Source organism: Oncorhynchus tshawytscha, linkage group LG31 (genome assembly GCF_018296145.1).
Source record: "Oncorhynchus tshawytscha isolate Ot180627B linkage group LG31, Otsh_v2.0, whole genome shotgun sequence".
NCBI classification, from domain to species: Eukaryota; Metazoa; Chordata; class Actinopteri; order Salmoniformes; family Salmonidae; genus Oncorhynchus; species Oncorhynchus tshawytscha.
The window spans coordinates 23543378-23605499 of record NC_056459.1 but is presented as its reverse complement, the minus strand read 5'-3'; the positions used below and the strand labels follow the sequence as shown (position 1 = coordinate 23605499).

Below are 62122 nucleotides of genomic sequence, written 5' to 3'. Positions count from 1 at the left end.
CCCACCCTACTGTTGAAATATTACTGGCAGGCTGCAGATATACTGTTGAAATATTACTGACGTGTTACAGATATACTGTTGAAATATTACTGGCAGGCTGCAGATATACTGTTGAAATATTACTGGCAGGCTGCAGATATACTGTTGAAATATTACTGACAGGCTGCAGATATACTGTTGAAATATTACTGACAGGCTGCAGATATACTGTTGAAATATTACTGGCAGGCTGCAGATATACTGTTGAAATATTACTGGCAGGCTGCAGATATACTGTTGAAATATTACTGACATGTTACAGGCTGGCAGGCTGCAGATATACTGTTGAAATATTACTGACGTGTTACAGATATACTGTTGAAATATTACTGACATGTTACAGATATACTGTTGAAATATTACTGACAGATATACTGTTGAAATATTACTGATGTGTTACAGATATACTGTTGAAATATTACTGACAGATATACTGTTGAAATATTACTGACAGGCTGCAGATATACTGTTGAAATATTACTGACAGGCTGCAGATATACTGTTGAAATATTACTGGCAGGCTGCAGATATACTGTTGAAATATTACTGACAGGCTGCAGATATACTGTTGAAATATTACTGGCAGGCTGCAGATATACTGTTGAAATATTACTGACAGGCTGCAGATATACTGTTGAAATATTACTGACGTGTTACAGATATACTGTTGAAATATTACTGACAGATATACTGTTGAAATATTACTGACGTGTTACAGATATACTGTTGAAATATTACTGACGTGTTACAGATATACTGTTGAAATATTACTGACAGATATACTGTTGAAATATTACTGACGTGTTACAGATATACTGTTGAAATATTACTGACGTGTTACAGATATACTGTTGAAATATTACTGACAGATATACTGTTGAAATATTACTGACAGGCTGCAGATATACTGTTGAAATATTACTGGCAGGCTGCAGATATACTGTTGAAATATTACTGACGTGTTACAGATATACTGTTGAAATATTACTGACATGTTACAGATATACTGTTGAAATATTACTGACAGGCTTCAGATATACTGTTGAAATATTACTGACGTGTTACAGATATACTGTTGAAATATTACTGACAGATATACTGTTGAAATATTACTGACATGTTACAGATATACTGTTGAAATATTACTGACAGATATACTGTTGAAATATTACTGACATGTTACAGATATACTGTTGAAATATTACTGACATGTTACAGATATACTGTTGAAATATTACTGAAAGGCTACAGATATCGTCACACCCTGATCTGTTTCACCTGTCTTTGTGATTGTCTCCACCCTCCTCCAGGTGTCGCCCATCTTCCGCAATTATCCCTTCTGTATTTATACCTGTTTTCTCTTGTTTGCCTGTTGCCAGTTCGTCTTGTTTGTCAAGTCAACCAGCATTTTTGTATCTCAGCTCCTGCTTTTCACAGTCTCTCTTTTTCTCGCCCTCCTGGTTTTGACCCTTGCCTGCCCTGACTCTGAGCACGCCTGCCTGACCACTCTGCCTGCCCCTGACCCTGAGCCTGCCTGCCGACCTGTACCTTTGCCCCACCTCTGGATTATTGACCTCTGCCTACCCTGATCCTCAGCCTGCCTGCTGTCCGGTACCGTTGCCAGACATGCAGTTGACATGTTACTGATAGTTTATAGAGCATCTACAGATGGACTATCCAAATAAAGTGTTACCATAATGATGCCAAGATGTCTGTATCATTTACGGTTCACAAAACATAGAGTCTTACATGATCCATGTACAGGTCTAAAAAGGGCCTAAAATTGCCAATTTATTCACGATTTTCTCAAAAATGTTTGTTATACAAATGTAAAAAGCATGTTAAACATCTATCCTCTGAATGTGTCGAAGTCTAGGTGATGTGAGTAAGGCGGAGTCAGGCGCAGGACACAGAGATGAGTAATAATAGTAACTTTACTCAAAAATAATCTTCCAACAAGGAGAACAAAAATCCAGAATCACATAAACGAGACAACTGACAACAATAAACACGCACAAAACCATGATGTCTCCAGAGGGTTAAATAGGGAAATAATTCAAACGTAATGGGAACAGGTGTGTACAATACAGACAAAACAAATGGAAAAAGAAATGTAGATCGGTGGAGGATAGAAAACCGGTGACGTCGACCTACGAACGCCACCCGAACAAGGAGAGTCGTGACACTTCGGCGGAAGTCGTGACACAATGAAGTTCCTATGTGAGAATAGTAGAATAAAGCACATGGTCCTTGTCCCAAATGTCACCCTATTCACGTTATATACGTAGATGTAGGATAATAATTTGATCACATCTATTTTTGCTGAGAATTTTTCTGCACAGCAAGCAATGCAAACTTGTAGTGTATTCAACGTTTAAAAAGGCTTTTAAAGTTTATCATTTCCACTTTAAAATGTCAGATTTTATTTTATTTGCCCTAACGAAACCCCTACAAAAACAAATAAATAAATTATAATCCACATAATAATTCACATTTCCTGTTGCTGCAGGATTCTTTTCCTGTTGTAGTAAACTGGCTCAAATTAAGATCCGACATCTGAAGTGCACTCGCTACTTAAAGGGCCCTTTAAGCTACCATTTGGGACGAAGTCTAAAGCACATGGACGGTAATGTCTCTTGTAGGATGGGTTCCTGGAACCACAGACATTATTAGTGGGGGGGGGAAATCACAGCCACCTTTAGATAACTACAAAAGTGGTTCAAAACAAGAAAAAGAAGAGACAAATTGAAGCATCAGTGGTTGAATAGAGTTTGTGTCTTTTATCAGACAAGCATCAGTCCATAACAATTATTGCTGTAGACAGCTAGTAAAACATATACTAAGGTATATATAGGCTATCCTTTGTAAGTACATTAAATGTATTTACGTTAAATGCAATAATTGGGGCCTCACTCATTCAGTCCTCAGTTCAGCCTGCCGTGCTACTACTCTATGTGTAAGTGCTTAAAGGGATAGTTCACTCACATTTTTGGGGGATTGTATTAACAGTGGACTAATGAACAAAATACTGAAGACAGTTTTTGAGTGAACCATCCTGTTAATGTACATTTAAATACAACAATTGATCCTCGCTGATTCAGTTCAGTCTGTTGACTGAATTCAATTCAATTAATTCAACTAATTTCCTCATCAACTTCCCCCTGACAACCTCTACATGATTCTGTCAACCCCTATCTCTCCTCATTCATGATGGAAAATAAAACATTTACAAACCATAACGAATCAACCCCAAATGGGATGGATTCAAGCTAGTGCATAAGTAAGCCTCACAATAGATGAAACTCATTCGAGCATCTCCAATAGCTCTGCTTTTGGCAGGAATAGCTGTCATATGCATCCCAAATGGCAACCTATTCCCTATATAGTGCACTACTTTTGACCAGAGCCCTACGGGAATAAATATGGAATTTATTGAACCTTTATTTTAACTAGGCAAGTCAGAATAGAAATAGGTTACCATTTAGAATATAAACGATGTGTTGCTACGGTTTCTTCTCATGTCTTTTGTCCTTTTCAACGTTGACTGTGGAGAAGATTTAACATCAAAGGACGGATTGTGTACGCATTAGAAGGACAACTCACCGACTGAACCCCCTGCAGATAAGAGGAATCACATTGGATCCAGGCACAGCAGTGATGATATACGCAGGAGCCCTGGGATTCAACTGTTCAACTGTCTCACACACCAGTACTCTGCTTTAAGGAGTAACCGTCAAGCCAATTTTGCCGCTCTGACCACTCAACAACAGGAAGTTCTGGGGTTCAAATTTTAGTTTTCTTTCAAATACTTTGAGCGTTTGGGTGAGATGGGTGATGTTTGCACTTTTGGGACTATTCCATTGGTTACATTCCACCAGTCAAGCTTAATAAGTAGGCAAGCACAGTTTAAGTATATGAAACAGGGCAGTACAAGCACTTCCCATAGTTCTGGAATACAGAATAATTTCAGAATCATTGAAATTACATTGACAGATGGCAACACAGGGACCCCTATGGGTTTAGAAGGATGGGAGGTACACTGAAGTCATTTTCAGTGTTTACTGCCTCCAGCTAGTTATTTTTCTGTGAAAGAACTCAGTTCACAATTTAATAACAAAGGAGAAACAACAACAAAAAACAGCAACTAAGTGAAATGCTCAACTGAGGATGCCTGCGGTGAACATATTTATGTTTTGTGTGATGACAGCATTCCATTGTTTTGTGGAAGTTTACTAAATGTACCCAACAGATTCAACCCCCTCCACCTGACATTGATTGATACACAGTCATCATGAATTGTATTCAACATTTATGCTCCTTTTCTTGAGCCTAGAAGAAACAGCCTTCAGTCCTGTGTTACCTACAGATGATCTAACTAATAGACATCATGCACAGACTTAACAGGAAATTGAGAAACTCTTGGAGGACAGTGGAAGTTGATAAAAGTGTCTTTGGGCCCTTAGCCTTGTTCAGGGTTTTGAAACACAGACAGCCGGCCTGTATACCTAGAGGCTACTTCAATCAACACGTTCATCTTTCAGATGTTCCACTCATGTGTCTTTTGGAGCAACAACAGCGAGAAAGAGAGAGAAAGAGAGAGAGAGAGAGAGAGAGAGAGAGAGAGAGAGAGAGAATGAGAGAGCACCATGGGAGATGGCTAATCTGTTAATCAATAGGCTCTCCTTCCTGAGAACCAGTGCACCTATTAATCACTCTTGCTGAAATATAAGCAGATTTGCTGAATGGTAATTAAAGGTTGTGGAAAGAATTATTAGGCCTGTTGGGTTTGGCCGGGGTGAGTATGTTGCTATCCAGAACCACTAGGAATGGAAATGGAGAAATGGAGACAGACACACACAAACACACACACACAAACACACACAAACCCACACAAACACTGACAAATGAAACAAAGTTAAAACTTAATCAACAGAGTTGATTTGTTCGTCTTTAGAGCTCCAGCTCTAAGATCACCAGTCTACCGCCTGTACCACAAAAGACCTGGGCTTCTGAGGTACAGACTAATCTGGTCCACAGAAGACCTGGGCTTCAGGATGAGGTACAGACTAATCTGGTCCACAGAAGACCTGGGCATCAGGATGAGGTACAGACTAATCTGGTCCACAGAAGACCTGGGCTTCAGGATGAGGTACAGAGTAATCTGGTCCACAGAAGACCTGGGTTTCAGGATGAGGTACAGAGTAATCTGGTCCACAGAAGACCTGGGCTTCAGGATGAGGTACAGAGTAACCTGGTCCACAGAAGACCTGGGCTTCAGGATGAGGTACAGACTAATCTGGTCCACAGAAGACCTGGGCTTCAGGATGAGGTACAGAGTAATCTGGTCCACAGAAGACCTGGGCTTCGGGAAGGTACAGACTAATCTTGTCCACAGAAGACCTGGGCTTCGGGATGAGGTACAGAGTAATCTGGTCCACAGAAGACCTGGGCTTCAGGATGAGGTACAGAGTAATCTGGTCCACAGAAGACCTGGGCTTCAGGATGAGGTACAGAGTAATCTGGTCCACAGAAGACCTGGGCTTCAGGATGAGGTACAGAGTAATCTGGTCCACAGAAGACATGGGCTTCAGGATGAGGTACAGAGTAATCTGGGTCCACAGAATACCTGGGCTTCAGGATGAGGTACAGAGTAATCTGGTCCACAGAAGACCTGGGCTTCAGGATGAGGTACAGAGTAATCTGGTCCACAGAAGACCTGGGCTTCAGGATGAGGTACAGAGTAATCTGGTCCACAGAAGACCTAGGCTTCAGGATGAGGTACAGAGTAATCTGGTCCACAGAATACCTGGGCTTCAGGATGAGGTACAGAGTAATCTGGTCCACAGAAGACCTGGGCTTCAGGATGGGGTACAGAGGAATCTGGTCCACAGAAGCCCTGGGCTTCAGGATGAGGTACAGAGTAATCTGGTCCACAGAAGACATGGGTTTCAGGATGAGGTACAGAGTAACCTGGTCCACAGAAGACCTGGGCTTCAGGATGAGGTACAGACTAATCTGGTCCACAGAAGACCTGGGCTTCAGGATGAGGTACTTCTTGTCCACAGGACCTGGGCTTCGGGAAGGTACAGAGTAATCTGGTCCACAGAAGACCTGGGCTTCAGGATGAGGTACAGAGTAATCTGGTCCACAGAAGACCTGGGCTTCGGGATGAGGTACAGAGTAATCTGGTCCACAGAAGACCTGGGCTTCAGGATGAGGTACAGAGTAATCTGGTCCACAGAAGACCTGGGCTTCAGGATGAGGTACAGAGTAATCTGGTCCACAGAAGACCTGGGCTTCAGGATGAGGTACAGAGTAATCTGGTCCACAGAAGACATGGGCTTCAGGATGAGGTACAGAGTAATCTGGTCCACAGAAGACCTGGGCTTCAGGATGAGGTACAGAGTAATCTGGTCCACAGAAGACCTGGGCTTCAGGATGAGGTACAGAGTAATCTGGTCCACAGAAGACCTGGGCTTCAGGATGAGGTACAGAGTAATCTGGTCCACAGAAGACCTGGGCTTCAGGATGGGGTACAGAGGAATCTGGTCCACAGAAGACCTGGGCTTCAGGATGAGGTACATAGTAATCTGGTCCACAGAAGACCTGGGCTTCAGGATGAGGTACAGAGTAATCTTGTCCACAGAAGACCTGGGCTTCGGGATGAGGTACAGAGTAATCTGGTCCACAGAAGACCTGGGCTTCGGGATGAGGTACAGAGTAATCTGGTCCACAGAAGACCTGGGCTTCAGGATGAGGTACAGAGTAATCTGGTCCACAGAAGACCTGGGCTTCAGGATGAGGTTCAGAGTAATCTGGTCCACCCAGCCGGCTCTTTCTCATGTAGTAGCAGTGGAGCCTGGGGACGATGTCAGGCAGAGACATCTGTGTCTGTGTAGAAATTAGGCAATCTTAGTTTGAACTGTGAGGGGGGGGGGAAACACAGTTAAAAAATTACATTCCCCTTCGGCACTAATGGTTGACAGCTTATCAGTGAAGATTGAAGTGTCTCACACCAGATTCCAGTGCTGTGAAGATCCGCTCAAGTGTCAGTTACTATCGTGTCCAGAAGAAAACAAAATGGACTCGTTATTCATTCTCACAGTGAACTGGGCCAGTAGTGAAATAAGATCCAAAGCAACGCTTCTCTGTCTGATTTTCGACTATTTCTGTCCCTGTGGATGAAGACATCATGCAGAATGGTGAATATCAAAGCATAACCAAACTCTGTATTAGTGTTATCCAGCTCAGCCTCTCTGCCTCTTTAATATCTCTTTCAGTTTCTTTCTTCACCAGTAAACATCAGTTGGACATCCTCCTCTTTTGGTATCTCAAGCACGCATGAACCAACCCAGCTACCCACGCAGGCATGCACACACACATACGCACGCAGGCATGCAAACATGCACAGTGTCACTGCTGACTAGGTGTGTAGATAGGAATCAGGCACAGAGAGCAGAGAGGTCCAGGGGAAAGAGGCACTTTAATGCGGCACCAAAAGTAAATGCCCAAACACGCAGGCGGGGGAGCCAACTTCGGCGGGAGTCGTGACACACAGACACGTACGCCCACACACATGCCCGCACAAATGCACGCATACACACCACCCTAATGCAATCACTCAGATTAAAGATGCACAATTATGGCCCGGCTTTAACGTATACTGTTTAGCTTAATCTGTGAGCTTTTCAATGGGTTTGAAGAGCTTTTAAATGGCTTTCAGACAGACTGACAGGATGACTTTGGGAAGATTTTGGTCTCTAAACTCTTCAAAGTGACACAGTTATATAATATAAGGGTTTAAAACTTCAGATTTTCGGCTGCGACATATCAGTCAGAAATCGGAACCCATGGGATGAAAAACGATTGACCCTTGGCACCTTTCAGAGAGATAATATTGAGGAGTACAGAAGAGGCAGCCTTGAGAGACATTTAAAAAACACAGGAAAGGAGATTAAATTGAAAAAGCTTAGATGGAAATATATTTCCATGTCCATTTTAATTTCCAAACAGACAGGTTGATGTTTGTCTTGAATGACAATGACAGTGATGCTCTTTTGTAGACAAAAGGTTTCTCTATCCTCAAGAACAAACGTTGTCTGCAGTCTATTAATTTTGTTGACCGGATTTGTGATCATACAAGATCATGCATACAGGGTTGTTTATTTAAGTATTAAGGCCTGAGGGGCTGTGGTATATAGCCAATATACCACGGCTAAGAGTGCCTGGATACAGCCCTTAGCCATATCAGCCATGGCTGAGGGAAGGAGGTTCTCACCCAAGATTTGACGGTACATGGCCTCGTCCATCGTCCCTTTGATGCGGTGAAGTTGTCCTGTCTCCTCGGCAGAAAAACACCCCCAAAGCATGTTTCCACCTCCATGTTTGATGGTGGGGATGGTGTTCTTGGGGTCATAGGCAGCATTCCTCCTCCTCCAAACACAGAGAGTTGAGTTGATGCCAAAGAGCTCCATTTTGGTCTCATCTGACCACAACACTTTCACCCAGTTGTCCTCTGAATCATTCAGATGTTCATTGGCAAACTTCAGACGGGCATTTATATCTGCTTTCTTGAGCAGGGGGACCTTGCGGGCGCTGCAGGATTTCAGACCTTCACGGCGTAGTGTGTTACTAATTGTTTTCTTGGTGATTATGGTCCCAGCTGCCTTGAGTTCATTGACAAGATCCTCCCGTGTAGTTCTGGGCTGATTCCTCACCGTTGTCATGATCATTGCAACTCCACGAGGTGAGATCTTGCATGGAGCCCCAGGCCGAGGGAGATTGACAGTTTTTTTGTGTTTCTTCTATTTGCGAATAATCACACCAACTGTTGTCACCTTCTCACCAAGCTGCTTGGCGATGGTCTTGTAGCCCATTCCAGCCGAGTTCAAGGGGGCCGAATACTTTCGCAAGGCACTGTATGTTGAGAGCAGTATTAGGGTTTTAGCTTTGTCCTTTTGACAGACATCTACGATGGGGTTCAAATATTTTTAAAAGTACAGGGATCCTTCACACCCTCACTAGGTCCTGCTCTAAACTGTGTTACTCTCACAGAGAAGTCAGGACACGGGACGGCCTGAGAGAGGCTATCGATGGGTGCCCAAGTTGACAGTGACCTATGGATAAATTCACGAAACACTACAAGTCATCCTAAGTATCAAGAAGATTTCCAGGGGGATTTGCAACGATGATTCATTGTATACAAAAAAACGAATCAAGACCACTGCTGGGTTTAATTAAGAACGTTAATGAAGTTGTCCTCTCATCAAACATTCTCTGTGAGGCTTGTGTGTGGATCTCTGCAGATATCTACCTATAGCTTAAGCTGTAGGCTACATGGTGAGAGGTGCGTGGGCTTCCCTTTTCATTCCACTTGCTTAACGCCGACATTTATGTCAGATTCCAAATTTTCAATGGATATTTGCCACTGACAATCAATCTATTTAATTTGAATGTTGCGAAATCTGACAATGAATTTATTTTCATTTGAATGTTGCACAATCTGTGGCTAGAACAGATTTAATCATGAATATAGAGAATTAATACATAGATTTCAAGGAAATTACATAGAAAAAAATGTGAAATTACCTCCACAAATACAATAGCAGTCAAACGATTGGACACACCTACTCATTGGGGCGACAGGGTAGCCTAGTGGTTAGAGTGTTGGACTAGTAACTGAACAGTTGCAAGTTCAAATCTCCAAACTGACAAGGTACAAATCTGCTCCTGAACAGGCAGTTAACCCACTGTTCCTAGGCCGTCATTGAAAATAAGAATTTGTTCTAAACTGACTTGTCTAGTGAAATAAAGGTTAGAAATAAATGAAAGTCAAGGGTTTCTCTTTATTTTCTACATTGTATAATTATATTGTATTTGCGCAAAACTATGAAATAACACATATGGAATCATGTAGTAACCAAAAAAGTGTTAAATATATTTTAGATTTTAGATTATTCTAAGAAGCCACCCTTTGCCTTGATGACAGCTTTGCACACTCTTGGCATTCTCTCAACCAGCTTCACCTGAAATGCTTTTCCAACAGTCTTGAAGGAGTTCCCACATATGCTGAGCACTTGTTGGCTGCTTTTCCTTCACTCTGCGGTCCAACTCATCCCAAACCATCTCAATTGGATTGAGGTTGGGTGATTGTGGAGGCCAGGTCATCTGATGCAGCACTCCATCACAGGCAGGTTTTATTTCCGATCACAACTTGCAGACTTGTTTACGTGTTGCTGTGCGTTTTGTTGCCAACCTTACTTTGCTACCTGGCAACTTTACGGTTTTTACTTTTTACGGATGTGTACCAAACTCACTAAAAGTGGCAGTAATAAAGCCTCTCTTGAAAAAGCCAAACCTTGACCAAGAAAATATAAAAAACTATCGGCCTATATCGAATCTTCCATTCCTCTCAAAAATGTTCCATTCCTCTCAAATGTTTCAGAAAAAGCTGTTGCACAGCAACTCACTGCCTTCCTGAAGACAAACAATGTATACGAAATGCTTCAGTCTGGTTTTAGACCCCATCATAGCACTGAGCCTGCACTTGTGAAGGTGGTAAATTACCTTTTAATGGCATTAGGCCGAGGTGCTGCATCTGTCCTCATGCTCCTAGACCTTAGTGCTGCTTTTGATACCATCGATCACCACATTCTTTTGGAGAGATTGGAAACCCAAAAAGTTCTGGCCTGGTTTAGAGCTTATCTGTCGGAAAGATATCAGTTTGTCTCTGTGAATGGTTTGTCCTCTGACAAATCAACTGTACATTTCAATGTTCCTCAAGGTTCCATTTTAGGACCACTATTGTTTTCACTATATATGTTACCTCTTGGGGATCTCATTCGAAAACATAATGTTAACTTTCACTGCTATGCGAATGACACACAGCTGTACATTTCAATGAAACATGGTGAAGCCCCAAAATTGCCTTCGCTAGAAGCCTGTGTTTCAGACATAAGGAAGTGGATGGCTGCAAACTTTCTACTTTTAAACTCGGACAAAACAGAGATGCTTGTTCTAGGTCCCAAGAAACAAAGAGATCTTCTGTTGAATCTGGCAATCAATCTTGATGGTTGTACAGTCGTCTCAAATAAAACTGTGAAGGACCTTGGCGTTACTCTGGACTCTGATCTATCTCTTGACAAACATATCAAGACTGTTTCAAGGACAGCTTTTTTCCATCTAACATAGCAAAAATCAGAAACTTTCTGTCCAAAAATTTTGCAGAAAAATTCATCCATGCTTTTGTTACTTCTAGGTTAAACTACTGCAATGCTCTACTTTCCGGCTACCCGGATAAAGCACTAAATAAACTTCAGTTGGTGCTAAATATGGCTGCTAGAATCCTGACTAGAACCAAAACATTTGATCATATTACTCCAGTGCTATTTCAGGGTTTTACTGCTAACCTACAAAGCTTTACATGGGCTTACTCCTACCTATCTTTCTGATTTGGTCCTGCCGTACATACCTACACATACGCTACGGTCACAAGACGCAGGCCTCCTAATTGTCCCTAGAATTTCTAAGCAAACAGCTGGAGGCAGGGTTTTCTCCTATAGAGCTCCATTTTTATGGAATGGTCTGCCTACCCATGTGAGGGACGCAGCCTCGGTCTCAACATTTAAGTCTTTACTGAAGACTCATCTCTTCAGTGGGTCATATGATTGAGTGTAGTCTGGCCCAGGAGTGTGAAGGTGAACGGAAAGGCTCTGGAGCAACGAACCGCCCTTGCTGTCTCTGCCTGGCCTGTTCCCCTCTCTCCACTGGGATTCTCTGCCTCTAACCCTATTACAGGAGCTGAGTCACTGGCTTACTGGTGCTCTTTCATGCCGTCCCTAGGAGGGGTGCGTCACTTGAGTGGGTTGAGTCACTGACGTGATTTTCCTGTCTGGGTTGGCGCCCCCCCTTGGGTTGTGCCGTGGCGGAGATCTTTGTGGGCTATACTCGGCCTTGTCTCAGGATGGTAAGTTGGTGGTTGAAGATATCCCTCTAGTGGTGTGGAGGCTGTGCTTTGGCAAAGTGGGTGGGGTTATATCCTTCCTGTTTGGCCCTGTCTGGGGGTATCTTCGGATGGGGCCACAGTGTCTCCTGACCCCTCCTGTCTCAGCCTCCAGTATTTATGCTGCAGTAGTTTATGTGTTGGTGGGCTAGGGTCAGTTTGTTATATCTGGAGTACTTCTCCTGTCTTACCCGGTGTCCTGTGTGAATTTAAGTATGCTCTCTCTAAATCTCTCTTTCTCTCGGAGGACCTGAGCCCCTGAGCCCTAGGACCATGCCTCAGGACTACCTGGCATTATGACTCCTTGCTGTCCCCAGTCCACCTGGCCGTGCTGCTGCTCCAGTTTCAACTGTTCTGCCTGTGATTATTATTATTTGACCATGCTGGTCATTTATGAACATTTGAACATCTTGGCCATGTTCTGTTATAATCTCCACCCGGCACAGCCAGAAGAGGACTGGCCACCCCTCATAGCCTGGTTCCTCCCTAGGTTTCTTCCTAGGTTTTGGCCTTTCTAGGGAGTTTTTCCTAGCCACCGTGCTCTGCACCTGCAATGCTTGCTGTTTGGGGTTTTAGGCTGGGTTTCTGTACAGCACTTTGAGGTATCAGCTGATGTACGAAGGGCTATATAAATAAATGTGATTTGATTTGATTCCTTATTGGTCAAATGGCTCTTACACAGCCTGAAGGTATGTTGGGTCATTGTCCTGTTGAAAAACAAATGATAGTCCCACTAAGTGCAAACCAGATGGGATGGCGTATCGCTGCAGAATGCTGTGGTAGCCATGCTGGTTAAGTGTGTCTTGAATTCTAAATAAATCACCGACAGTGTCACCAGCAAAGCACCCCCACACCATCACCTCCTTCTGCATGCTTCACGGTGGGAACCACACATGCAGAGATAATCCGTTCACCACAAAGACACAGCGGTTGGAACACAAAATCTTCAATTTGGACTCATCAGACCAAGGGACAAATTTCCACCAGTCTAATGTCCATTGCTCATGTTTCTTGGCCCAAGCAAGTATCTTATTCTTATTAGTGTCCTTTAGTAGTGGTTTCTTTGCAGCAATTCAACCATGAAGGCCTGATTTGCGCAGTCTCCTCTCAACAGTTGATGTTGATATGTGTCTGTTACTTGAACTCTGTGAAGCATTTATTTGGGTTGCAATTTCTGAGGCTAGTAACTCTAATGAACTTTTCCTCTGCAGCTGACGTAACTCTGGGTCTTCCTTTTATGTGGCGGTCCTCATGAGAGCCAGTTTCATCATAGCGCTTGATGTTTTTTGCGACTGCACTTTAAGAAACTTTAAAAGTTCTTGACATTTTCTGGATTGACTGACCTTCATGTTTTAAAGTAATGATGGACTGTTGTTACTCTTTGCTTATTTAAGCTGTTTTTGACATAATATGGACTTGGTCTTTTACTAAATAGGGCTATCTTCTGTATGCCCCCCTTCCTTGTCCCAACACTACTGATTGGCTTAAACACATTAAGAAGGAAAGAAATTCCACAAATGAACTTTTAACAAGATATACCTGTTCATTGAAATGCATTCCAGGTGACTACCTCATGAAGCTGGTTGAGAGAATGCCAAAAGTGTGTAAAGCTATCATCAAGGCAAAGCGTTTCTACTTTTTTGATTACTTCTGTACATGATTCCATATGTGTTATTTCATAGTTCTGAGGTCTTCACCATTATTCTACAATATAGAAAATAGTAAAAATAAAGAAAAACCTTGAACGAGTAGGTGTGTCCAAACTTTTGACTGGTACTGTAGTTCTGACTACACAAATAAAACAGTTATATGTGATGCCTGAGTTTTGCAAACAGGCATTCCCTCATAATATGAACTAAGAAACAAGCTTGATTATGTTTACCAGATGGCCACTTCTCTTGTGCTCAAATCCTCTGATTGACAGTCAGTTTCTCTGGGGGAAATACATTCTCCAAATACAGTCTGGGCCCCTGTCTATGCCAAGCAAGGCGTGAATAAAGGAAATAATTGGTATCGTGTTGAATTGACAAGCACTTTACACCTGTTACGAAACGTGTGGTCCATCGCTGTGCTGTTGGCTGCTACCCAAGGGGGGTTAACCCAGGCTATTTACTCTATTCAGCAAACTATAAATTACTTGTCAAAGCCTGTCACACAGAGAACCAGCAGTTAGAGGCGAATGGAATTGAGCCGTAGTAATACTCAATTATACAGGACAAAAGCATGCAGAGCACGACACACCAAACTGCCTTCCAAGGGTAATAAAAAACAAGGCTGCATCAATGCATACAATTGTGAATTTACCTCAGAATGGATTATTTCTGTTGGCCGTGTAATAAGAAAAGCAACAAGACAAAACAGTGATGTCTATAAATAAGATGTGATGATGCATGCAAATTCTCCTGTTAACATATTCAAAGATCAAGACGAGGACATCAGTCTTATTTGTTTGGTCAGTGTTCAGTCACTCCCACTCTTTCATAACACTTGTCAGAATCAGGACAGATGCAATGTCAAAACAGGCTTCCACTATTATGGTAGTCAGACTTTGAGACCTTGGAAGTCCTGGTTCAAGATGGTCACCAAGACAACCCACACAACTACCTAATTCATTTCCATCATTATTCATTAACCTAGGTATAAATAACTTTGTCAGTGGCTTATACAGTGACTCATCAGTGATGCTATTTTTTCACCTCACAATGTTTTTCCTTCATGTTTAATTCTTAAGATTCTATTGATGCGTGCGTCAATCTAAGGAACATAATAAACACATCCCCATCAAAATCTGTCAGTTTAAGAAAATTGTTATACTTGAGTAAAAGTAAAGGCACATGAATAGAAAATGACTCAAGTAAAAGTGAAAGTCGCCCAGTAAAATACTACTTGAGTAAAAGTAAAAAAGTATTTGGTTTTAAATATACTAAAGTATCAAAAGTAAAAGTATAAATTGTTTCAAATTCATTATATAAGGCAAACCATGGCACCATTTTCTAGTTTTTTAAATGTAGGGATAGCCAGGGGGCACACTGCAACACAGACATAATTTACAAAGGACGCATGTGTGTTTAGTGAGTCTGCCAGATCAAAGGAAGTAGAGATGACCAGAGATGTTCTCTTGATACAGTAAGTGTGTGAATTGGACCATTTTCCTGTCCTGCTAAGCATTCAAAATGAGTACTTTTGGGTGTCAGGAAAAATGGATGGAGTAAAAAGTACATTATTTTCTTTAGGAAATTAGTGAAATGAAAGTAAAAGTTATCAAAAATATAAATAGTAGAGTATAGATACCCCAAAAAACGACTTAAGTAGTACTTTAAAGTATTTTTCCTTAAGTACTTTACACAACTGGTCTCAATCAACTGAATCTGCCTATTTCGGCCTTCCACATCTGCAGTGGAAAGTGATTAACCTACAGCGGTGTTTGTCAGACCAGGAGACATCATGAAAATCTGTCTTCTCACGAAAACGTCTGTAGCGCTCAAACGGTTTGGCTTTTAAACTAATATGACCCCTCTATGGAAATATGAGATGCCCACGAACACGATGGTGTCACGGGACTCGTCTGAAGGTAACCCATACAAATTAATGGAAGTATGTATGGAGGTAGTTTTGTGCCAAAAACAAGGGGTTAAATATGTGTCCAAAAAAAGCATTCTTATATCTCATAGATATAGGACACTTCAAAACCTTATTCCTCTTTTTTGCCATTTATGAATGTGTTATTCAATGCATTTCTATGGGCTATAGTAGTAAAGGCCAAATCCAATATTTATAAAATAGGTTTTCAATATATTTGTTTTATACCCAAAGGAGTCCTAAAATTCAAAATCAAATAGCTAAATGATCCAAGGTATGACCATCTTAAAACAATTATATATGTTAGCTTTTACAGTGCACTACCGTTGACCAGAGCCCTATAAAGGGAATAGGGGGCCATTTGGAGAGATACCATCGAATGACCGATAAGGATCCTTCAAATCGTCACTGGGTCACTAGGTAGTTCTATAGGTAGGTTATTAATATATGCAATTTAGCAGACGCTTTTATCCAAAGCAGCAAACGGACTTGGATTACTGAACACCTTGTGAAACATCATCAAGGACAACCATCTCTACCAGTCCACCTGGTAGATCATCCTATGGGCTCTGGTCAAAAGTAGTGTGCACTATGAAGGGAATAGGGTGCGAGAAAGAGAGAGAGATTGAGAGAGAAAGAGATTGAGAGAGAGAGAGAGAGAGAGAGAGAGAGAAAGAGAGAGTGAGAGAGAGAGAGGCAGGCAGGTATACCCCAAAGTCAAATAGAGGACAGCCTCTATAACAACCCTGTAATAATTCAATGATCTCAGCAGGTCTACTCACTGCCTTTCCATCTGGCCATACCAATAGATAGTCTGTGTTTTTTGGAATATTTATTAAGAGTTTTCTTTCATTCAGTCATTGACACAAGGCACTGTTTCCAAGGCAAAGTACGTCTAATAGACCGCCTATGATATTTATCAGAATCTGTATTAGAAACAACACTGATACAACACCATTACATGAGGTGAATAATCCTCATCTAATGTTCTCCTGTTTAGAGTTTGTCCAGGACACCATGGACATACAGCCTGTTTTATTTATTGAACCTTTATTTAACCATGTTGGCTCTGATTAAGCTAAACTAATATCAAGCATATTTCTGATGAGTATCATGATCGGTCATATAATGTGCTCCTCGGCTTATAGGTAGTTCAGTTGTTGTTGCTGTGCATGCATTTTGAATCCAGATTTGAGATCTGAACAGGTCCCCCATAAAAAAGAGATCACAATGGGATTCCCTCACCTGTACAATCAAATAATTAATCAATACAGATACTTGCATAGCCTCATGGGTCCTGTCTGTCAGATGAGTATACAAGTCAAGGCTTAATTTAACTGACAGCAACGATTCTATTGCCACATCCTAAAAAACACATACATCTATGTGGAGGAATCAGGCACAGTTCTGTTGGGTCCTTTCGTGATGGGGAAGGTTTGCTTGGCGTAGGAGTGAGGCTCTAGGGGAGTGCAGCAGTCACACAGAGGAATCATGATATGTGTTTCCCTGCTGAAACCTAGCCCAAAACTCAGAGAACTTATTTCAGCTTGAGTAATGACTCCTTTAATTAGGACTGACTTGGTTCCCTGAAGGTATTCATGACCACAGAGACAGAGGCTTTTAGATGGATGATGTAGGGAGGTTTTCGGCAGTCTCTCAGTCAATTCAAATGATTTCCCAAACAGACAGACACTAACAGCAATTATCATCCAGTTTGTAGATCTAAAGGAATCTGCTAACATCAAGCTAACACTGTTGAATGGAGCAACCTGTTCCATTTATCCCTTTTTAACACAACAAAACAAAAACATGTTGAAATTAAATCAGAAGAATCTCCCCATGTAAAGAACAGGGAGTATTGCTAAGACTCTCTAGCCACTCAGAGACATAAATCTCCCCCGACCAGCTGGATTTAACTTTTTAAAAAGGACTAATTTGCAGTCAAATTGATTTTTAGCATCACTGAGGGGCTAGGGGAATTCTTTAAAAAGAGTTGAGTAGAAAACCTTCCTTTTCTTCCTGTGACATACTTTCTTTTAATCTATTCTCGCTGTTCTCTGACGGATTCATGAGAGATCTCTCCATTCCAAAAATAAATGAGCCTAATCAGGATGAATCAGATAATAAACTGTAACATCCTGAGCAGTTAGAGAAAAACTGAGATGGCTAAAGTATTTACATATTCAACAGATTTGAATATTATTGTTTTTTTGCATGTAACCTACTAAATATATGCAAGCATTAGCAAAAAAAGGCAAGCATCTACTGGTGTTAGGGAACCGATTGACACATCTAAGGACATGAAACAAACACAAATCAACGTTGGTCCCAAAAGATTTCAGACTTTTTAAAAAGCTTCTATAATCTCCCCCTTAGGGAATAGTTTGCTCTGATCCCTATAGCTAAAAGATGTGTGACCATCAGTCAATCAATTCACCTGAAGCGAGAGAAGAGATGCTGCGGAGATTAACAGTATCCTCTGTCCTGACAGCTTTTAGAGGCCAAGAGTTGAAAAGGGCTTAGTAAAATGCTTCAGATGGGGCTAATCTTACCAGATCCATAAATATAACGAGAACGCACGCACAGCTAAATGAATGGGCTCTTCCCTCCCTCTGACTCTATAAGCATAGTGTGGGAAAAAAGGGGCTATGTGGATGGGAATTGAAATGCATTATATGAGCTATAGTCCTTAAAATTAGATGTAAGATGTATTTATTAGCCATTGTATTTGAATAAATGAGTATCATAACTTGTCTCCAGTGATATTGACAACGGTAAGGCTGAGAAATGATTTATGTTGGATTATTAGGAGATGGAATAGGTAATGGATGATGAAACAGTGTCTAGAATCTCATTGAAGGAGATGTTTGAAAATATGAATATGAGAACATTAAAGTTTAGAGATATCACACATCTCAAGCTAATCCTGCATGCCACATACTGAGAAACACATTTTCTGTTAGTTAGCCCACCTGCTAAACCAATAGAAGAAGAAAAGAATATAATACCTGTGACACTTCAAAACGACTGCACCCCCAAAATGCCTCTTTCTGGGAACTCCTTATGTGAAGTGTAGTCTGTAGTCTCTACAACTCTTGGCAAGCAGCTTACAAACTATCAATAAGAGTGAGTGAATACACTTGTGAGGTACAGCTTTCTGTAATAGTGTAGTAATAATTGTGTATAATGTAATAGTGTATTCTTACTGTGTTAATGAGGAGTAGTATAGAGTCGGTCCATGCTGCTATTGTCAGGTTCAAGCTCTTGCAGCAAGACCTTGAGAGGGCCCCTGTCTGTGAGCATTCAATATTACAACACCGATCATATAAACAGGGGGTGTCAGTCATCAATTTGTCGTCAGTTTGATGTGATCATGTCACGTTAATCATAACTTACTGAAAGGTAATGAAAGTTAATATCTTCATTCAAGCCATTGACAAACATCATCAATGCAGAATTGTTTTATTTATTGAATTTATAGTGAAATAGCTATGTTTTAATTGATAGGTCTGTCGTTTGAGTCACGTAGGTTCTCTAAACCTTTTTCACCAGCACTTCTCATCTCCTCTGTCAGCTCCTGGCCCTAATTAGAACCATCAGGATGTAACGCTACTGTCTGTCTCTCATTATAATAACTTCCCCCACAATCTCCCTGTTCACCGCCTCACATACGCTACATCCACAACCTCCACATCTGCAACAGTGATTGGCATTCGTAGGCTTAGGCAATCGCCACGTCTCCAACAGGGATTGGCATTCATAGGCTTAGGCAACCTCCACATCTGTAACAGTGATTGGCATTCGTAAGTTTAGGAGATCTCCACATCTGTAACAGTGATTGGCATTTGTAAGTTTAGGAGATCTCCACATCTGCAACAGTGATTGGCATTCGTAAGTTTAGGAAATCTCCACATCTGTAACAGTGATTGGCATTCGTAAGTTTAGGAGATCTCCACATCTGTAACAGTGATTGGCATTCGTAAGTTTAGGAAATCTCCACATCTGTAACAGTGATTGGCATTCGTAAGTTTAGGAAATCTCCACATCTGTAACAGTGATTGGCATTCGTAAGTTTAGGCAACCTCCACATCTGTAACAGTGATTGGCATTCGTAAGTTTAGGCAACCTCCACATCTGTAACAGTGATTGGCATTCGTAAGTTTAGGCAACCTCCACATCTGTAACTGTGATTGGCATTCGTAAGTTTAGGCAACCTCCACATCTGCAACAGTGATCAACCTATTAAACATTATTTTCATCTCTACACCTAGAATCCTTTTTTCCATGAGATTCACTCCATGGTGCTGAAAAGAAAGCTCTGCTGTTGGGATAGCTTTATATAGGCTCTAACAGTTTGTGGGCACCATTTGTCACCGTTATAGTGCAATTAATGTATTGTTTAGTGTTGTGGCTTTGCTGGCATGCATCTAAAAAACAAATGTTGAGTTTCTCACCAAGGTTTACATACTAAAATCACCACTGTACTCTTCACAAGATAGCATAAGTCTAGTGGAAGCAACTTTTACATCACTAATTCACTACCTCAATACTCTGGATCCTTTATTGATGTCACTTGTTAAATACCCTTCAATTAGTGTAGACAAGGGGAGGAGACAGGTTAAAGAAGGATTCTTAAGCCTTCAGACAATTGAGACATGGATTGCGTATGTGTGCCATTCAGAGGGTGAATGGGTGCCTTTGAACGGGGTATGATAGTAGGTGCCAGGCGCACCAGTTTGATTGTGTCAAGAACTGCAACGCTGCTGTTTTTTTCAAGCTCTACTGTTTCCTGTGTGTATCAAGAATGGTCCACCACCCAAAGGACATCCAGCCAACTTGACAGAACTGTGGGGAAGCATTGGAGTCAGCATGGGCCAGCATCCCTGTGGAACACTTTCAACACCTTGCAGAGTCCATGCCCTGATGAATTGAGGCTGTTCTGAAGGCAAAAGTGAGGGGTGCAACTCAATATTAGGAAGGTATTGCTAATGTTTTGTATACTCAGTGTACATCTGGCCTAATGAGTGCCATCTCTCCCTTTAAGGTTACCTCCATGACATGCTCTCTCCAACTCTTGTCATCCCTTACTAACGAAAGGAGGAGCCCCATAATTGGATAGTGAAACTCAAAATGTTACATTAACGAAGAGAAGATAATAGGAGCGAATGAGAGGTTATACCACCATGACTCACTAAACTGATCAATTTCTTCCTCATCAGTCATCAAACCTTACACCTCAATTACAGATGATATAGCTGTGTCATCATGACTAACACTTCAGTTGCATATCATATTGCTACATCATCACGCCTAACACCACAGTTGCATATCATATTGCTGCGTCATCACGCCTAGACACTATTTTGTGTAGGGACACTATTGGTGTGATCAAGGCGTTATGCCTCGATCACACCTTTAGTGTTAGAGCCAAATTGTGCGCAGCATCATCTGGATATGTGTGTAGCAAAAGATCAACATTCACCTTCTGCTACCATTTCTGTCAAGCCGTCTATGCACAGTTTTGACGCATACTGTACGTTCGATAAATCCAACATATACACCACACAGAACGCACTGCAACTGCCCCTGGAACGCAATGCTGCAAGGCAAACGCAGTGTTCCATCGGATAGGAATGTACTTCTGATGTACCAAAATGCAATGATGTTGTTCGTGTGGTCGATGTGAACAGTAACAGATCATTTTGCCAAAAAACGTAACTTCGTTTCCTACCCTCTTTGATATTGCTGCCCCAAAGATTTATGAATTAGAAGAATAGTAGAATGGAAATGAACCTTCTTGATGGGATAAAGGTCAGAAATTTTGGTCAGGGAGTTGGTCAGCCATTGTTTGCCAGTGTTGTGATAAAATATTGGGTAAAATAATGAATTTCAAGAATTTATCTGCAATGTATGTTTGTTAGCTAGCTAGCCAACCAGTTTTAGAAGAATGATTCCATAAATGTTTTTTAACTGCCAGTATGCCAACATTCCATTCAAACAATGCAGTCAATCCACAGATTATAATCACCATGCTTGCACAGATGATCAATTCCTTTTGGGTTTTGTAGACTCCTAAAATAAAATTCCCCATTGTAGATTTTACATTTATTCTCTAATGTATCTACTTGTTTATGTCATGACATCCATTGCACTCGCTGTGACTGTTAATTGAGGGCAATTATTTTCAATTCGTTATTATTGCTCTCGGGTGCGGTGATGAATTAAAAATATAATTGAATCCTCTGCGATGAAATTTTAGTATTTGCCTTATCGGCTTCCGTACGATGTCGTGGCGTTTCCGATCTTGTTGAATTAGTGTTAGCTTGCCAGCTACCAACAAAAATAGCTACTGCTGCTCGGATAAAATCTCTGACATTAGCTATCACCTTAAAGATAGGACATCTCTGATAGAATAATTCAAAATGAGACGCGCAGGTTTGGGTAAGTTTCTGTTTTAGTCAATCGTTTTCAATGGAGAACGCTCATTCGGGCTAGTTAGCAGGCTGGCTAGCTCACACATGTATAAAGAACGGGCTAGCTAGCTACTACACTTACTGACCAACTTGTTTTGGTAATTGTCATCATGGTTGCATTATAGCTAACTAGTGAACTGTCTTTTACCTACTTAGCTAAGTTACATTTTAATGCGTAAGCGTGTTACCCACACTGATGCTACTTGACAGGCCTTCATAGGTAACGTTAGCTAGATATTTCTAGTTTATTTAGCTAACGTAGATCAATGCTTTTGTACATCATGTCAAACAGGCGAAGGAGGACCTGGAAATTATGTGGCCAGCGGGTACAGCGCGTATGAAGAGGAAAATGAACACTTACAAGAGGGTTTGAGAGCCAAAGTCAGCGCCTTGAAACATGTAAGCATGTCAATGTGGGCAGGGCTCCGGGAAATTATATAATATGGGGTTTAGAGGTCTGGCTATCTCATATTGTTATCAAGTCCTCTGATTAACCTATTCCATGTTTGTCCTACAGCTGTCAATAGATATTGGAACCGAAGTGAAGTACCAGAACAAAATATTGGATGATATGGTAAGGAAGTGAGTCCATTATCTGTCTACTCTGCATAAGTACACAGCAGCTCAATACCTATTCACACACATCTCACTTTCTGTACCCCCTTCTGCCAGATTGCACAAATGAAAAAATAAGCTGAGTTGGCATCATTTCACGATATTGCACAACAGATCGGCTATTTCACAGAGCAATTCATATCAGGACAGCAAAACATGTCACTGGATTTATTTTTTTATTTTTTTTCTGCTAACAGGACTCAGACTTTGACTCAACAGGTGGTTTGCTGGGGGCCACCATAGGGAGAGTGAAGCAGCTTTCCAGGGGAAGCCAGACCAAGCTCCTGTGCTACATGCTGCTCTTCTGCCTCTTCGTCTTTACCCTCCTCTACTGGTTTATCAAACTGAGGTGATACATTACAGGAGGCCCTGCCTCCGCCATAAGTCCGCCACTGGATCAGAAGACCAGGATGATGACGATGATAATCAAATGTTAAAATCAAATTGTCACATGCGCCGAATACAAGTGTAGACCTTACCGTCAAATGCTTACTTAGGAGCCCTTAACCAACAGTGTGACAATGACAATAGGGGGTAATAATGCATGGCTGTTATTCATTTTAGACAGCCCTGATGGAATTAAGACACCACCATAAGTTCACGATTGTAACAATGTCCATTAACGATGAGGTATATTCTAGGTTAATTTGTAACGGAGTGATCTAGTTCATCAGTGATCTGGTAAGGCTAAGCAGTAACATACAGTGCGTTCAGAAAGTATTCAGACCCCTTGAATTTTTCTACATTTTGTTACATTACACCATTCTAAAATTGAAAAGCAATTTAATCCATCTAAACACTATCCCATAATGACAAAGCAAAAACAGGTTTAGACATTTTTGCAAATTCAATAAAAACAAAATGGATCACATTTACATAAATATTCAGACCCATTACTCAGTACTTTGTTGAAGCACCTTTGGCAGCGATTACAGCCTCAGTCTTCATTGGTATGACTCTACAAGCTTGGCACACCTGTATTTGGGGAGTTTCTCACATTCTTCTCTGCAGGTCCTCTCAATCTGTCAGGTTGAATGGGGAGCGTTGCTGCGCAGCTATTTTCAGGTCTCTCCAGAAATATTAGATCAGGTTCAAGTTTGGCCTCTGGCTAGGCCACTCAAGGACATTCAGAGACTTAGGGCCGTTGTCCTGTTGGAAGGTGAACCTTCGCCCCAGTCTGAGATCCTGAGCAGGTTTTCATCAAGGTTCTCTGTTCTGTTCATCTTACCCTCAATCCTGACTAGTCTCCCAGTCCCTGCTGCTGCCAGGGTTTTCTCCAGATGTGATGCTTGACATTCAGACCAAACAGTTCAATCTTGTTTCATGGTCTTTAGGTGCCTTTTTCAAACTCCAAGTGGGCTGTCTTGTGCCTTTTACTGAGTTGTGGCTTTCGTCTGGCCACTGTACCATAAAGGCCTGATTGGTGGAGTGCTGCAGAGATGGTGGTTCTTCTGGAAGGTTCTCCCATCTCCACAGAGAAACTCTGGAGCTCTGTCAGTGACCATCGAGTTCTTCATAACCTCCCTGACCAAGGCCCCAATTGCTCAGTTTGACCGGGCTGCCAGCTCTAAGAAGAGTCTTGGTGGTTCGAACTTCTTCCATTTAAGAATGATGGAGGCCATTGTGTTCTTGGACATTCAATGCTGCAGACATTTTTTTTGGTACCATTCCCAGGATCTGTGCCTTGAAACAATCTCGGAGCTGTAAGGACAATTCCTTCAACCTCACGGCTTGCTTTTTGCTCTGACATGCACTGTCAACTGTGGGACCTTATATAGACAAGTGTGTGCCTTTCCAGAATCATGTCCAATCAATTGAATTTACCACAGGTGGATCCCAATCAAGTTGTGGGAATATCTCGATCAATGGAAACAGGATGCACCTGAGCTCAATTTTGAGCCTCATAGCAGAAGGTCTGAATTAATAAGGTATATAGCAAAAATGTCAAATCTATTTTCACTTTGTCATTATGGGTATTGTGTATAGATTGATGAGGGGGGGGAAATAATTTAATCCATTTTAGATTAAGGCTGTAACATAACAATGTGGGATAAGTCGAGGGTTCTGAATACTTTCCGAATGCACTGTATGTACAAATGCGACTAAGCTCTCTAGTCACTGAGGAGCTCTCCAGTGCATGATTCATAATGCTATTTGTATGCAAGTGTGATAGATATCATGATCTTGAAGATATTGCTTGATCCAGTGTGACACTGACATTTGATCAATAGTGTTCAACTGTAGAGTTCCACTATAAACACACCTTGTTTATTTGTTTTGAGGAATAAATTATAAGGCTACACTCTCACTTCAAAACATTTCCTATCCAGTCTACAGCGACCGTTCATCTCCACCACGTGAACAACTTTAATGTAAATGTGTTTTATATGTAAATAAACAAGATGTATGTTTTGAATTTGACTCAGCGAGTAAGATCCATTTCCCCACTTTCATTAAGTAGACATCAACATATTCAGGCTCAGTTGAGGTGCAGTGTTTAGCTTATTTTATACAAATAACGGTACATACTATTCATTGCGTTCCTGAGATTATCTATAAAAATTGGACAGAATCTGTGCTGACAAAAGTTGATTTTTGACATTGATTACAAATCCTTTCCACTTCACATTGAAAATAACACACAATAATTATAAATTCACATCTGTAGGATGGGCTGTTTTCAATTGCTGTAAGGCAATGAATGGAACCGAAGTTATACTGAAGAATCTTATGGATGGAAATCTTATGCATGTTTCCCCAGGTTGGAACTATGGAGGAGATATTTTTTTTAAATGTTTCTGGCTTTGCCCTGTAGTCTAGTAGATGCATTATCATATGGTAAATGGAAAACTGCCCAATAGCCATGATGAGGGGTTAAATGGATTCATTTAAGAGTTTATGAATTGCCCTTCAGTTCTTTGATTTCTAAGGCTGCATTAAATTCCAGAAAATGTTTCTGTTCCTTCTGACCTTGTTCACTCCCCTTCACGGACGTGATAGGACTGGATAGATGTAAGCAAAATGGCGGAAACTAAGTTCAGGTATCGCTACCACCTATCCAGTCATTATAGATAAGTGAAAGAAAAGGAACTATGAGGTGATTCGATTCATCTGCCCTGGGTAGGTGTGTTTTGCACCGGGTGAAAGTTGATTGCATTCGTTTTGGAACCGGGCTGCCTCCCAGTGGGAGCCAGGTGCCCGGTTCAAAGCCCACGGCGAAGTCGGCTCGAATCAGAAGTCACGTAATTACCACGTGGAGTAATGAGTAGGATTCTGTGTTTTCACATGCAAAAGTGATTGCTGTTGATAAAAACACTATCTGCCATGTTTGAAAATTCTAACATATATTTAATGGAAAGAGATGTTTCTGGACAACATACCATGCTGCCTTGTTGACAAAATGACAGTGGGGGAGATTACTGTTCAATTTGAGAAGAGTGCTCCTCTCTCACCGCTTTTGCCCATTTATGTCACAGGCCATAGACTTGTGTCCAGCGGCTCAGCATAATCCAATCCACCTAATGTTCTGGATTGACGTGTAGCTCAAGGGAAAGAGACACTAGCACTGTGACATCAATTCTTGTCTGGGGCCTTGGGTAGGGTGTCCATGTACTTGCAGATGATTGACATCATTACCTCATCAGCACCTCCTCCACTGGACAATAACCTGGCGCCTCTGCGAATAAAAAAGAAAAGAAAAACAAATTAACACTGGGGTCATTCAATGACAGTTATAACCTATTCTTAAAAAACATGTAAACCGCGTACTATTTTCGTCCATGAAGTACGACAATGGGGTCTCTTTTCTGATTAGATGCTTCAATTATTAAAGTTTCATTTCCTAAGCAAAATTACCAATCTGACCCAGAATGTTCATGGAATTAACTACTGTAGTATTGAAAGTCAACATCACTGTTGCGTAACTATATTGACAAAAAAATTGAATCAAATTGTATTTGTGACAATCTGTGTGCATGCATTAAAAGGCCCAGCCGCAAACAAAATTTCCCCATGGAAATCAGTCATTGTCCCAAATAGCACCCTATTCCCTATGTAGTGTACTACATTTGACCATAGCCTTTTGGGCCCTGGTCAAAAGTAGTGCACTACATAGGGAATGAGGTGCCATTTGGGACGCAATCATTACCTTATCTTGAATAGACCCACCTGTGGAGCGATAGAGGAGGGAGTGCAGCAGCTTGATCTCTGTCTCCAGCTCAGCCAGTCTGAAGTGGACTGACTGGTGGTAGAGAACAGACATCTTGAAGATCTTCCTCTGTCTGGTGTACTGAATGGTGTCCTGGATGATGTTGTCCCTCATGGTTACAACTGAAGGTGAAATTAACAGTAATATAGAGACATTTTTTGTTTACAAGCAAATGTCACGTTTGAGGGGATTACGGTTGCATCACGGCCTGGTATGGGAATTGGTCCGTCTACGACTGCAAGGCCATCCAGCAGGTGGTTACGAAGGCCCAGTACATCACTGGGACCATGCTCCCACCTATTCAGGAAATTTTCTCGAAACAATGCCTGAAGAAGGCCCACAGCATCATGAAGGACAAAACACACACCCCAGCCACTAGCTGTTCTCTCTCTTACTGTCAGGAAGATCAGAGCATGAGGTCTGATACCAACAGGCTCAGAGACAGTTTCTATCTACACTGAACAAAAAGCTTATTTCTCTCAAATTTTGTGCACAAATTTGCTTACATCCCTGTTCGTGAGCATTTCTACTTTGCCAAAATAATCCATCCACCTGACAGACGTGGCATATCAAGAATCTGATTAAACAGCATGATCATTACACAGGTGCAACTTGTGCTGGGGAAAATAAAAGGCCACGCTAAAATGTGCAGTTCTGTCACACAACACAATGCCAAAGATGGCTCAAGTTTTGAGGGTGCATGTAATTGGCATTGTCATGACGTTGGCCTGGGGGCTGGTTTATGACAGTCATAAATATCTCTTCCCCCCTTTTTCCTCTCTCTACCCTACTGATATGAAATTTGAAAACCCCTTGGTTAACATAGAGAATCTGGGAACATCAGAATCTAGTGATATTTGACCTTTTTATAGTTTTTAAAGAACTAATTAACCTGATTTTGTCAGATAGCAGCTCTATAGAGATGATAACTTGGAATTAAATAATAAAGTCATCAAATAAAACAAATGTAACATACGCAACAACTGAAATATTTGGTTAAATTAAAGTTGTGAATAAACTGTGGTTAATAAGTAAGTGATAAGTAGTAATGGGCAGTCACTACCATCATGGGACTTTGTTTTATTCTGTGTTGTTACAGCATTCAACCCACATAATGCATAGCGCATTTAATGTTTTAAAAAAATATTGAAATCAAAAAACGTGATTTGCTCCGCAGTACTTGCTAGCTTGCTAGGTAATCAACCTCTGATGCAGTGGTTCTCAAACCTCTCCTTGCGGACCCCCAGCCATTCTATGGATCTGATCTATTCCAGAGCTAGCACACCTGATTCAACTTGACAACTAATCAGCAAACCCTTGATTAGATTAATCAGGGCTAAAACAAAATTGTCTGGAGGTCCTAGAGAACAGATTTGAGAACAACTGCTCTGATGACATCTGCGATGATTACCTGTTTGATTACATGTTTGTTAACTTGCATGAGCTGCATTTGAAATTGCATGTGATCGTATCCACTCCTAGGTAAACAAAGAACTTTCTGATTCCAAACTGCGCGCTCTACTTTTCATGATGTGGCTGGGAAATGGGTCTATATATATATATATATATATATATATATATATATTAGTTGTTTGTCAATTGTATTACAGAGGGTGGAGTACACAGAGGCTGTGATTAAGTTGCTGTGTGAGGAAGTTCATGTCCTATTTTTTCCCCTCTTTGTGTGAAACTAGTTTTAACTTGGAAGTGGGTGGATGATACAAATCAATGAGCATATACAGATATAACTGTCTGTCTATATGTGTGTGTGTTTGTGTGTCTGTATGTTTGTGTGTCTGTATGTTTGTGTGTCTATATGTTTGTGTGTCTGTGTGTGTGTGTGTGTGTGTGTGTGTGTGTGTGTGTGTGTGTGTGTGTGTGTGTGTGTGTCTATGGGTTTGTGTTTAGTGTAACAGTCAATGAATAAATGGATAAGAAGCTACTCAGACTGTTATCAAGCCCAGTCTAAATAATAATAGTAATTTGGTTACTTGCCCAATGCTCTAACCACTAGGCTACAATACCTGCCGCCCCCTCATCAGCGCCTCCTCTAACAGACAGTATCCTGACGTCTCGCGCATTAAAAAGAAAACAGAAAAACGCAAATCGACAAATTAACACTGGGGTCATTCAATTACAGTTATTACCTTGGCTACATTCTTAAAAACCATGGAAACCACATGTATTTTGTCCATGAAGTGCGACAATTGGAACTCTTTTCTGATTAGATGCCTAAATGAATTGGATTTCATTTCCTGAGCAAAATTACCAATCTGAATGTCCAGAATGTCCTTGGAATGAACTGAAAGTCAAGTCTGCAGTGAAAAAAAACAATGTTGTGTAACTGTATTGACTCTGATGTTTCTGAACTGGTTTAGCCTGGCTATGAACTTCCTTCTTTTGTCACACTGGCTGACATGCGGAAACCCTTTGAACCCATTATGAAAAATGACGTTTGGATTAAGTTTCAAATTGACAACGTCTCTCCTTGAACTAGAAACACTTTAAGGAATACCGGAAAACCCCCACAGACGGAAAGACAGAGTACAGTATTGATAGGAAGGAGAGAGAGAGGCAGAGTGGGGGAGGGAGGAAAGAAACAGGACTGAATTGGAGAGGTTCGTTTACTATTGCCCACTGCCCAAAGTCTCTCTTCCTGGAACTGCAGCATCTTTTAGTTTTTATTTTTTTATTTCACCTTTATTTAACCAGGTAGGCAAGTTGAGAACAAGTTTTCATTTACAATTGCGACCTGGCCAAGATAAAGCAAAGCAGTTCGACACATACAACAACACAGAGTTACACATGGAGCAAAACAAACATAGTCAATAATACAGTATAAACAAGTCTATATACGATGTGAGCAAATGAGGTGAGTTAAGGGAGGTAAAGGCAGAAAAAGGCCATGGTGGCGAAGTAAATACAATATAGCAAGTAAAACACTGGAATGATAGATTTGCAGTGGAAGAAAGTGCGAAGGAGCAAAATAAATAAATAAATAAATACAGTAGGGAAAGAGGTAGTTGTTTGGGCTAAATTATAGGTGGGCTATGTACAGGTGCAGTAATCTGTGAGCTGCTCTGACAGCTGGTGCTTAAAGCTAGTGAGGGAGATAAGTGTTTCCAGTTTCAGAGATTTTTGTAGTTCGTTCCATTCATTGGCAGCAGAGAACTGGAAGGAGAGGCGGCCAAAGAAAGAATTTGTTTTGGGGGTGACCTGAGAGATATACCTGCTGGAGCGCGTGCTACAGGTGGGTGATGCTATGGTGACCAGCGAGCTGAGATAAGGGGGGACTTTACCTAGCAGGGTCTTGTAGATGACATGGAGCCAGTGGGTTTGGCGACGAGTATGAAGCGAGGGCCAGCCAACGAGAGCTTACAGGTCGCAATGGTGGGTGTTTTATGGGGCTTTGTTGACAAAACGGATGGCACTGTGATAGACTGCATCCAATTTGTTGAGTAGGGTATTGGAGGCTATTTTGTAAATGACATCGCCGAAGTCGAGGATTGGTAGGATGGTCAGTTTTACAGGGGTATGTTTGGCAGCATGAGTGAAGGATGCTTTGTTGCGAAATAGGAAGCCAATTCTAGATTTAACTTTGGATTGGAGATGTTTGATGCGGGTCTGGAAGGAGAGTTTACAGTCTAACCAGACACCTAGGTATTTGTAGTTGTCCACGTATTCGTAAGTCAGAGCCGTCCAGAGTAGTGATGTTGGACAGGCGGGCAGGTGCAGGCAGCGATCGGTTGAAGAGCATGCATTTAGTTTTACTTGTATGTAAGAGCAATTGGAGGCCACGGAAGGAGAGTTCTATGGCATTGAAGCTTGCCTGGAGGGTTGCTAACACAGTGTCCAAAGAAGCGCCATAAGTATACAGAATGGTGTTGTCTGCATAAAGGTGAATTAGAGACTCACTAGCAGCAAGAGCGACATCATTGATGTATACAGAGAAGAGTCGGTCCAAGAATTGAACCCTGTGGCACCCCCATAGAGACTGCCAGAGGTCCGGACAACAGACCCCCTCCGATTTGACACACTGAACTCTATCAGAGAAGTAGTTGGTGAACCAGGCGAGGCAATCATTTGAGAAACCAAGGCTGTCGAGTCTGCTGATGAGGATATGGTGATTGACAGAGTCGAAAGCCTTGGCCAGATCAATGAATACGGCTGCACAGTAATGTTTCTTATCGATGGCGGTTAAGATATCGTTTAGGACCTTGAGCGTGGCTGAGGTGCATGACCAGCTCTGAAACCAGATTGCACAGCAGAGAGGGTATGGTGAGATTCGAAATGGTCGGTAATCTGTTTGTTGACTTGGCTTTCGAAGACCTTAGAAAGGCAGGGTAGGATAGATATAGGTCTTTAGCAGTTTGGGTCAAGAGTGTCCCCCCTTTGAAGAGGAGGATGACCGCAGCTGCTTTGGGAATCTCAGATGACACGAAAGAGTGGTTGAACAGGCTGGCAACAATTTCGGCAGATAATTTTAGAAAGAAAGGGTCCAGATTGTCTAGCCCGGCTGATTTATAGGGGTCCAGATTTGGCAGCTCTTTCAGAACATCAGCGGACTGGATTTGGGAGAAGGATAAATGGGGAAGGCTTTGGCGAGTTGCTGTGGGGTTACAGTGCTGCTGACCGGGGTAGGGGTAGCCAGGTGGAAAGCATGGCCAGCCGTAGAAAAATGCTTATTGAAATGTTCAATTATAGTGGATTTATCAGTGGTGACAGTGTTTCCTATCTTCAGTGCAGTGGGCAGCTGGGAGGAGGTGTTCTTATTCTCCATGGACTTTACAGTGTCCCAGAACTTTTTTGAGTTAGTGTTGCAGGAAGCAAATTTCTGCTTGAACAAGCTAGCCTTGGCTTTTCTAACTGCCTGTGTATAATGCTAATGCTAATGCAGAACGCCATAGAACGCCATAGGATGTTTTTGTGTTGGTTAAGGGCAGTCAGGTCTGGGGAGAACCAAGGGCTATATTTATTCCTGGTTCTACATTTCTTGAATGGGGCATGCTTATTTAAGATAGTTAGGAAGGCATTTTTTTTAAATAACCAGACGTCCTCTACTGACGGGATGAGATCAATATCCTTCCAGGATACCCCGGCCAGGTTGATTAGAAAGGCCTGCTCACTGAAGTGTTTCAGGGAGCGTTTGACAGTGATGAGTGGAGGTCGTTTGACCGCTGACCAATTACGGATGCAGGCAATGAGGCAGTGATCGCCGAGATCTTGGTTGAAGACAGCAGAGGTGTATTTAGAGGGCAAGTTGGTTAGGATGATATCTATGAGGGTGCCCGTGTTTACGGCTTTGGGGTTGTACCTGGTAGGTTCATTGATAATTTGTTTGAGATTGAGGGCATCAAGCTTAGATTGTAGGATGGCTGGGGTGTTAAGCATGTTCCAGTTTAGGTCACCTAGCAGCACAAGCTCTGAAGATAGATGGGGGGCAATCAGTTCCCATATGGTGTCCAGAGCACAGCTGGGGGCAGAGGGTGGTCTATAGCAGGCGGCAATGGTGAGAGACTTTTTAGAGAGGTGGATTTTTAAAAGTAGAAGTTCAAATTGTTTGGGTACAGACCTGGATAGTAGGACAGAACTCTGCAGGCTATCTTTGCAGTAGATTGCAACACCGCCCCCTTTGGCAGTTCTATCTTGTCTGAAAATGTTGTAGTTAGGGATGAAAATGTCAGAATTTTTGGTGGTCTTTCTAAGCCAGGATTCAGACACAGCTAGAACATCCAGGTTGGCAGAGAGTGCTAAAGCAGTGAATAAAACAAACTTAGGGAGGAGGCTTCTAATGTTAACATGCATGAAACCAAGGCTATTACGGTTACAGAAGTCATCAAAAGAGCCGCCTGGGGAATAGGAGTGGAGCTAGGCACTGCAGGGCCTGGATTCACCTCTACATCACCAGAGGAAAAGAGGAGGAGTAGGATAAGGGTACGGCTAAAAGCAATGAGAATGGGTTGTTTAGAACGTCTGGAACAGAGAGTAAAAGGAGGTTTCTGGGGGCGATAAAATAGCTTCAAGGTATAATGTACAGACAAAGGTATGGTAGGATGTGAATACAGTGGAGGTAAACCTAGGTATTGAGTGATGATGAGATAGATATTGTCTCTAGAAACATCATTGAAACTAGGAGATGTCATTGCATGTGTGGGTGGTGGAACTAATAGGTTGGATAAGGTATAGTGAGCAGGATTAGAGGCTCTACAGTGAAATAAGCCAATAAACACTAACCAGAACAGCAATGGACAATGTATATTGACATTAAGGAGAGGCATGCTTAGTCGAGTGATCAAAAGGGTCCAGTGAGTAGTGAGGTTGGTTGGGGTCACGGCGATTCAGACAACTTGCCGGGCCATCGGTAGCAAGCTAGCATAGGATGGAGGTCTGTTTTTAGCCACCTCGTGCGTTTCCGTCGGTAGGATTAGTGGGGTTCCGTGTGGTAGAGGGGATCAATCCAATTCGCAAAAAAAATAGATATAGTTATAGAGGCCCAAGAAAAAAAGATCGTAGCCAATAAGACAGCTAACAATTAGCGGACCGCAGATGGGTGTTCAAGTAACGTCGCGACGGAGGAGCCAGCTGGATAACTCCCTCGGGCAGATAACGTCAGTAGTCCAGTTGTGAAGGCCCTGTGGGGCTCCACATTGGCAGTAAAACGGGTCCGGATAGGTGATTGTAGCCCAGGAGTGGCTGATGGAACTCTTCAGCTGGCTAGCTCCAGAATAATTGATGTTTGCTCCGGGATCGACGTAAGCCGATAGTCATACGGATAGCAGCCAGCTAGCTGCGAGATCCAGGTATAAATGTCCAGAGCTTGCGGATGAAATCCGGGGACATGAAGAGAAAAATAGGTCCGGTATGTTCCGGTACGAGCCGCGCTGTACAAAACTGGCGATAGATTTTCGAGCTAAAGGATAGCTGATGACCACAAACCGTGGTTAGCTGAATACTAACGATTAGCCAGTAAAGAAGCTAACTGTCTGATAGTTGAAGCCCATCCCCTCCTAACCAATGAGGTTCTTGCAGGGCACGCGCACATCATCGAAGAAGACCTCGGCTGTGTCGGAAGACATCCCCGTCTTGTCGATTGTGCGGGCGATGTGAACCCCTGCGAGGGAAACAACGGAGAGAGAGACGGAGCATCATCATGTGGGTCTTGGGTGGGACACCAGAGACTATGAGCTAGCTCCCTAATGAAATGACACAGCAGAGTGAAATGACAATGTAATCCCTTGGTTTTAGGTCACAGTGCCAAGAGCACTGAAAATTGGAGTAATCAGAGGTACTGTATTACAAAAATGTCAATATCTACAGTGTCTTCAGAAAATATTCACACCTCTTGACTTTTACCACATTTTCTTGTGTTATACCTTGAATTTAAAATGGATTCAATTGTGGAGTTTTTTTGTCACTGGCCTACACACAATACCCGATAATGTCAAAGTGGGAATTATGTTTTTCTACATTTTTACAAATTAATAAAAAATGAAAAGCTGAAATTTCTTGAGTCAGTAAGTATTCAACCCCTTCAGGAGTAAACATTTGCTTAACAGGTCACATAATGAGTTGCATGGACCCATTCTGTGTGCAATAATAGTGTTTATAACATGATTTTTGAATGACTACCTGACTACTTTGTTTCTGAATTAGGCCCAAGAACAGGAGATGAAGATATTGACTATTGGAGAGTTTGCTTAGACAAAGGGTGTTTTCACACATAGTACTGAGCTATAGTTCGAATCAGAGTTTGATTATTTGTTACATTGTATTTTTTTTCATTTGGTCCGGTTGGTTTCACATTGCCAAATGTCAAATGGTCATCCATCAACATGCGGGAGGCTATATTCAGTAGCCTATATTGGTTGGACTCCCTGACCATCAATACACAGACTCCCGATGTTGTGTCTCAAAGCGACCGTCTCTCCTAATCTGCATGGGATGCGCTCATAAACGCATTGCTACACGCATAATGTTTCAGTGATATCAAGTTATGCTACTGTGTACATTTAATCAAATGCTCGCAGTCAAACAACCAATAATACTGCACGCCTCTGGTTCTTCTCCTGTGTTTGGTCCAGACTGCATTCTCACCTGCAGAGAACCGCACCAGGGTATGGATGGAATCAGACTGCAGTGTTTTTGAGCGAACCACGCTGCATTGTTTAGTGTGCTGCCGAGTGCGGATAGAGTGTTCACACCAGTCCAAATGAACAGAACTAAGGGGGAAAACCGCTCCAAACAATTTGGTGTGAAAGCCCCCAAAGTATATATCAGTGTGTCTCACCAGGAGAGTTCATAGGCAGACAGATGAGAGACTTGTTCTTGTGAGACGGACCACCACTGGTGCAGGCCACATCTTACCACCATTCACCACATACTCACCCCTTTACGTGCCGCATTCGTCTTGATGGCTGAGAGAGAGAGAGAGAGAGAGAGAGAGAGAGAGAGAGAGAGAGAGAGAGAGAGAGAGAGAGAGAGAGAGAGAGAGAGAGAGAGAGAGAGAGAGAGAGAGAGAGAGAGAGAGAGAGAGAGAGAGAGAGAGAGAGAGAGAGAGAGAGAGAGAGAGAGAGAGAGAGAGAGAGAGAGAGAGATATACTGCTTTTGGACTGTACTCTTAATAGATGTAATTCTAATTCCAGTTGGTCAGTTCCAGTTTTATCCTGATCCATAGAGCCACAGCTTAAAAACAGAGAAGATTAGAAACAGACCATCTTGGATCCATGACACTGTATGATCTAAATCCAATATGATGCCAAGTTCTGTAGAATAACCTTTTCCAAACAACTGTGATCCACCAACTTTTTCGACCTGAGTGGTTGAGTTCTTACTGAGAATTCATTTTCGGGGAAGCGGAAGTCAGGCCATAATAAATGACTAGTGGGATACTAAATTAAGGCAACTTACTAGCAACATCGGAACCGGCTCCCACTTCACTCACTCCCAGACAGGCCACTTTGTCTCCCATTATGGAGGGCAGCAGAAACTCCTTCTTCAGCTCTTCAGAGCCAAACCTACAGTACCACAACACACAGAGACAGTGGTGTTGAAGATCTGTTCAAGTAACTGTTCCGGTAGACTTCCAGTCACTGCTCTAACGCAGTAGCTCACAAACTACCTTCAACTTCTTCAAACTGCACGTGGAGACATACAAATGGAATTCATTCGTTTATCTTAGTAGAAAGCGGGCTTAATTGCCAAAATCTCACACTATCCCTTTACGCTTATTTTGCTATGTACAATGAATAGCTGATTGACTCATCATGAATAACATGATCTATGTATTTAAACCTCTGTATTAGAATACTTCTAGAAGTCACTGAGCCCTAGTTTTGGATTGTTATTGTTGCATGTTGAAACTCAGATGAGTAGGTGGTCTGTAATAGTGTCTTCAAAAAAGCTTGACTTTATAAATGTTTATGTGTGTGTAATAAACAGAGGCTAATTACCATAGAGATTAAAATAAACATTCTTCATTGGCTCATAAAGAAAATAGCATGCCTATGTGCCAGATGGGTGCAGTATATACCTTACCTAGCCAGGGCAGGTGTGGCCATATCAGTCTGGACTCCGATGGCCATGGGGATGCCTCCACAGCGGATGTTACCCAGCTCCTCTGACACGGCAATACTGTAGCTGAAGTCCAGGCCTAGGCCTCCATACTCTGCACAGCACAGCACACCTAAACACAAACACCCTCTTATAGGAATAGTTCACCCAGGACACATAACATACAAACTCCCTCTAAAAGGGATCGTTCACACACATTACAAAATACATATTTGTTTTTTTTTACCCTGTAAGTAGTCTATGGACATCGTAAGACAGCAAGCCATGTTTTTAGTTCACCGAGCCACTGTCTTCAAATGCTAACTTTTTAGCATTTGCGGCATAAATCCAATGCTAAATTGGCATTTTTCGCGCTTCATGTCCAAATCACTTTAAAGTAACTTAATTGCACTCTGCAAACAATGAAATATACTTTAGCATATCCTAGTAACCTGGGTGACCGGCAACCTAATAAGCAAGGCTTGGAATGTATTTAAATGTGAATGTATTCAATGAAAGTAGCTGTAAAGTTACGCAGAAAAAAAGAAAAGTATAAGATCATTGGTGTATCATCACAGTTATGTAAATTGCCCATACAGGTAAGACATCAGGGCTTTAAAGATTCTGACCAAATTCACATTCACATCACTATGTGAGTTATAGATCTGTCATTGTCATTGAAGACAAGTCTAAGAAGCGGTAGATCTGTTCTATGTATGCTTTATCTATGCTTCCCCTCCTTAAGTTAACATTTTTTGTCTTTTACCTCCGGTTTTGTACACCAGCTTCAAACTGCCGAAAAAACAATATTTTTAGTTTTTGAAAACATATTTAATAGCGGTTTAGATGGTACAATGATCCTCTACACTATACATTGCTTGTTTTGTCACATAAACGGAAATTAGGCAAACTATTCGAATTTTAGCAACCAGGAAATGGCAGAGCGATTTCTGCACATTGCACCTTTAATAACACAGTGTTAAACCATCTAACTGTCAGTTATCTCGCAGAGGGAACTCCACACCGCCCCCTTTCTGTTCTCTTCATTATCTGTTAACACAGCTTGAAATGAGTGGGCACTTTCCACACAAGACAGAGAGCCCTGAAGGCCAACTAGCAATCTTTTAAATGTTCAGTAAAGTTAATCTATGTTAATGCACCCATTTTATGTTTCAATAGAGAATTTCTCTGCAGTTCTGATCTGATGCCCATATATTTGTCAAGCTATCTGAACAAAATGCTTTAATGTAAAAAGAGAAAAACAATATCAAATTGGGCAATTTACATGAATCAACTAGCTCTAATCTGCCGAATGGAACCAGACAGTAATTCAATGGGAAAATGACAACAGTCTGACACCTCTGTCAGATTTCATAACATCACAAACCCCCAACAAAACATCAGACGCGAGAAAAAAAGACATAAACAGACACTAATGATGACGAGGATGAATAACTACAAGAACAGTTTGACACCAGAGAGTTTTATCCTCTCCTCTCCAGCCAGAATGGTCAGATTCACCTGCCAAATGTCTTTCAGAATGTTGCAGCCAGGGGAAAGCTGTTTGGAGATAAATGTGTGACAGGCCTAGAACCCCGTTGAGGATAATATTGACAGTTGGAAATGCAGAAGGTTCGACAGAGTTTTAGCAAAATAGCTGGGTGTGGTAGTGGAGCAACGGAAAGCAAACAATGTCAGCCGTAGATATCCCTTACATGTGTGTCGTGACAGGAAGGGATTCCACTATAGCACAACAATGACCCACTTACAACAAACAACAACTTTGAAGGTATACATAAGGACTACATAACTGCATTTTAAAGCCCCTCTTCAGCAAAATGAGCAGTAATAATGTTAGAGTGGCGTTACAGAGATCCAACCGTTTAATTGGCTCCAGAGTGTTCCCATGACTTCCAATGAGAATGCTATAGTATGTAAATTAGATTCCCAAAAAGTAAGTGTGCTCAAAATCACTTCATTTAGGATAAGAATAACAAGTTACTGGTAGAGTATGTGTAATGTTATTATATTATTACTAAATGGCTGAGAGAGAGCGTAGAGGGCACTGAGGAGGCTAAAGTCAGGGTAACATAACATTGGACCATCATAACAGAACTATCAGAAAAATTCTGGTCAGTGGAAAACCCAGCCGGATTGCCAAGCCTCGTCAGTCTGGTCAGAGGCGGGCCAATGTCAGAGGCTGAATTTTGGATCCCACTGTCCTGTCTGAGGGTGGAATAACATCATGAACGAATGAACACACACACACACGCACACACACAGGCACACACACACACACACACACACACGCACACACACAGGGAGGGAGGGAGAGGTCATCCATGCTATGCTCCCCGTTGCCTGTGCAACACTTCCTGTTCTGGTTCTAGTGTTTCACTGTTATCCCGCCTTTCCTTATGTCCTTATGGAAGAAAATGTATCTTATGAAATGTGAAGGTTGGCTTTGTGCTTCCAAACTTGGATATAATTTGTAAAAACTAGAGTGGGCCTTGCCCGCTGGATAGATTAGTAGCCGAAATGTGATTGTTTCATACGTTTATATTATCTGCCAAGGTTTTGTTTGTACTGTATTACAGCTCCAAGAGATGTTCCAAGAAATTAAAAGCTTTGAAATAGTTGGAGCTACTTTAAGGTCGAAGCTTGCCAGCTTGGTATTGCCTCTGAGCCCTAGAACTCTCATTCCATTGGGTGACTCCCAGAGTAGTAACACTCCACATTCTCACCACAGTCATGTTTGCATACCAAATGACTCCTGCAGTCTACGCCCCTCATCGTTCTCAGCTAAGTCTTTGCCGTCATCTGAAGATAAGGATGTGTCATCTGTATTTGACATTTTAAATCCCTCAGTGGCTATCTCTTCTGTGAAAACCATTCCCAGTCTACCTGGTATTTCTCCATCCCAGCAGTGCAGGGCTAAGCCTCCTAGTCAGTGCTAAGCCTCCTAGTCAGTGCTAAGCCTCCTAGTCAGTGCTAAGCCTCCTAGTCAGGGCTAAGCCTCCTAGTCAGTGCTAAGCCTCCTAGTCAGTGCTAAGCCTCTTAGTCAGTGATAAGCCTCCTAGTCCTCTTCCATTCCAATCAATCTAACCAGAATCATAACAGCACACTTTGAGAGCTTAGCGCTTTAATACATGTTTTAGCATAGAGAAGATTTATATTGGGGACAGACCTGATCTCTAATGTACAGGCATTCAGGGTAACACAGAAGGTACTACTAACTATTTGGAAATGATTACATTAGAGTAGATCAGGCGATACATACCAGACAAATGTCTGGAGGCACATTTCGGGAGACCAACATTTTACAATTTAGTATTCTGAGGAAAACTACAGAGATAAAACTGACAAAACACATAGGCTACAGTGTTTTGACATTCTTACCTTTTAAATCATCTAAAATCTAAAATCTATTTTTATTTGTTAAAACACTTTTTTGGTTACTACATGATTCCATATGTGTTATTTCATAGTTTTGATGTCTTCACTATTATTCTACAATGTAGAAAATAGTCTAAATAAAGAGAAACCCTTGAATGAGGAGGTGTGTCCAAACTTTTGACTGGTACTGTATAGCTACAATAATAGCACAAATAGGCCTAACAGTGGTATCGCTTATACCTATTAGTGCCACATTTTGGGCTATTAGCAATATGTGTCTCATCTCATCAGTGTCTCTTACAGTGTAGGCTAAACCACAAAGGGGATATCTAATATACCATCTGGTAATATAGTGTGTCTCGGACAGCCTTCCTAGTCCCCATTCTTTCTAATCCATCTGTTAATGCTGAAGGGCTTTGTAGTCAATACTCTCCTCTGACCTAGCTAGATTTATGAGCCAATTTCCCCGCAGGGCCCACGACCTATGACACCCACTGCATTACTCTCTTTGTTAAAGAAGTAGTTGACTTCAAAATCAACGTTTGTTAGATGTTTTGACATCTAGTGCGACTAATGTCGAGATGAGTTCTCGTTTCTATTAATTTGGTGTATTATATACTGTATTTGGATCGAGATTGGTTTGTGGTGAGACTTGAACCAATCTCGCCCACTTATGAGGTCTGAAAACATCTTGGCAAAACTACATCTTGGAATGAATCATCACTTTAAATCCTCAAACTTCTTATACATATCATATACACTGAACAAAATTATAAACGCAAAATCCCAGAAAAGTTCCATTTGCACAAAAAGCTTATTTCTCTCAAATGTTATGCACAAATTTGTTTACATCCCTGTTAGTTAGCATTTTTCCTTTGTCAAGATAATCCACCCCCCTGACAGGTGTGGCATATCAAGAAGCTGATTAATCAGCATGATCATTAAACAGTTGCTCCTTGTGCTGGAAACAATAAAAGGCCACTCTAAAATGTGCAGTTTTGTCACACAACACAATGCCACAGATGTTTCAAGTTTTGAGGGAGCATGCAATTGGCATGCTGACTGCAGGAATGTCCACCAGAGCTGTTGCCAGAGAATTGAATGTTAATTTCTCTACCATAAGCTGCCTCCAATGTCATTTTAGAGAATTTGGCAGTACGTCCAACTGTCCTCACAACCGCAGACCACGTGTAACCACGTCAGTCCAGGACCTCCACATCCGGCTTCTTCATCTGCGGGATCGTCTGAGAGATTGGGTGGTTGGGTGCTGAGGAGAAATTTATGTCTGTAATAAAGCCAATTTGTGGGGAAAAACAAACTCATTCTGATTGGCTGGGCGTGGCTCCCCAGTGGGTGGGCCTGGCTGCCAAGTGGGTGGGCCTATGCCCTCCAAGGCCCACCCATAGCCGCATCCCTGCCCAGTCATTTAATATCCATAGATTAGGGCCTAATGAATGTATTTTAATTGACTGATTTCCTTATGTGAACTGTAACTCTTTGAAACTAAAATCTTTGAAATTGTTGCTTATTGCGTTTATATTTGTGTTCAGTATGCATACAAATTTTAATCAAAGTTGTCCCAACAGTCTCATCTTTTTTTCTCAGTGACACTGCAGGCGGTAGAGGACAGCATCTGGAATGGAGATGCAACTGACAGCTGTTGTGGGATGTGACTACACACATTCACAGTTGGAAAATATATACACTATATTTATACCACAATATGGCAGTTTCTCACTTCCACATATTCATTGGAGTGGGCCAAAGCCAGAATTACATGCTAAGCACTCCTTAAAGCTGTAATGTGTACATTTTTGGGTGACCTGACCAAATTCACATAGAAATGGGAGATGTAGATCTGTCACTCTCATGGAAAGAAGTGGTAGATCTGTTCTATGTGTGTTATTTCTATTTTTCCTTTGGTGTCTTTTACTTTTGATTTTGTGCATCTGCTTCAAACAGCTGAAAATATTTTGGGTTATGGAAAATATATTTCACAGCGTTTTAGATGGTACAAGGACTCTATGCTTGTTTTGTCACATAAACTGAAATTAGGCGAACTATTACAATTTTTTTAAATTGCGGGAAATAGCAGAGCGATCTCTGCATAGTGCACCTTTAACTTTTCTTATGAAAATGAAGAGTAATCTTTGGCCTATTTCATCTTCAGTCTGGTATGCAATGAAATAATTACTAAACTTAATTTTTTTCACGCTAGACCTTGAGAGCTTCTTTTGTTGACATCTGATGAAGAGCAGTGCATAGTTTGACACATCGGGCACTCAGGGGTCTATGAGGAACCCATTATCGCTTGCTACTGCTCTATCTATCTAGACCGTTTCACGGGGAATGATGCTTCACCACACAGAAGCACAATAGACTTCCGTTGCTCCTTGTCTCACTCCGATTCAGGTGATTGTTCATGAAAACACTAAATTAATTAAACCATCTACGTAGTCTGAAATGACTCATCCTCTTCTCTTCAAAGGGAAGTGCATTTAACTGACAACATTTTTAAGGAACGAGACGGTGAAATAGGTTAAGCATAATTTTCCATAAATTAATCAGAATCAGGCAAAGAAATATCTCAGAACTCAGAAAAAGTTTAATGAGTAATTACAGGAGAAGAGGAAATAATTTGGAGAAAAAAGGGAAGTGTGTAGTTTGTACCAACTGGTTTGTTGACACCCAAAAACCCGGCTTTTCCAAGAAGTTTGAAGACTTGGTGGGCAATGCTACCCATTGGTCCACATAGGGGTTGATCTCCTGGTCGATGATTTATGACACCGACAAGGAAAGAGGGAAAGGTGACATACAGTACACATGGACATGGAATTGTGCAACATTTCCCCATTATAATTTTCAAAACTCTTCAAGCTCTGTCATTGGTTGTTGATCATTGCTAGGTAACAATTTTCAGGTCTTGCCATAGATTTTCATGTAGATTTAAGTAAAAACTGTAACTTGGCAACGCAGGAACATTCACTTTCTTCTTGGTAAGCAACTCCAGTGTAGATTTTACCTTATGTTTTAGGTTATTGTCCTGCTGAAAGGTGAATTCATCTCCCAGTGTCTGGTGGAAAGCAGACTGAACCAGGTTTCCTCTAGGATTTTCACTGTGCTTAGCTCCATTCCGTTTCTTTTTTAGAATGAAAAACTCTCCAGTCCTTAACGATTACAAGCATACCCATAACATGTTGCAGCCACCACTATGCTTGAAAATATGGAGAGTTGTACTCAGTAATGTGATCTATTGGATTTGTCCCAAACATAACACCATGTATTCAGGACAAAAAGTGAATTGCTTAGCTACATTTTGCAGTATTACTTTAGTGCCCTGTTGCAAACAAGATGCATGTTTTGGAATATTTGTATTTGGTACAGGCTTCCTTCTTTTCACTCTGTCATTTAGGTTACTATTGTTGAGTAGCTACAATGTTGTTGATCCATCCCCAGTTTTCTCCTATCACAGCCATTAAACTCTGTAACTGTTTTGTGCGTGCTACTCCCCACATATGTATTACAGTCAGGTGAATAAAAGACCATTCAAAATATGAATAGGCTTTTTCTCCACTGTCAACAAGTCTTTATGAAATATTGCAGTTTCACAAGACTGAACACTCCCGTTCTTGTGCAGTATATAGGGAATATGGTGCTACTTGGGATGTAACCCAGGAACAATTTTGATTTGTTCTTCCAAATAGTCTTCAGCTGGAAAACCACTTAAAAAGATACTATCAATATCCCACATTTCTCTGGTAACTCAACAGCTTCTTAGGGGAAGATGATTTGCCTACATGCTAAGATGCTGACCTCATTGGCCATGACAAACAACATGATGAAATGGATGGTGTTCTTTCTCAAAGGTGCATAAAGTACAGTACAAAAACAAGAGATTTGAGCCTTAAAGTATAACTATTATAAGCTTTAAGTGTTGATCCTATCAGCATTTAATTTACAATGCGAGATTGGTTTCAACAAGCCACCTGAATGAAACTCAGGTTGAAAATGGACGTTTTGCTTCGTCTATATCCTCATACGTCCTCACACAAATAGGTGTCCATTTGGGGGGAAATATTCTAAACAATGAATACTACCTTAGCAAAATAGCTCGAGTTTACACAATTACCTGTGCTTCCTCCTAATTATATTACAGTAGTTAGTATAGAGAACACATTGTTTAAATGCACTGTTACTTTTAATGTCCAAAAGAGTCAACAGACCCTTGACAAACCTGTCTATCAATATGCTTTCAAGCATTGCTGTGTGGTAGAGAAAATTAAAAGCAATTAAAACCACCATAATTATGAAGTTAAATGGGAGAAAATTACAAATTTAGTCTAATGTAACTTCGTTCAGTGCATAAGCTACTGTCAGGTGTTCATAATGGAGTTTGTAATACAATCTTAAAATTCAGTCTTATTCAATTTGATTAAGTTCATAATCAAAGAACAGCACAGGATCTGGCTTTCCATGTGTGTTGGAAGGCATTTCAAGACAAATAAAAAACCTGTCAATTGGTAAATGCACCCCAAAAAGTTATTTCCAGATTTCCGAAAGATTGTGCAAGAAGGAATACTAGGGCCCTATAAAGACTGTTACATTTTTTGCCTGATTCCATTTAGTTTTTCCCCAAATACAACTTCCTCCATTTAGTTTTTCCCGGTTAAAAAAAATGCCCCGTTTTTTCAGGTTTTTACTCTCTAAATCACACTTCTTTAATAGAAAAACAACTATGTTTGGATGTTCTAAGAACACAATAATGCTTCAAATATTGCAGTTTCACAAGACTGCAGATAGAGACAGGTTAAGTCTCTGACCATCTAACCTAGCTCCACCAAACCCAATCCAAATTCTTGTCATTCCGGACAAATAGAGCAACAATCATATAGTTTGAGAATTACAAGCCTATGTTTGCATCTAACAATGTTAGCCAAACATAAAATCTAATTTCCCAATGAAGTCACCCTAATACTAACTGTACCAGTTGGAGTATACCAGCTACATGGACATACAGTACAGATATTTGTGCAGGCATTGAGTAGCATGAGATGGAAGCGGTTCACAACATTAGTCCCTCCAAATAGAGCGACAGTAATATATTTGCATCATGAATGAAGACTTTTCTTAGGGAGTGAAGGGATGAGGAGTGGAACACTCCCGTTCTTGAGAAATGGGAGCTCCAACAGAGACTTGGTACCACGGATCCCTCCCAAATGGCACCCTATTCCCTACATAGTGCACTATTCTTGACTAGGTCCCATAGGGCTCTGGTCAAAAATCGTACAGTATATAGGGAATATGGTGCTACTTGGGATGTAACCCAGGAACAATTTTGATTTGTTCTTCCAAATCGTCTTCAGCTAGAAAATCACTTTTTACTCTCTTAAATCACACTTCTTTATTAGAAAAACAACTATGTTTGGACGTTCTAAGAACACAATAATGCTTAAATCACATCAGGAAACCACTTTTGAGGTCTGAGAATAATATGATAAATGTAGATTTTTGGGTGTAGTTTACCACTCAGACCTGGGCAGTTCCATTCCTCGGGGGCCTGATTGGTGTCACACTTTTCCCCCATCCCTAGCAAACACAGCTTATTTTAAATAATTGCATTTCTAACTGAAGATCATGATTAGTTCATTATTGGAGGCAGGTGTGTTAGCTGGGGCAAAAGTGTGACACCAATCAAGCCCCCTAGAGTTGTCCAGGCCTGCTAATTGAAGCACACACCTACTGTAGCAAGAGGCTGTTGTTTAGCTGTGTTTTTGTAGCGCACATGTGATGTCAGACTTTGCAAAACAAAGTTTACACACAATACCCCAGGTTGAAAAAAAATGGGAAATATCACATTTACATAAGTATTCAGACCCTTTACTCAGTACTTTGTTGAAGCACATTTGGCATTGATTACAGCCTTGAGTCTTCTTGGATATGACGCTATAAGCTTGGCACACCTGTATTTGGGGATTTTCTCCCATTCTTCTCTGCAGATCCTCTCAAGCTCTGTCAGGTTGGATGGGGAGCGTTGCTGCACAGCGATTTTCTGGTCTACCCAGAGGTGTTCGATCAGGTTCAAGTCCGGGCTCTGGCTGGGTCACTCAAGGACATTCAGAGACTTGTCCAGAAGCCACTCCTGCATTGTCTTGGCTGTGTGCTTAGGGTCGTTGTCCTGTTGGAAGGTGAACCTTCGCCCCAGTCTGTGGTCCTGAGCGCTCTGGAGCAGGTTTTCATCAAGGATCTCTCTGTACTTTGCTCTGCTCATCTTTCCCTTGATCCTGACTAGTCTTCCAGTCCCTACCGCTGAAAAATATCTACACAGCATGCTGCCACCACCATGCTTCACCGTAGGGATGGTGCCAGGTTTCCTCCAGACGTGACGCTTGGCATTCAGGCCTAAGAGTTCAATCTTGGGTTCATCAGACCAGAGAATCTTGTTTCTCATGGTCTGAGAGTCCTTTAGGTGCATTTTGGCAAACTCCAAGTGGGCTGTCATGTGCCTTTTACTGAGGAGTGGCCTCCGTCTGACCACATAAAGGTCTAATTGGTGGAGTGCTGCAGAGATGGTTGTCCTTGTGGAAGGTTCTCCCATCTCCACAGAGGAAATCTGGAGCTCTGTCAGAGTGACCATTGGGTTCTTGGACACCTCCCTGACCAAGCCCCTTCTCCCCCGATTCCTCAGTTTGGCTGGGCGGCCCGCTCTAGGAAGAGTCTTGGTGGTTCCAAGCTTCTTCCATTTAAGAATGATGGAGGCGGGCCTCCTGAGGGGTGCAGTGGATTAAGGCACTGCATTGCAGTGCTAGCTGTGCCACTAGAGATCCTGGTTCAAGTCCAGGCTCTGTCGCAGCCGGCCGCGACTGGGAGACCCATGGGGCGGCACACAATCGGCCCAGCGTCGTCCGGGTTAGGGGAGGGCTTGGCCGGCAGGGATGCTCTTATCCCATCGCGCACTTGCGACTCCTGTGGTAGGCCGGGAGCAATGCACACTGACACGGTCGCGGTTGCACGGTGTTTCCTTTGACACATTGGTGCGGCTGGCTTCCGGGTTAAGCGGGCATTGTGTCAAGAAGCAGTGCGGCTTGGCTGGGTTGTGTTTCGTAGGATGTATGTGTCTCGACCTTCGACCTCTCCCGAGTCCGTACGGGAGTGGCAGCGATGGGACAAGACTGTATCTACCAATTGGATACCACAAAATTGGAGAGAAAAAGGGGTAAAGGAATGATGGAGGCCGCTGTGTTTTTGGGGACCTTCAAAGCTGCAGAAATGTTTTGGTACCCTTCCCCAAATTTGGGTTTCAACACAATCCTGTCTCTGAGCTCTACGGACAATTCCCTTGACCTCATGGCTTGGTTTTTTCTCTGACATGCACTGTCAACTGTGGGGCCTTATATAGACAGGTGTGTGCCTTTCCAAATCATGTCCAATCAATTGAATTTACCGCATATGGACTCCAATCAAATCTCAAGGATGATCAATGGAAACAGGATGCACCTGAGCTCAATTTCGAGTCTCAAAGCTAAGGGTCTGAAAACTTATGTAAATAAAGTTTTTATGTTTTTTTCTAAAAACCTGTTTTTGCTTTGTCATTATGGTGCATTGTGTGTAAATTGTTGAGGCACATTTTTTATTTAATCTATTTTAGAAAAAGGCTTTAACGTAACAAAATAGGGAAAAAGTCAAGGGGTCTGAATACTTTCTCAATGCACTGTACAAAGGTTATTGTTAACTTGTAGTGTTGCATACCAGCACAATTTCACATCGCAGAGCTGTGAATTGTGAGTCGGGGTCAAGAGCACTGTCAAGAACACTACTTTCCCCTGACATCTGACAGCTGTAACATCTGCGCAATTCCACAGTAACATAATTAAGTTGAGACTCAGAATGTTCACTTTAAAATGTATGTCAAACAAAAACCAATGATTGAAAATTAAAACAAACAATACAACTCTATGCACAAGGACTACTTTTAAAAATGTCCACTTTGGTAACAGAATGACAGCACAAACAGCACTAACACGGAACCCAAACCGACTGCATTCGTGCGCCATCGTGAGCTATCGTGCAGACATTTATTTTGCCCCCTACACCAAACGCGATCACGACACGCAGGTTAAAATATCAAAACAAACTCTGAACCAATTACATTAATTTGGGGACAGGTCGAAAAGCATTAAACATGTATGGCAATTTAGCTAGTTAGCTTGCACTTGCTAGCAAATTTGTCCTATTTAGCTAGCTTGCTGTTGCTAGCTAATTTGTCCTGGGATATATAAACATTGAGTTGTTATTTTACCTGAAATGCACAAGGTCCTCTACTCCAATTAATCCACACATCTACGACAATTATTCCATACATAAAACGGCCAACCAAATTGTTTCCAGTCATCTCTCCTTCTTCCAGGCTTTTTCATCTTTGAACTTATATGGTGATCGGCATCTAAACTTTCATAGTATTACCACGACGACTGGCAAAACAGTTTGTCTTTCAATCACCCACGTGGGTATAACCAATGAGAAGACGGCACGTAGGTACCTGCTTCTATAAACCAACGAGGAGATGGGAGAAGCAGGACTTTCAGTGCGATCTGCGTCAGAAATAGAAAGGAGTTCTATTTTAGCCCTTGGCATCGCAGACGCTCGTTGGCGCATGCGAGCAGTGTGGGTGCAATAATTGAATAACATGGATTTCTAAATGTATTTTGCGATGCTCGCGCACGCGACTTGTCCGGTCTGGTCAGCATGTTAGCATCGCAGACCGTCATTATTTTACCAAATTTAGCATCTGCACTGTTCTTCAAGTCAATGTATTTTTGTCAAATCTTCTGTGGACATTGTTCAAAGTAGTCCTTGTGCATAGAGCTGTATGGTTTGTTTAACTTTGCAATAATTGTTTTTTGTTTGACATACATTTTAATGTGAAAGTGGAATTGCCTATCACTTGAGGAAGAAGTAAGCAGAAGAAGTATACTACAGTTCAACATTTTGATTAAACGGAATTTCCCCCTAAATCTTGATATGTCAAACAAATATAACATAGGCTAGGTATGATTGAGCTGAGGTTTTGGAATTGAGTAAACTCAGAAGTTCTACTTTACTCTAAAATTAAGTGAGGTTAGAACATTCGGGTGGGATAGGTCTGAATCACTCTGATTGGATATGCAATGTGATTATGACATTGTAGTCACTCAACAATTTCTCGTAACCCTTTTGTGTGCCATTACCAAGTTTACAATGCACGGAACCTTCAACTGTATTCTTTTAATAAACGGAAGTTCCTATATTCCCCACTGGTGCGTTGTATTCATATTGTTCCTCATTTCCTTTTTACTTTAATATCCTTCCTATTCTTTCGCATGTCTGTTTATTTTCAACCTCCCTGCATCCTTTGGGGTTTGAGTCACACAAAAAATGTATTCCATTTACCGCTCAGTCTTTGTTTGTTTCTATTTATAGGGTCTCTGTTTGTAGTTTGAGATTGTTGCCCCCGGTGACTGTCTAGTCTAGCAATATGTAGCCTTGAAGGGCTGCAGGTAGCCTACTGTAGGGTTTAGCTTATGCCTTGCTCCAACTAGGTACAGTATCCCACACCTGACTCGTAATTTAAAGAGTCACTAATGATACACATGAATGATTGGCAGGATTCCACTTACTGGTCTCTCAGGTCTAAAGCTAAAAGTGTGGGCTCTATAACCAGAGAAGCAGAGGTGAAGCGAGAGGGTCTGCCCAAAATCTGTCCACAAAAATAAGACCACGAAGTGGAGGTCAATGTGTGTTTAAATTTGTTAACAAAAAATGTAATTGCTAATGTGCTATGTCAGGCTTATTTGATCGAATAGAACATGATGCTTATTTGATCTAATTGAAGTTTCATAATGGTTGGGTTCTCTTCTCCTCCCGCCTGCCCTCCATCTTTGAGGACATGTATTTCCATTGTTAGAGCGGTCACTCGACTATCTTGTCAATAATAGATCATCTTTGCTATAACTCAAACACCTCAGTACCTGTGACACTCCAGGACCAGGGTTGCTTACAAGAAGCCTGATTAATATGAAGAGCATGTTTATCAAGCAGATTATTGCTATACTGTTTTCTCTTTCTCAGGGAGTAAATTACAGGCAATTTGCTAGTTGTTCCTTAACTATATGGGCAGTAACGACTGCATTAACAAAATACAAAGTATCTATATCAAATTGATGATGTAGAATGTTACCATTGTGCAAAGGTATCACTTCAAGTTCAAGACAGACGTCACGTGACAGCCAGTAGATATTTTTTTCTCCCACAAGGCTGTAGCAAAACAATGTGAGGCTTTTGCAGTTCTGTTAAGGTTGAGAAGCTTGTAATATTGGGAAATATTGTCGTAGGGCATAACTGGAACGTTATTCATACAATACGAATAGAACCTGACTCGTTTCTGTCAACATAAAAAAAAACGTAATGTTTATGGACAGCTCGAGCTGAATTAGCCTTTATGCTAGTGACCTTTCATCTACTTTCACGTTATGTAGTGTTACTATCAATTGCGAGTTATATCACAAATATTCATATCCACGAAAGCTGTATTAGTTAACTTTCTTTGTGAAATTTAATCATGATTTATCTATTCTGTTTCTGTGTTTCATTGTTGTCATGCTATGCTCTGATAGCTAGTTAGGATTGCACTCGTTCATAGCTTTTGAGAGACACCTTTCGTGCAAAATGTTCTAGTCTATAGTCTTTAAATGATCAGCCGTTGTCTGCGAACCACTGGCGGCTTTGGATTTAGATGACACATTTCCAATCAGCTTCCTTGTACTGCTAATCAAGGTTCATTTGTAGAAATGACGGCCACCTGCCAAGTTCAGTCGCAGAGCTCCGTCAATCTGCCATTTCTGTACAAGTGACAGTTGTGTGTGCGTCTAGGATTCGCTCATGCGCAATGGTCATGTCAGGTATCATTGCATTTGGCATAGGTCATGACAGGCAAAGTATCAAGGCGTAGTGTACCAAGGGTGAACTTTATAATGGCAGGTGGTGACTTAAACATACTTGCTGCTTATTTTCCCTTTGACATTTTTCCATTGAAAAAGCACTTGAAAAAACAAACAATGGATAAGTTTGAATGTTTGCTTTAGAGTTATCTGTGCTACAAGCTGTCTGTCTCAGTACCATCATTCAATAATTCATATTAGCCTATCCCTTTACAACATACAGTACCAGTGAAAAGTTTGGACACACCTACTCATTACAGGGTTTTTCTTTATTTTTACTATTTTCTACATTGTAGAATAATAGTGACGACATTAAAACTATGAAATAACACATGGAATCATGTAGTAACCAAAAAAGATTATTCAAAGTAGCCACCCTTTGCCTTGATGACAACTTTGCACACTCTTGGAATTCTCTCAACCAGCTTCATGAGGTAGTTACCTGGAATGCATTTCAATTAACAGTGCCTTGTTTAAAGTTCCATTGTTGCATTTCTTTCCTTAATGAGTTTGAGACAATCAGTTGTGTTGTGACAAGGTAGGGTTGGTACACTGAAGATAGCCCAAGAACAGCTCAAATAAGCAAAGAGAAACAACAGTCCATCATTACTTTATGACATGAAGCTCAGTAAATCCGTAATATTTCAAGAACTTTTAAAGTTTCTTCAAGTGCAGTCGCAAAAACCATCAAGCACTATGATGAAACTGGCTCTCATGAGGACCGCCACAGGAAAGGAAGACCCAGAGCTACCTCTTCTGCAGAGGATACGCTCATTAGAGTTACCAGCCTCAGAAATTGCAGCCCAAATAAATGCTTCACAGAGTTCAAGTAACAGACACATCTCAACATCAACTGTTCAGAGGAGACTGTGAATCAGGCCTTCATGGTCGAATTGCTGCAAAGGAACCACTACTAAAGGACACCAATAATAAGAAGAGACTTGTTTGGGCCAAGAAGCAATGGACATGAGATTAGTGGAAATCTGTCCTTTGGTCTGATGAGTCCAAATTTGAGATTTTTGGTTCCAACCACCGTGTCTTTGTGTGAGACAGAGTAGGTGAACGGATGAGCTCTGCCTGTGTGGTTCCCACCGTGAAGTATGGAGGAGGAGGTGTGATGATGTAGGGGTGCTTTACTGGTAACACTGCCTGTTATTTATTTAGAATTCAAGACACACTTAACCAACATGGCTACCACAGCATTCTGCAGCGATACGCCATCCCATCTGGTTTGCGCTTAGTGGGGCCATCATTTGTTTTTCAACAGGACAATGACCCAACATACCTCCAGGATGTGTTAGGATTATTTGACCAAGAAGGAGAGTGATGGAGTGCTGCATCAGATGACCTGGCCTCCACAATCACCCAACCTCAACCCAATTGAGATGGTTTGGGATGAGTTGGACTGCAGAGGGAAGGAAAAGCAGCCAACAAGTACTCAGCATTTGTGGGAACTCCTTCAAGACTGTTGGAAAAGCATTCCAGTTGAAGCTGGTTGAGAGAATGCCAAGCTACAATGTAGAAAATAGTCCAAATAAAGAAAAACCCTGTAATGAGTAGGTGTGTCCAAACTTTTGACTGGTACTGTATATCAGTTATAATATATGAGCTCAACAGCTATTTAGTCTTTGAAAACAGCCCAGGTGACTTGTAGTTGTAAACAAGCTCATTTAATGACTTTGGTTTCATCTAATAACGAAACAGATGGTGCACACTAAAGATATGGGAGACAAGCACTTTACTGACAAATAAACCATCCAACAAAGCTCTGACAATCATTGCCAAAAACTACTCTTATTTACTGCATCAATTCAGGGAGATGAATTTACATGGGTTCATGAGGTTTGTATATATTCAGAAATTTAAATTCATTTTTTTTGTTTTTTGTTTCTTCTTGGTTGGCTAATGGTGATCCAGCAATGTTTCCTGGGTAGGGGGAATGTCCTTGGGCACTAGAGGGGGTCTTATCTGTTCTTCCTGTCCTCTTCAGCAGACGACACATCCACCTTTCAACTCCTTGAATGGGTTCTTGTCCTCTGCAATACCTTTGACCAGGGTGTCCTCTTCTACACCGGCCTGAACGGCCTCCATAAACTCAGTACAGCACTTAGACGTCTGTCGTACAAAATAATGGTCTACCGGTAACACACACAACTTTAATATCAAGAATGCCATTACAGTCTCATTTGATGACCAATCCAGATCTCTTATTGTTCCTACATAGATATTACTTTTACAATTGGAAAAATTATCAATTAATGTAAGCTGGTCAAATTTACCAGCCATCTCTCAAGCTTGACTTCAATCTTCTTTTGGTCTCTTTCCATTTCAGCCTTATCCACGTCTGTCAACTCGTCCATATTTATCACCCCCGGCATTGTCTGTCAAAGAAAATAAATACATTGTAGCCCGAAGGGAAGATAAACATTAGTCTTAAAGTAGAGCCACACTCACAAAAACTATTTTAAAATGTGCCACGCAGAAGCTTGCTAATCATAATTGCATACATTAGGTGGTACTTCATTAATTGTTTTGTTGATTGGGGTTGTGCATATTCATTGGTATATTATATTTTTTAAATAGACCCCAATCCTACACTCAGATTATCCCTTCCCTATGATTGCTAGATTAATGAATTGAATAATATTAATTCATCAAATATATATTAATTCATAAAAGACAAGGAACAAAAGGACTTACCGCGTCTTACAAGGACCAGTTTTCCACCCCTGAAAACTGCCAGAGAAATCCCTCTCCCTCAATCCAGGTTATAAAGTAATCTGCATAAACATCCTAATCTCTTAATCTGATTAAAACAATGCCCTTTATTCCAACACTGTAGAATCATAGCAGAGGGCAAAGGGCAACTCTCCAAAGTACAGGAGTTAGGTTGGAAGTTGTGTTGTTGAGACGTCTAAAAATGCCATTGAGAGTGGAAGAATATCAATAATACATGGATACGTGCAATATTTTGCCTGTGGTTCTCTTCACTGTTCCAGTGCAGATATGGGTCAAGGGGAATAACACGGCAGTTCATGTTAGCATGATAAGAAGGCTAATCTGTATTTACCTTCAACCTGTCATGATGAAGGATACATTATCATTAGGATCCTCTGCATTGTTGGAAAAGGACCTGAAAGGAAGCATTTCACTGTTAGTCTAAACCTGTTGTTTACGAAGCATGTGACAAATAAGATTTGATTTGATTTATGAATGTGACAACTATAGCAGTTCTCCAGGAGATATAAGGGATTGATGAGCTTAAACTGAAATCATAGAGATACTGCAATAGCTGCATCCATGAGCTGTGTCGGCTAGTATAGTCTAAGTAACTATAAGTCACATTTTCTATGGCTTTGGGACGAAGCAAGGTAACGTGTTTTCAGTGGAGAGTGTAGATGTAGGAAAGAAACTGCAGCTGATGCATCCATGAGATGGGTTCCTATGTATCTATTAGCCTACATGTTCTGTGCCTTTCAGATGTAGAAAGGTTTCATGTCAGTGCAGAGAAAAGGTGCAGAGAGAAAAAGTGTGTGGGAGTATATTGGTCACTGGTCAGACATGATCCTGTCAAGGGAGAAAGAGTATTGTGCCATGTTGAGAAGGGGGTGGAGGAGGTAATTTCTATGGAATGAATGACAGCCTCCTCTACAATATACTGAGAGCGATGGAATCAAGGTTAAACTAAGAGGACAGTCAGGGGTTCATGTTATGAAATAATTTCCCCCTCTTGTTGCTGTCCTCCACCTATGTAATTGAAATGTATTGAGATGGAGAAATAAGCCTTTCTTTTCTTAGACCAAGGCTCCTATTCAATATGCAATCAATTACAGGTCAAGCACTGAGTCTAGCCTACATTTGAATTGTGCTGCCTGTATGTTTTGGATTCAGGCACAGAACAAAACAGGGTGACTGGTTTGAAACGAAAAGAATCTCCACTGCAAATGAATTGAAACATGTTTGGTGCTCTACATGGTGGGAGACAATCTCTATAACTAGGATTCCATCCAATTTGCAACAGATTTTCATGTGAATATTCAAAAATCTGCAGAAAACAATATGCACATTTTCCCAGCAGAGGTATTTCCATCTAACTGACTTTTTGCAGATAAAGGGATGTGCTTGATGACATAGTGCACGTAAAAAAATATTTGGCGTTTAAATTCCCATGTACCGAATGACAAATACAAGTTAATTGGAATTTCATCGCACTTTCAACTCTACTGATGTATTTGTTACAACAACTAGGTTTCAAATGCAAACTTTGTGTGTGAGTAAAGTACCTGTTGGATAAAAAAATATTATGACAGGCCTGATGGAAAGAGGCAATTTGTCGGTAAACTTTATAAATGTGACATCACAAAATATGCTACAAAAGTTGGGATCTTTTTGTGTCAGTAAAATGTATTATGTAAGAAATTGCGGTGGGAATGCTTTTATGCACAAATATTGATATAATAACCATCATATAGAAATAAACTTGGAGTAATGTGATGACATGTTGTGTGGTCCTCCCACTACAAGGCGGGAAAGCATGTTGTTTATTGGCTACAGATTAAATATATGATGAATTTCACAGGGTGATAAAAGGGCATGGTGATGAGTTTAATGCTCATTTCCAATACATATCGAGGATTTTATTGTGGTGACATGATGATCGATGCTTTGTTTTTTGACAAATAAAAATAATCTCGCTATTTTGTCTATAATAATCTCATCATGTAGTAATAGGCTATACCGTCACTGTAGTTGCTAGTTGTCGGCTAGAGCGCACGTGTTTATACCAGAGTGGGCACAAACTCTATGTAATTCAACATTTTTTTTGTGACAAAACCATCAGTAGAGTAGAAAATGTAATGGAAACACATTTACATAGAAATTTTTATCCGATACGTGAATTTAACCGCAAAAGTTATGTTTATGTGCACTTCATAATCATGCACAGCCTTTTATCCTCAACAAGTAAATATGTTGGAAACATCTCTTATGTGGAGAATGCGGGATTTTGGAGTGTATAGAGACACCATTATCATGTAATTGAACTACTCTGAAGACAGCAGTCCACAACATGACACATATGGTCATAAACCTGTTAACAACTCATTATTCTCATGAAACCGATGATTTATTAATCATCACTAGCATAGTAGTTTCGTTCCCAGACTAGCCTACATCTATTCTGGTGTATTTCCACAGCAATGATTAGACCATAGCTATTAACCAAGATGGGCGTCTTACATAAATATTTTAGCTGTCTATCAATGTGACATTGTCTGTGATTCAAATCATCACATTAATCAGGTCGTTTTAAGACCTACGAATTTTTCTGAAAATGACAAATGAGTCATCAACTATAGCCCGCCCCTCCGGCCCCTTGGGAAAACCTTTACAATAGTATAAATAGCTGCACATCTCGTGCGTAAAATTAGAAGGGTAGTTGAATTTAGAACCGATCTACGACAATGGAGTTCAGTTCGTTGATTTTTCTGATATTTTCATGCTCACTTTGTTACGTTTTTGCGTTGTCACCGAAACAAGGTAAAGAAACATTTGATTACCGTGACTGTTGATTGTATTCGTTATGAGAGGTCTCAAAGCACCAGAATACCGTTCAACCCCATGATAATCAATATAATGGGCGCTGGCTCAAGCCTTTCTAGTAGTGATAAAGTTGTTGTTGACATGAATCTGTACTTCAGCAGAGATGTCTTTACCTAGGGGAATAATTCAACCCGTATCGTGGGATTTCAGCGTTACAGTTTGATTGACAGTTAAAGGCAATGTTTCCTCATTATGGTAAACGCTACCGATTTAACAGGAATGTACCTTTACATGTCAAGCATGTTATCTGTAACGCTTCAGCGATACAGATTGAATAGAGCCCCTAATTACATAGCCAGCAATAGTGTTGACGTTGTGTGTTTCTTCTCATTCCAGAGGTGTGTCTTCTTCCAGGAGACGAGGGGCCTTGCAGAGGAGATAGCCAGCGTTACTACTACAATACTATCACTCAACAATGTGAGGTGTTCAGCTATGGAGGCTGCCAAGGGAATGGCAACAACTTCATGAGTTTTATGGAATGTAAGAAAGCATGTTTTAGGATACCAAGTAAGTTTATTCGCATTTTAATGAAAGACTCTATTTGTTTAGCAATTGCAGTAATTTTCCTTTGCATTGAAAAGTTTGCTGTTTATAATAATGTATTTATTTATTTCATATCAAAACTATTGTAACCACTGAAATCATGATGTTTGTGGAAATCTGACCTATTAAAGTACTAAATATTTGAAATGGACACTTCAACTTATTTAGGGTAAATGGCAATACACCGTGACACGTTTCATTTTTCAAAAGTTCTTATACGAATGTGTGTCTTTGCACCTTCAACACCCACCAGAGATCCCCCAGATCTGCAGGTTCCAGAAGGAGGAGGGCCCCTGCCGTGCCATGCACTGGCGCTACTTCTTCAACATGACCACCATGCAGTGTGAGCAGTTTGTCTACGGTGGCTGTCAGGGCAACGAGAACCGCTTCCAGAACCAGATGTCTTGCATGGAGTACTGTAGACCACACAAAAGTATGTGGAGAATGGTCAAAGTCAACAGTCAGGCTGTTTTCTATCAGCTGTACTGCACAATAGGGAAAACATTTCCACGTTAACTCATCAGTGTTGAGCACATAGGCTCATTCCACGTGAACAAGGCTTGTTATAACCATATTCTACTGTGTTCTACTGTGCTCACTCTGTTGTGTTGTTAACTTTGTATTAATTTTGAGGAAACATATTTAACTTTGCTCACAAGAATTACATGAAGAAGTATGTAGAAACAAGATTAGAGGAACCTCTTTCATGAAATCGGCCGGGCAATTTGATTGTAAACACCCACATCCTCGTCAGACCCTAAACATGAGGATGTGTAATAGTTGATATTTACAGATGTAGGATCTTAATTTGATCACAATGTTGTAGGATAACTTTCCTGCAATGCAGGACATTTTAAACGTGTAGTGTATTTGACATTTAAAAAGGCTTCTGAAGTTTGTAATTCCCACTTTAAAATGTCAGACTTGATTTTCCCTTATGAAATGTATCAACCCCTACAAACATTTCCATTGAAGGTGCACTCTGCAGAAATCGCTCCACCATTTCCTGGTTGCGAAAATTCAGATAGATTGCCTAATTTCAGGATATGTGACAAAATAAGAAATTATAGTGTAGAGAATTGTACCATCTAAACCACTGTGAAATATATTTTCCATAACCAAAAATGTTGTATTTTCAGCTGTTTGAAGCTGGTGCACAAAACTGAAAGTAAAATATGCAAAAATGTAACTTAAGAAGCAGAATTAGCGCGCATAAAACAGATCTACTGGTTCTTGGACTTGCTTTCAATGAGAATGACAGATTTATAACTAACATTTCTATGTGAATTCAGTTGGGTCGCCCAAAAAGTTACATATTGCATCTTGAATTATAATCTACACAATAATTCACATTTCCTGTTGCTGTAGGATTTGTTTCCTGCTGGCTCAAATTAAGATCATACATCTTTAAGTAATCAGGAAATTAAACAAGATAGAAGGAACAGCAGTACAAAAATACCAACCCTGACTAACAGCCTGCTCTATCAATACGATACTCAAGGGCCTCACAGTTTGCGAGTGCCTTAATTTTCTGCAAAAATTGCCCTGAAATGATTCCAAATGGCCCTCTATACAGCCTTCTCTCAGTTGTGTGTCTGTTCATGTTCAGAAGCCAGAGATGATCCTCTTGGTCTAAAATTAGACAATGCTAGCTGAAGAGTAGACTACATTTACAGAGTACTCATTGTCCTTTCTCTAGACTCCATTATTCCGATATGATTACATCCAGTGCCCTCGCTCAATTTTACATCTACTAATGTAATTAAGACACCAGAAACGAGATAATGTTAGCTGAAGAGTAGCCTTCTCTTTGAGAGTTCTTATAGTTGTTTTGTGTGATTGACAGCTACTCCTGTGCTCTGCCTGGATCCCCTGGATAAAGGAGGCTGTGCTGCGTCTATACTGCGCTATTACTACAACTCAGCTTCCAGGATGTGTGAGCAGTTCATCTATTCAGGCTGTGGAGGAAGCAGCAACAACTTTATATCCAGGCAAAGCTGCATGGACGTCTGTGCTAAAGGTATAATAATGGCCATGACACACATACTCATGCACAGACGTAATCATTTAAATGTGGCAGATTATAGACGGGTAGAAGGTACATGTAGCTGTGGTCATGATGTGACTGGGGATACTGAATAGATGAACCACTCACACGTCCAGGAAGATGAGTTGTAGTAGTGGTGCAGTGTGTGGATCAGGTTATAAGGAACAGGCTTTATTTCTAACGGGATCAAGCACAACCAGCTTTCAATGCAGTACAGTGCCCCAAAATAGATGGATTACGCCTATATCTCTCAATTTTAGCCACATTAATTGGATATTTGTGTAATATAATATATGATTATGCTATAACTGACAAGTATGTGTAGTTTAGGTTAATTTGCACACAGTTTTCAATAGTTTTAGATGGTTTTAGTCGAGCTGAGGCTCTCCCTGCCCCCCCCCAGCAGGCCAACCGATCGTTCTGCACCTTACTGTGACGTAGTAGGGGAAAGGGAAAGGGGGACACATAGTCAGTTGTACAACTGAAGAATAACCTATATGACGATATGTCATTTTCTTTGTTTCAGCTGGGAAACCATGGAAACCCAGAAGAACAGGCTTGAAGAGAACAACCGCCAAAAAACGCATTAGAATAAAGTCTAATAACGGTATCAAATCAAATCAAATTTTATTAAATGGTCAACAATTTGATTCAGTGATTTTTATTCAAAGAGACACATGAATTGACTGTAAATGAACAGACATTGAAATGTTGATTTGTATGTTTGTTTTTTACTGCGCCAGAAGTAACTAGCTACTTGCACTGCCTTTTCTATAGATGTTAACTGTGATGCAGTGTTGAAAATAGCGAACCAACCACCCAAATGGGAATCAACCTACACCAGCAGTATTTTTGCTGTGTACCTTTCTGAAGATGGTGTATTGTAGAATACATTTACCATGGCAACTATCATACAATATAGCATTTAATTTTTGTTAGCAAAATAATGAATGTATTTTTTAGTATTTTGTGTTTGTAACATAGTATATTTCAACAAAAACCTTTGTTTAGCTTTATATGAAGTTTTCGCACAATGGCATATTTTGGATCTAATTTTTAAAAAACTCAACTTTGCCTTGTCTGGATAGTCCTGTTATTAAGCAGGAATAAGAACTGAATGTGTATCAATCCTTATTTTGTATTTGTTCTTAACTGACTTGCCTAGTTAAATTTAAAAAATTACATCTTTATTTTCCCCTGGATATTCTTTGGTCACGTATGCTTGCATCGTCACCTTGTCCCTTCTCATCTGGGTTTCCACGTGATAGCACAGCCACAAGGTCAACATTGGCTATTATCATACAAATTAATGAGAACAAAAATTCACTTTTTGGTCTTAATTTAAGGTTACGGTTAGTCATAAGGTTAGCAGTGTGGTTAGGGTTCGGTTTAAAATCACATTTTAAGAAGAGAAATTGTAGAAATATGCAGGGTTTATGGCTGGTCACAAAGTCAACACATCAATGTAATATGTGATACATACTGACACACCTGCAGGTACATTCCCATCCATTATACAATTACATGACAATTCAGATTTATTTAGTTGTTTTGACATGAACCCTAACTTGAAAGTTTTGGTTTGAAACAAACTCAGAATAGAAAAGTAATAACCTGTTCTGTTAACTCTCATACATTTGATTGTATCTGGAAATATTAGTTTTGGCAGCATAATCAGTATACACAGTGTTTGACTTGGTCAGGAGCTCACCAAAACGGAGTACTGGCACCTCAAAATGTCTACTGCTTCCAATAGAATATTGGCTTAAAAATATTGGCTTAAAACTATTGCAGAGTTCCTGCACCTAAATACGGTATAAACACTACCGGCACACAAAATGAGTACCGGCACCAATTTCAGACCAAGTGGTGTTGTGGTGTTGTCTCCTAAAAATACACCTAGGAGCCTTTTTTTGTCATCCTGTGCTTTTTCACTTTTTTTTTTTTTAATGTATCTAGGCAAGTCTGTTAAGAACAAATTCTTATTTATAATGACGGCCTACCCCAGCTAAACCTGGACCAATTGTGCGCCGCCCTATGGGACTCCCAATCACGGCTGGATGTGATTCAGCCTCAGTGCCTCTTAGCACTGAAATGCAGTGCGCCACTCAGAAGCAATGTAGCATTGTTCAACCACATGATTCAACCATTCCATAAGATAATAGTTACGGCACTGATTCTGCATCAATAAATATTGATGGAAGTCATCAAAGGTAAACTGCTAGCCCATTCAGTTGGGATATAAATAGTATAAAACCTGTCGGGCTGGTTCTCTATTAGGACTCCAGGGTAAACCATCCATTGCTGAGGATGTGGTATCAGAAAGGATGTCATAAGTAGGCCTATCAATCTATCTGGCTGTGGCTATCTCCCTGTCCTTAGATGGGGTCACAGGATGCTAGCGTTGGGAAGGAGGCAGACAGTGACACAACTCAGAAAATCCAATAGAAAACCATGGACCAGAAACGTAATAAGCATTAAAAAGGATTTAGAAGGAATTAAAATGTTCGCATAGTTGTTCTGTATGCAAATTGCTACTTTGAAGTTTGCACTCCTTGCTTTTGTAAAAAAAAACTAAGACGCATTTCAGACAAGCTTGTTAAGTTTAATCACATAGAAAATGTATCCCTGTTTTTTGTCGCTTTGTTATGAGATAAAATCTCCAGCAAAAGCCATTAAAAGCTGTCCATCTCTGTAATAGACTTGGTGGTTTATTTTCTATAACAGACAAACCGTCTGAAATGGAACCTATTCATTTTGAATGGTACTGATTATGAGAGATTTGACTGACATAAGAGTACTTGAGGCCACTGTACTAGTCACAGGACATTAGGTAGGGCAATTTACTAGTAATTAATTCACTGTTTTAATTAAATTACTTTTATATACAGAACCATGAGCTCCATGTGCTAATCAGTCCATTTCATGAGTTCTCAGACCCTTTAGCTCTATACCTTACGTACTGTATAAGCCAAGCCTGTTGTTAGGAATGTTCAGTTACCATAGTATTACTTGTCATTCTATAAACATTTAAATAACAAAGCATGAGTATTTTTCATAAACGTGATTGCATGTATACCAATTAATCATGTGTTCTAT

At 40.9% G+C, this 62122-nt stretch overlaps 3 protein-coding genes and 1 pseudogene across 3 annotated transcripts; 2 read left to right on the top strand and 2 right to left on the bottom strand.

Moving 5' to 3' along the window:
• The first annotated feature begins 21891 nt into the window (after window positions 1–21891).
• On the top strand, window positions 21892–23608 carry LOC112229248 (BET1 homolog). Its single transcript, XM_024395087.2, has 4 exons — window positions 21892–22060; window positions 22385–22491; window positions 22610–22666; window positions 22905–23608. The coding sequence occupies exons 1-4, from the start codon at window positions 22042–22044 to the stop codon at window positions 23058–23060; spliced, it is 339 nt and encodes a 112-aa protein (XP_024250855.1). The 5' UTR covers window positions 21892–22041; the 3' UTR covers window positions 23061–23608.
• A 2731-nt stretch (window positions 23609–26339) lies between these two features.
• Window positions 26340–51016, bottom strand: LOC112229223 (annotated as a pseudogene).
• Window positions 51017–52486: 1470 nt separating this feature from the next.
• On the bottom strand, window positions 52487–53228 carry LOC112229487 (guanine nucleotide-binding protein G(T) subunit gamma-T1-like). The gene is made up of 2 exons (XM_024395353.2): window positions 53112–53228; window positions 52487–52947 (listed from the first exon to the last, which is right to left on the bottom strand). Exons 1-2 carry the CDS (start codon window positions 53208–53210, stop codon window positions 52819–52821), a joined length of 228 nt encoding a protein of 75 aa, XP_024251121.1. The 5' UTR covers window positions 53211–53228; the 3' UTR covers window positions 52487–52818.
• A 2984-nt stretch (window positions 53229–56212) lies between these two features.
• Window positions 56213–61721, top strand: LOC112229486 (tissue factor pathway inhibitor 2). The gene is made up of 5 exons (XM_024395352.2): window positions 56213–56370; window positions 56770–56940; window positions 57230–57409; window positions 58823–58996; window positions 59550–61721. Exons 1-5 carry the CDS (start codon window positions 56295–56297, stop codon window positions 59702–59704), a joined length of 756 nt encoding a protein of 251 aa, XP_024251120.1. The 5' UTR covers window positions 56213–56294; the 3' UTR covers window positions 59705–61721.
• The last annotated feature ends 401 nt before the right edge of the window (window positions 61722–62122 follow it).

What these genes read in the sequence shown, in the direction of transcription:
- LOC112229487 (XM_024395353.2), bottom strand. Translation starts at nt 53,210, where the DNA reads ATGCCGGGGGTGATAAATATGGACGAGTTGACAGACGTGGATAAGGCT. An exon ending in TCAAGCTTGAGAGATGGCTG is followed by an intron (nt 52,948 to 53,111) that starts GTAAATTTGACC and finishes TTTGTACGACAG; the next exon opens with ACGTCTAAGTGCTGTACTGA.
- LOC112229248 (XM_024395087.2), top strand. An exon ending in AAGTCAGCGCCTTGAAACAT is followed by an intron (nt 22,492 to 22,609) that starts GTAAGCATGTCA and finishes TTTGTCCTACAG; the next exon opens with CTGTCAATAGATATTGGAAC. An exon ending in ACAAAATATTGGATGATATG is followed by an intron (nt 22,667 to 22,904) that starts GTAAGGAAGTGA and finishes TTCTGCTAACAG; the next exon opens with GACTCAGACTTTGACTCAAC.
- LOC112229486 (XM_024395352.2), top strand. Translation starts at nt 56,295, where the DNA reads ATGGAGTTCAGTTCGTTGATTTTTCTGATATTTTCATGCTCACTTTGT. An exon ending in GTACTGTAGACCACACAAAA is followed by an intron (nt 57,410 to 58,822) that starts GTATGTGGAGAA and finishes TGTGATTGACAG; the next exon opens with CTACTCCTGTGCTCTGCCTG. An exon ending in CATGGACGTCTGTGCTAAAG is followed by an intron (nt 58,997 to 59,549) that starts GTATAATAATGG and finishes TCTTTGTTTCAG; the next exon opens with CTGGGAAACCATGGAAACCC.